Here is a 70,974-nt window from a genome sequence, read left to right on the forward strand (position 1 = left end):
GAAGTTGATTGGTGTAATTCTATAACCACTCTTCAAGAAGAATTTTTTTGTGGAATTCGCATCGACCTCATGTTATTATCATCAGCCAAACTAGGCGACCAAAACATGTAGTGTGACGACTAAATGGAAAAAATACATCAGAATGGCGGCCAACAGAAAGGATTTTTCTATGTGTTTATGCATTTTAGGCATTAACATCCATTTCACATGCTCATGATTTGGCAAAAAAATACCTTCTCATGTCCTTTTCAGAGCCCCTAGGGTTTCACTCTCATTTTTTATTTTCAAAGGCTCGACGAAAAAATCACGTTTTAGGGATGTTTTTTGGTGGCCAGACACTCTAGAGTGTTTTCATAAAAAAGGTTATGTTTTTAGCTTGGTGCAGTGGATAGGTGCTAAACCTGTCTCATTGAGTTTCACACAGTGGAAAGAGGTATTCATGAGTCAAAAAAAAGGGGGTAATTAGTCTGTGGTGATGAAGGGATAAGGGGTAGTTTTGTATTAAAGCGTAAGTCTCTGGGAAGGGTGCATTTTGTAACATCTCAGACTAGCCCTTGGAGATGAATTGAAGAGAGTGAAACCCCTGGGCTCAGAGCGAGTGTTTTTGTCCCCAAAACAAGTTTTTTGTTCTTCTAACACTAAAATCATTGCTAAAAATTTAAATATCATGAATACATTGGTATAAACACTGTAACGTTGAACTACTGTCAGTTAACCTATCGGTTCAGTTAACTGTGTAATTTTGATTTGTGATCAAGCACCAGCCACGGTTTGATTAGGTTGTAAATGTCTATTCAATATACAGAAGCAAACTGACAATGTAAAGCGGGTGAATATTCTTCTACTCAATAAAGCTTTCATGTTGGGAGTCTGGAGTTATGTAATACTATTAGAGTTTGAAACTAGGCTTAGAGGTCTAGACTGGCAGCCAGGGTATCATTGCTTAGTTTTTCTAAGGGTTTACTCTCACTCATGTAGCAATTAAATGTGGCTTATGATAGTTCATTGCTTTAATCGGTCAGCAATCACGGAGGCTCTCTTGGGGGCAGCATCTAAATAGTCAGATGTTTAGTTAGTACACGTATGATGAGCATAGGCTACATAAGCTCACATTTGGCACCAAATTTGCTATCGATTCTTTTGGCAGGTGCTTTTGATGGTAGTTGTGTGAGGTTGATGTTTGTTTAAAGCTCTTTTGCATCACTCACTTCTCATTGGCTAATTTTGTTTGTAATAGTTTTACTTTGTGCACCTTGAAAAGTTATTGAACAAAAAACCCAAAATTGAGATTACTTTTTGTTTTTTATTTAGTATTTTTCTTTTTTTTAATAAAAACTTGCACTGAAAATACATGTTGATCAGTATAAACTTGTGCAGATGTCTTGTAATATGTATTTTATAAAATATGTCATCAACAACCACAAGCATGCCTGGCGGGTGTGATCATTGGTGCGTAGGAAGGACGTAGTTTTTGAAGACCAGAGCCCAAAAATGTTGTCTTGTATAGCCACTCTTTTGAGCTACTGTATGTTGCATCACGGCATTGTGCTGCATGTTGCATGTTTACTGTAGTTTATCACGTGACATGATTAAACAAAAAGGATTAAAAGAATGGAGAACCTTTTGAAGGTGTATCTAGTTACTGCATTTTGAGAAGCCAGCATTTAAATAAGCTTCCTGGCATTTTGAGTAAAATTTTGTTCAGTCTGTAATGCATAAGATATAATAGACTTGAACAAAATATAAAATAATATATAAACATTATCTATGTGACTAATAGGATTGTACAGGATAGTACTAATAGATTTTGCACTTCCGGCCCAGGATTTTGCGCTGGAAGTGCAAAATCTTTGTACTTCCAGCGCAATTCAGATTTAATCGTTCAATTTCTTGCAAGAAAGTCACAAGTATTAAAGTCGACAAAAGAAGCGTCTGTCTGCCAAAAAATGCTTGTAAACGTTGATCTTGATTTCCTGTCCTAAAAGTTTTACAATCTGAACTATTCCCGAAACAAGTATTGTAATTGATGTTAAAATAACTTTTGAGCGATCAATAAAAATTTGATTTTTTTCGGCCATCGTTATACGAAAAAGGAGTATCCGAAAGTCGTTACAGCCACTCATAAATTTACTCAAGAATTTACTCATCACTCATAAATTCAAAACTCATCTGTTAATGAAGTAACACGGAAAGATCTACATCCCAGTCCCAATAAATACTTTTGCCAGCTCAGATGAGCTTTATCAAAAATGTATTTTTGTCTAGTCAGTAAGAAGACAATACAGCAATTTAGAACAGAGATATCTACATGTATATAAATAAGTTCTATTTTGTCAATGTGTGTGTGCGTGCATGTGTCTGTTAGTCTGTGTACAAGCTATGAGTTTCCACAATTTTGAGCTGCTTTTATCAAAGCTTCACACACATATGCAGTGTCGATCGCCTTCCACCAGATCGACAAAAATATTTGGTTTTGAAACTTAGTTCAGTTTCTGATAACCAGCTTTTTTAATTCTTTCGCTACCGCAAGCCGATTTATCAGCTCGGGTTCTCTTTGTGGCTAGGAGCTGATACATTGGCTTTTAGACAGTGAGTTAGTTTGTTTATAAGCCTCCTACAGCTGCTCACTGATTATCAAACAGAAAGTTCATCGCGGAAAAAGCATGGACAAAAAAGAAAACCACGATCGTTTACAGCAGCTGTAGAAGCTTCTAATATTCTTAGCCATTGGGACTCCAGTAACTCTATATTGAGTGATTCTGACTCTTCTAGTGCATGTATTTCATGTGAAAAACTGTAACATTAGCCGCAAATTATGGCCACAGTCAAAATGTGACTATCGAAATTGCTGGCAAATAATTGTTGGTAAAGTTTGTAAAATGTTTGTTGTTTTTTAATTAAGTTAATTTAAGATTTTGATCCATTTCCTAATAAAGTATCTTCTTTTTAACAATCTGTTTTTTAAATTAATTGAATATCTTCATTCTTTCTCAAGTTATCACAAGATTAGTGACGTTATGTTAACATTTGTGTGAAAAGAAAAGAAATTTGGGTAGAGCTAGAAATAAATTCGGTAGTGAAAGAGTTAACACACCTACCTGTTGGCTGTCGATTGCAAATGAAAAACATTCTAGGCCTTGGCAGGCTTACTGCTAGTAAAGCATTAACTTAAAGACATAACTTGCTTATTCCTAGGTTCTCTTCTGTTGTACCTTTTACCTGGATTGGTTATTAACCCAATTATCATCTTGTTGACCCAATTATTCTATTATTGACTGATTATTCTATTACTTGCCTAGTTATCTTATTATTGACCTAATTACCTAACATGCTGAATTTAGTTGATTCACACAGCTGTGGTTGCTTAAGCCTGGTTCCCATATCAAGTACGAAACCCCGGCAGTACCCTCGTGCAGCAAAAAACTTGCAACGCTAAGCTGGACAGCTATTGCTTGCGGCGTATACGGGAACCAGGCTTTAGTATTCCTGGCCTTCAGCCGTTACTTAAAAGAAAATAAATGAACGTACAATAATAACAGTACTCGTGACTTGACTCTCTCTTGAAAATGTTGTCAAAATGCTTGTTGATGCCCTGAGCTGTTCACAAAGCCATGATTGCCGCTCTTACAAATACTCAGCCTCTGGCAGCAAACAGAGCACTCTGGCAGCAAACAGAGCACTCTGGCAGCAAACAGAGCACTCTGGCAGCAAACAGAGCACTCTGGCAGCAAACAGAGCGGGTACTGTACTTGACTATCAAGGGTTGCTCACACACATATTGTTAACAATGTAACAGGATTGTTTACCAGCTACAGTTTATCACTGACAGCATTAAGGGGCCACTTTTGAGTTTGCTGCCTTTTCCATTTTTTATAATCTTACAGCTGTATGAATCAACAACCCCCCTGTGATAATCTTACAGCTGTATGAATCAACAACCCCCCTGTGATAATCTTACAGCTGTATGAATTAACAACCCCCTGTGATAATCTTACAGCTGTATGAATTAACAACCCCCCTGTGATAATCTTACAGCTGTATGAATTAACAACCCCCCTGTGATAATCTTACAGCTGTATGAATTAACAACCCCCCTGTGATAATCTTACAGCTGTATGAATTAACAACCCCCCTGTGATAATCTTACAGCTGTATGAATTAACAACCCCACTGTGATAATTAGTGCAAAGAGATTTATGATGTTACTCTACCTTAGAAACGCATGAAAGAGTAAGTTTCTTGCGAGTGATAGAAAAAACAGCGTACTTGTAACTTACTCCAACTTACACTAGAAATAGATGAAATTAACCTACTATCTAACTTCTCATTGGCTCTGTTTTACTCTTAATTCTTCTCATCATTTTTACTTTTATTTAAATAACAGATAATAATAATAACATTAATCTGTTGCAAGACTCAGGGCTTCATATGTTGAAATACCCTAGGACACTTATATTTCGCCAGTATTTAGTTTCGTGAGTAGCATACAGAGTAACACTTCGCTGCAACTTAATTTCGCCGCTGTGATGAGTGCAAAAATATGGTGATGTGAAAATAAATGCAGTGGAACAAACATTAGATTCCTCAGGTCCAGTTCAATGGTAAGAAAATGTTTTTCAATTTGGGACTAGTTTGTAATTGTGAACCACAGGTATTGTATCTTTAGAATGTAAGGTAATAGGAGCTAGAGAAGCGTTTGCAGTTTGAATGTTTGTTTATTGCTGGCTAACTATATAATGATCTTGTTTACTAGCAAGACATAATTCATCACACTTGACCTTGTTGTCACTGCTGTCAGACTGCGGGTGACACAATGGAGACATCTCAGTTGCTGACAATAATAACTATTGCTAGAATACAACAGCAGTTAGAATTGTGTGGGCGACATCGATGATGCAATTGATCGCTTGCTACCATTTGTTTCTTGGACTACCCTTGGACACTTATGTATTCGCCTCATCTAACTTTCGCGTTTTCGCGGAGTCAACCTCTCGCGAAAATTTTATATGCGAAACTAAACTATCATAACGAACGAGCGAAAACGCGAAATTAAATAGCTTTGTTCATTGATAGTCCAAGAAACAAATGGCAGCAAGCGATCAAATTGCATTATCGACCTCGCCCACACCATTCTACCTGCGGTTCACAATTACAAACTAGTCCCAAATTGAAATGAAAATTTTTTCTTATCGGTGAACCAAGCCCGTATTCCCTGGAGCAGCTGGCCGGCTGAGCCGTCTCAACTTTTTAGGAACTTTCCGCGGCTAAGTACAGTCAAACTCAGATAACTCGCCCTCGGATAAAATGTAACATTTCATCTCAAACACAAGGTTAACTCGAACGGATTTGTTTGGTCCGTTCCCACGCAATGATAAATTGCTTCAGATAACTCGACCTCAACATCATTTATTCGAAAAGTTATTTGCCCAACGGCTATGGTGACGGTTTTTATCGCTGTAGAATATCACTTTATTCGAAGCCATATAGACAAACATCAACTTTTAGTAGTTCTTAGACGTCATTATTATCATAATCAGTGGCAAAATATTATTGTTAACGACCTTTATAAAGGTTTGCAAAATATCAAGTTTTTCCAAACATCCGCTTGACCATGTCCCATCGAAAGCGTGGAAACTTCCGTATGAACTTAAAATAAAATCGGCAAAATTGATCTTTGTTAAAACGCTCAGAAGAAAAAGATGTTTTTTTCTGAGCGTTTTAACTGCAGTCAAGTTTTGCCTATTTTAATTTAAAAATGTCTCGTCAGTCACATCACCTAAAACAAAACAAATCTCAAAAAATAGAAAAATGTTAATACTTTCCGATAAAATGTTTTAAAACTTCACACGAGAGGCCCGGCTGAGGTCCTACATAAGAAAAACCAGTTGGGGGGCTTACACCGCCCCCTCAACACCTCCAGGTGTTCATAACTAGTCGCCCAACATTAGCCGCCCCAACTTGCAACCAGTGAATACAGGCCTGCGGTGAACTGAACCTGAGGAATCTAATTATGTTTGTTCCACTGCATTTATTTTCACATCACTATATTTTCGCACTCATCAGGGCTGCGAATATAAGGTGCAGTGAAATTTTACTCTGTATGCTACTCACAAAACTAAATACTAGCGAAATATAAGTGTCCTAGGGTATCAATGAACAAGCTATTTAATTTCGCGTTTTCGCTCATTCGTTATGATAGTTTAGTTTCGCTCATGAAATTTTCGCGAGAGGATGACTCCGCGAAAATGCGAAAGTTAGATGAAGCGAGTACATAAGTGTCCTAGGGTGTGTTGAGAAATTGTTTACGCTTTTCTTCCGATGTCAAATAAGTCATAAGGAATATCAAAGTTTGACTACGTATATAAACATCTGCACTTATTGAACATGAAAGATTTGCTCAGAAGAGCAGAACCTCTCCAGTTGCCCCAACATCTATCATGTAGTAAACAAACTCTCATTCACCTAGCGCTTACGGAATAGCCATGAGATCATCATCGCATTAACGACAATATAATAGCTTAGTTAGTGATGCTTGTTTATATAACCTATGCTTGTAGATTGCGCTGATGTTGCCTATGAATCAAATTGACCATTTTAATCCTATTTTTGTGCATTTTTAGCTAAGCTTGAGAGATTCATAGTTCTTGCATTGCCATTTTGCAATAAATTGTATTTTTGTTTATGTTATAGCCAAAGTATGTTATTTGTACTAAGCCATTTTTATACCAAGCTACTCTGCTAGTTGGCAGCATGTAGTTTTTTAATATTTACGCTTTATCAACAGTCATAGCTTGACATACAAGTGATCAAGTCTTTTACTGCCTTACCTGGGTAGAAGGCCAAAGAGATATGCAATTTGTATTATTAGCAATCATTCATGTAATTTTAGCATTTGCATGTAGCGTATTATAGAACTTATATATTTTATTGATTTTATATTGCTTGGAAGTGTGCACATTGCCTACTGATATAAGCTTCTATAAGCACATGCCAAAATATTTTATGTCATTATGTTACGCTTTTATTTTAGTTTTCACGGTTTGGGTTCCATATAAACGATATGAACCTGAATCAGTTGGACTCAGTTTTTTAACCCCGTAAGAACAGTACATATCATGAGCATGATATCTTCATTAAAGGGCAAATAAATCTGAGTACAGTCGACTCTCATTTGTTTGGACCAATACGGACTGGACTGTTGAGACATTTCACAAGTCCAGACATTAAAGGTTGAGTACTGTACAGTACTGTGCATTAAACAGCCTGTATTATCTCGCGCACATCCTCCTAGGTTACAGCGTGATAAAAATTCACATACAGTGTACATGAGATAGTAAAATATTAAGAGCAGCAAAAATATGAAACGAAAATTACAGTACACTGAGTACAAAATGACAGTGAAGACTAGACACTAGGCATGCGCTGCTCGCCTCGTTTTTATGACAGCCAATTCTCAGTTAAAGTCGTCATTCTTCAAGCAGACACAGCTGCATCGGACAATCATCTGAACCCTAAACGTTTTCCGGACAATTGAAAGTCGATGAAATTGAAGTGCGAATAACTGAGGTCAACTGAAGTTCAACTTAACAGTTGTTATAGTTTTATAGTTGTTCTTTTTTAAATGTTAAGTTTTTGGGCACATATCTGTAAACATACCTGTAAACATTTTTATTTGGCGCGGATTATCAGAAAGAGGTTCTATTTATTGCTGTATGCAATCTTTTGAAAGTCGAATACGCTTTCTAAAGTCAATAGCTGTGCATTGGTAACAGTGGTGTCTTTCAAACAACGGCTCCGAGTCCAATAGCAAGGGAGTTTTGCTGACTGCAGACCTTTCCAGTTGTTTATAATGAATTTGCCCCTTCCAAATCCATTTTATGTAAAGTTTTATTCTCAAGAGTTGAACTCTGACCTCTTGTTTACTGACCACAGCTACTCTATATAACTATAAAGCAATAATCTCTGAAAATCGAGTATGATGGCTGCAGAGGCTGTGAGTATTTTAAAGAGAATTTGTGGGACAAACATTTGCTCTATGATCAAGGCTGGATGTCTGAATCTAGCAGCAAGAAAACCACAACGACCGGAGACATGTCCAGTTGCAGAGACAATATAAAGTTGAATGTCATTCCTGTCACCACTGGTGGCTTTTTATGGGAATTGAACCCTCAACCTGTTGTTTGCAGATCCACCAGGCAACAGCTGTTCTCTATATAGCTACGGTGGGTCTATATAACTCTATATCTACTGTATTTACTCGCTGTGAACAATTTTAAATATATAAATACGGTCAAACACGTTTTTAGGTAAGTAATTATATAATGCTTATGGAATCATCCTTATATTATTAGTTTAGCTTGTATCAAAATCATTTAGGCATCGCTATCGTTCAATTTCAGTATGACATTACGGGTCTGCATAAATACCTACAAAACTAATACAACCGCAAGAAAAGTTGAAACGTTTGTCAGTTGATGAAAGGACAACTCATCTATCGTTGTAGAGTTAAACGCAAACATAATTATTTTACATGCACATAACTTACACTTGTAACACACACTTGTAACACACACTCGTAACTTACACTTGTAACTTACACTTGTAACACAATTGTAAGTATTTATAGGCCACGTATGGCTTGTGCCATTAAAAGTCTTGTTTTCTGTTTTGTCTGCTTACCATTAGGCAAATCTTAAACATCCACCTTCGGGCTGTTCCACCCACCTGTGGGTCGTTTCACCTACTTGCGGGCTGTTTCACCCACCTGCGGGCTGTTTCACCCACCTTCGGGCTGTTTCACCCACTTGCAGGCTGTTTCACCCACCTGTGGGCTGTTTCACTTACATGTGGGCTGTTTCACCCACCTGTGGGCTGTTTCACCCACCTGTGGGTTGTTTCACCTACCTGCAGGCTGTTTCACCCACCTGCAGGCTGTTTCACCCACCTGCGGGCTGTTTCACCCACCTTCGGGCTGTTTCACCCACCTGCGGGCTGTTTCACCCACCTTCGGGCTGTTTCGCCCACTTGCAAGCTGTTTCACCCACCTGTGGGCTGTTTCACCCACCTGCAGGCTGTTTCACCCACCTGCAGGCTGTTTCACCCACCTGCAGGCTGTTTCACTCACTTGCAGGCTGTTTTACCCACCTGCAGGCTGTTTCACCCACTTGCAGGCTGTTTCACCCACCTGTGGGCTGTTTCACCCACTTACAAGCCGTTTCACCCACCTGCTTGCTGTTTCACTCACCTGCCAGCTGTTTTCCCTACCTGAGAGTTGTTTCACCCACGTGCAGGCTGTTTTACCCACCTGCGGGCTGTTTTACCCATCTTCGGGCTGTTTCACCCACCTGTGGGCTGTTTCACCCATCTTCGGGCTGTTTCACCCACTTGCAGGCTGTTTCACCCACCTGTAGGCTGTTTCATTCACCTGTGGGCTGTTTCACCCACCTGCAGGCTGTTTCACCCACCTGCAGGCTGTTTCACCCATCTGCAGGCTGTTTGGCCCACCTGCGGGTTGTTTCATCCACCTGCAGGCTTTTTCACTCACTTTGGGCAGTTTCACCCACCTGTGGGCTGTTTCACCCACTTGCAGGCTGTTTCACCCACCTGCGGGCTGTTTCACCCATCTTCAGGCTGTTTCACTCACCTGCGGGCTGTTTCACCCACCTTCGGGCTGTTTCACCCACTTGCAGGCTGTTTTACCCACCTGTGGGCTGTTTTACCCACCTGCAGGCTGTTTCACCCATCTACAGGCTGTTTCGCCCACCTGCGGGTTGTTTCACCCACCTGCGTGCTATCTGAGTAATGCCCTAATTGTCTTTTGCTTATGGCTCAGTTCAAAGATGAACTTACCCAAATTTTTGTAGATTTTATCAGAAAGAACTGGTATTTTTCTATCATTTCCGGTTGTTTTGATGTTTGAGGTGATCCGACTGCCAGGATGTTTCAATATTAAAATTGACAAAACTTGATCGCGGTTAAAACGCTCGGAAAAAAAATCTGTGCAAAATGACGTGAATATTTGCTATTCGTGCTATTGATCCAAGTATCAGCATCTATTGATCCATGCGAGTATCAGCATTTATTGATTCAAGTATCAGCATCTATTGATCCAAGTATCAGCATCATGCGTCTCTATTCTGTCGATCTCTCTGCAACTGCAGACCATGATCAAGTGTTGTTGATTTTAATCTTGAAGCATCCTGACAGTCAAATCACTTCAAACATCCAAAACAATTGCAAATATTGAAAAAATATTGATATTTTCCAATAAAATTTACTAATCTACTATCTAATTCAATTGGCATGGTTACTGGAATTCAAGTTTGTAACAATCTTTTTACAGGTTTGATGCAATAAAAAATTGTTACTTTATAAATGACATGAACAACAGAAAACCTTACAAATTACTTCTCTGAATGTATGATTTGATTTTTAAACACTCTCACTCTATTACATAAGTGGATTCTTCGTGGTAAGGAGAAGGCAAATCCACAGGCTTTGATATTATGTCTAATGTAAGCGGTAAACACTAAAGGGTTGAAGTATATTTAAAAGTGTTAAAAATGGATGCTGCTTTATCAGGTATTGTCGACGAATATTTTTTAAATTTAAACCGAAAATACATCAAAAGGAGTTTGATTTATAAGAAATTGGGTTGTTCTAAATTAATAAATGCTAATTAAAATGAAAACTATTTAAAAAGTATTAATTTATAATAATAAGAAATAATAAATATTTCTTAAAGTAAATAGTTTACTGTATAAAAAACACTGTACTTTAAGATGAATAGTATACTTTGTATTACACGTGTATGAATGCAAATAGTCCAATTATTTGCCTGCTATTTTCTACTTGCTGCCTATTTTCTACGTTGCTGCCGGTGTGATTATAATACAAGCCTTAACACTGTCTTTTGTAGCTGGAAAATAAATGGCTTTGACAAAAAGTGTCTCCCAGAAAGAATTTTGTTTCAAAACAAGACACAATGACGCTACCTCTATGTTCGATACCAAATTGTCTCCCATTACCAAGTTGGGGCTAACGATCAGAACTATTAATCTTGAACTATGACCTTTAATCTTTTGTAGAAGGGCAGATAGAAAGCATCTAGGCATAAAAAGAAGGAATCTTGAAGGCCATATCAAGCAGAGAGAGACTTACCTTGGATGCACAGATAGTATTCATTGGTTATGTTTAGTAAATACACGTTCTCCTTCCTTTCGTGGATTTAGCGGAATGACGTTAGAGCATTGAGCCTCAGGTCATCCACTTATAAATGTCGGCTGAGCGGAAAATAATCTATTTCGATATGTCTGCAGAAATGGTTGGAAATTAATTAGCTGGCAAGAGAGAAGCTCATACCCTAAGTCAATAGCTTGTCTTCAGCAGTGTCTATTTAAAATATTTAATTCTCGACTCGCATCCTTGCTCCGTGAGAAATCAGCATGTGTAATTACTATGTGCCCATTGTTTCTTATATGGCAAAGACAGTGGTAGTGTGCTTGGCTTCTAATACGAATATCTGGATTGGATTCCCATGCAGTGCAGTTGTTTTTCCTAGCACTGCTAGCATGGCTTCAGATAAACGGACGGATGAAAACTACTCTTATTATTATAGTACATAACTAAGGTTTCTCTGAAGCCTTCAAGATATGCATAAGTTTTCTGTCAGAGTCGATAAGTTGTTTGACCTGCAGCACATATAGATAAATAGAAAAAACTTCTTATGGGCCTAATTTGTGGTGGTAAATTGTACAAAAGTGCAGACTTATCTTTTCTCCTCATAGTTAACATATTTACCACTGTTGATTTTAATGATTTATATAACAGACAATATTTCTGTTAAACTGTTTTTCTACTAAGTTGTGTAGAGTAGAGATTATTGACAAAAAATGGAATCCATCAGTTTTGTGTGCTTTAAAAGCGAACTAACACCACATTTTAGTCATTTTTAGCAGAAATTAAATAGTTTTCTATCACATGAGAATTTCTTTGTTTCAGGTGATCTGACTTTCAGGATGTTTCAAGATTATAATCGCTGTAAAACTTTAATTGCAATAAAAACTCTTAGGAAAAAAAGATTTCTCCAAAACTGATGTTAATATTCGCACTTTCTGTTTATAAGTGATAAGTATAAGGTCTCATTAGCATTGGGTACTCCTATATTCTTGAAGCAGTTACAGAAAAACGATGGGATAAATTTTAACCAACCAGTCTTTACATCATTTGAAACAGCCTCAGCAATGTATCTGAGGCTATATTTAAAGTTTTATTCTAACAATCATGAACGAATACAAAAAATGCAACAATAGAGACATATAATACTGCAACCTGCAACCATAGCTGACTTTTTCAAAGTCTTCTAAGCATTTTACTTGCAATCAAACTTTATAGCAATTATAATTTCGAAATAGCAAAAATATCTATAACTTCTGATATACAGTACATGTAATTTATTAGAATTTGATATGATCACATCTTTAAAACAAAATTTAAATCCTGAACACAGAGTTCCTATTGCAACCTTTGAACAGCCAAAAAGCTGTAGAGCAGTTGTCATATCCTTGTGTTGGCCTTCTCCGCCATTGGTGTAGCTTAATGAAATATTTAGCCTCCTAAAGAAACAGGCTATCAGAGAAGATAGACACTCATATAACCAGCTTTTTCTAACCGTAGAGATGACTCTAATCAATATTATATTAATAGCATGCTATGCAGTTCATCTTGCTCCAATTGCTGCTGGCCATCAATAACAAAGTACGTTATCATGAGACTAGTTTGTGCAAAGACTGTCAATACCCTTTTGCATCTCCCTAGTCAATTACGCTCTCTCTGCAAGCCGATTGGCTAACTTGTTTCCATGTTGTCATTTTTATTCTCCTATTTTTTGCATGTGACTAAAACATCATATTGGTGATGGTTATTATTAAAAATTTATGTAACTATGAAAACGTATGTATGAAAATGTATGTAAGTGTATGAAAATGGAAATGTATGAAAACTATACTACATACACATACATGTAAACATCCATCTTCTTTCCATCATGGTACAATAGTGAAATTGTAGTGGCACTTGTTTATATTCATACTAGCTGAATGCCCAGCTTTGCACAAGTAATAAAAGGTTTTTGCATGGAAAATTTACTTTTAATCAACATATAGTACGTTTACTATTCTAACCTTTAAATGAAGGTGTTTGTTTATTTCTGTGTAATCTTTTTATTTCTGTGTACTCTTTTTATTCCTGTGTAATTCATACTGTACCAGTTGCAGTGCTTACTACAGCTCTATACTGATTGCAATAGTCTTGCAATATTTGAAGCATTTTCCTTCACATTTGAACACCTGTTTCTTTCTAATATGAATTCATGCATCATGCTAGCTGAAATAGTATGCGCACAGTTTATTCAACAGTACAGCAAGCTAGACAGTGTACTGTATTGAGTAAATGCCTGTCAGCAGAACTGGAGGTTCCGAGTTCAAATCTAGTGTTCAGTGGAATTTTCATTTCCAAAACTTTGTACCTATAACTGGGCAAACGGAGAGACGGACAGACATTTAGATTAATCTATATACTAGCAGAATGCCAGGCGTTGCATTGATATTAAAAATCAGCTTATAAACAGTGACAGGTGATGTAGTTGCCTGCCAATGCCATGGCACATTGCCAATGGTTAATTTGAGTAAGCTAGTTAGTCAACTTACTAATAAGAGCCGTGAGAACAAGATTTAATGACTTGCGTAACGCAGCGGGGTATTCGTATTTTCACCCACATAGCTACATATATCGCCCATTGATTCCATCAATTTTGCATAGCTTAATTGGTGAGATATTTGCATGGCGAGCGGGAGGTTCTGAGATCAAATATTCTCGGTACGCCTTTTTATTGCTAGATGCTAGTCACTATAACTAGACTGAACAGTAGACGATAAACTTTGAGATTTATATATACATGTAGATATATAAATCTCAAAGTTTGTCTGTCTTTTGCTAGTTATTTATCTGTCATTCCTGGATTAAAATACCGCTATTAAAATCTAGTAATGGAAAATCTGCCTGGAACTGCATTTGAACTCGCGACGTTCAAATCACAAGTCTACAAGCAGCAGCATTTACTACTAGGTTAAGCGGTTTCTCTCATTTTCAACTATTTCATCCTTTCGTTTTCTCGATTGCAAGTTACGTGCTAAATACATAACTTTTATTACGAATTAGTATCACCTTTTACATCTGCATTTTTGTAATTTTTGTAAAAGCATTTTCAAAATCCATGACTAATCTTTTTTAATTTGTAATTTTCAAAAGTGTCGTTTCAATTTCAAATATTCTTTTGCAGTGCAACTGGAACGACAAAATTTTAATCTTTAATTTCTCGTTCTTCCCAAGTCGACTTGATAGAAATTGTCAAACTACAAACTGTTCACATGGTTATTCTCGAGTAGAAATTGTCTCTACTTTTCTTCTCCATTCGGTCAAAGTAGCTTCTTGAGCTTCATTGACATATTTAATTTCGATATGTCATTCATTCTGATGGATTACTTCTGCTGCAAGAGTAACCTTTTTATACACATAATTTTATATGCTCATTGTTATTATTAATTCAACATATTCATGATTTTTTTAGTTCATATTAATTGTATAAGTATCAAATCAATTTTCACTGTAATCATTGTAGTAGAACAGACTATCGAGCTATTTCTTGCTAATTATTTTACATCATTTAAACACTTTTTCAGTTGTTTTATTTTTTCTCTAAACTTATTTGTGTGACTAAACAAAACACCTTTTCTCATGATATGAAGTTTAAAAGTTAAAATGGTAAATTTTGTGTATGTTAAATGCAAATAAGTCTTTGGTGCAAAAACTTTTTATTATCCGAGCAACATCGGGGATTTATCTAGTTTTTACTATAATAAGAACGATAATAATAATAAATAATAATAATAATAATAAGATGTGCCGCCCGGCGTTGCCTGGGTAATAAAAAGGTCTTTGGTCAGAAAATTGATTTCTATTTAACATATAACAACATTTACCATTCTTAAAAAGGTGTGTTTTTAGCTCTTTCAGTCAAAAATATTCTTGACTCCTATTTAATCTAAATCTGATTAAGTTACTTTTGATTGCCTAGAGCACACGTCCTTTCACAAGACTCCTGAATAAAGCAAACATACGAACTTGGTTTTATCGGCTACAAGCTGTAAAACCCGGCGTTGCTCGGATAACAAAAGAGTCTTTGGACTGCAAATTAATTTATATTTAACACATTACAACATTTGCGATTCCAACTTTCAAACTACACATCAAGAGAGAATTGTTTTGCATAATTGAAATAAATTACGAGAGGAAATAAAAACAACTGTAAAGGTTTTCAAAATTTGTCAAATAACTTTTAAACTTCATACCATGAGGAAAATGTTTTGTGCAGGTCAAGTAAATTTTAAAAAATAAAACCACTATAAAAGGTTTAGATGTAAAGGTGAAATAATTAGCAAGTAATAGCTAAATTAAGTCTGTTTTGCTCCGATTACAATAAAAGATGATTCGGTAATGATACTGGAAAAACAAAATAAAAATCCTGAATATGTAGAATTAATAATAAAAATTCTTGCATAGAAGTGTGTGTGTGTGCGTACGTGTGTGTGTGCGCGCGCATGTGTGTGTGTGTGTGTGTGTGTGTGTGTGTGTGTGTAAAAAGGCTACTGTTCCACCAGAAGCTATCTATCAAAATTTTGAATACAACGATAAGGAGACAATATATTTGTCAGCGTGAGAAGAATTGGCCTTGACTCCAGATATAGCAATCGAACTTAACGAAAAATATTTCTTAACAAAGGCATCATAATGTGTGGCCGCATCGGTAAAATAACCAGTGTGCGCTATAGCTGAACGCACCTACAGATGACATATCGCAACTCTGAGAAATATATATCCGAAACCACAGCTAGAGATTAAGAAAAAAGGTTGCATCATACAAGATTCGAGCCCGCTAAGTTCAAAGTCTTACCGTCCAGCACACTACCACATACACCGATCGTGCTCTTTACAGGACTTTAGAGTTATTGTGTGCATACTTATCCCCTGTGCTTCATCGTCACACATGATGATCATTCACTGGACTGCCAGGATACTAGCAAATAATAATTAAGAGAAAATGAACAACATTTTTGCTGCTGTTCGTTCTTTTGTTTTCAGTCAATGAAGCTATAATATCTTTAAGCGAGTTAAAAGTTGCTGTTTAGAAAAAGACTAGCGGAATGCCAAGCGTTGCATGGGTATTTAAAAACAGCTTATAAACAGTGGCAGGTGATGTAGTTGCTTGCTATTAACCTGACACATTGCCAGTGGCTATTTTGACCAAGCTAGTATCTGGATTGCTAAACTTACTAAAATAGGCCGTGAGAGCAAGCTTTAGTGACATTGCAATGTAATGCGAAGTCGCTATGCTTATTTTAACTTAAATAACCACTCATATCGTCCAATGAATCATATGCATCTTGCGAGGCTCAGTTGGTTAGCTTATCACCTAAAAGGGAAGTTGGGAGATCAAATCTTCTGTAATATGGATTCCTCATTGCTAGATACTAACAGATATAGCTGGACAGACCGAATCACAGACGACACATAAACTTTGACATTTATGTATATAGATGTATGGTAGATACCAATATCTCACATACCCATACCACTAACGCCAGATTGAAAATGTAATATAACAATATTACGATGTAATATATATTTAACATAATTATTATGTAACATAAAATATAAAGATGTAGTATAACTTTGTTAAATTGTTTATTGCATAGATTAGCTAAGAAGAGACTGCAGTTTATAGCTTCGACCTGCCTGATATTTTTCCTGTTGGAGTTGCCTCTCCAATAAGTACCCTATTATTGTGAAACCACTATGATTCAAAGCACTTGTAATGCAGTTTCTATGTACTTCAAAGCTTATATTAATATAAACAGGCAACAGTGAATATATTATATTGAGTAATTATTTTCCAATATTGTGTTATTTATTCTACGATGCATATACACGTTTCATATTAGAAAAAGGAACTTTGTGGATGCCAAAAACGTTGTAGCCCAGTTTTAGTGCGTAAGACAATATAACAGCTCCTGTATAATCCAAAGCTGCGTACTTTACTTTTAGTTTAATTTTAACTTCGGTCTCGTTTCCGGTTATTTCTGCTATACAACGCCAATTCTTTTTTAATTTGTCTGAGACGTCTTTTAAATGGTAACTATTTTTTGCTTTTTTCTTCTCTTTAATGAATCGCTCGCACTCTTGGTTAAAGAATTCATCCTTTCTTTTCACAGCGATAACTTCGCTACGAGCAACTATCAAGTCTTTGTCATCATCCCATAAACCATAAACCGTGAACAGCGGGTCTCGGCATAGATTAAATGCGGTAGCCAAAACGCTGTTTCTTCGCTCTACTGCTTCAAAAATTAGCAGAGGAAAAGTAGACTGACCCGATGCCCTGTTTACTTCAAAGTAAGAAACTCCGTTCTCAGTACTGTGACCTGTTTTAGACAGAATAATATGGCAGGGTTCTTTAAAGCTAGCATATAGACTCCTATAATGCTCCAATCTTACTTCTTGAGTACTGAAGTATTTCTCTTCAAAGGCATATGGTAAAAAGTCTTTGTATTTATCCGATCGCAGCCTAGCCGGGTTTACGGAATCGAACACATATGTGTCGAAGGCGAATTTAAAAACATGCGCTATGATCAATGCTTTCTTCTCAGGCGTTAGATCGCTATGCATGTCTAAATGAATGCCTTCCACTCCGTTGTACACTGTACACGCAATTCCTCCTGTTGAATCATATACATTATAATTCACCGTCCCAGGTGAGTAATCGTTTCTTGAAACCCACAATATTCGTTCTTTTTTCCGATTCAACACGTTCAAATCTGTATCAAGGTATCCTATAGGTATAAGGTCATTTAGACCTACCATAACTTGGTTTTCACTACTAATGTTTATTGCTACAAACTGACAGAGTCCACGTCTGCTTACGACCCAAAGGTGGTCCTCATCGTCGACCTCTAAAGCGAGCACCATATTTCTTTTACCAACCGGGATGAATGTCTCGATATAGTGGTACCAAGTATTTTCGCTAATAACTCTTCTGCTTTGTAGCACCACATGACCGAGCCCATTCAAAGCTGCCAACGCAGTTGTTTTGTAATGAGGTAATGACAAAAAGGGGTAGTCCACTTGCTCCAGTGACTCAGTCAAAAAATATTTATTAAGGCCGAGCTGAAATGCCCTCATGGCTATGAGAGCTTTGCTAGAGGTTTCAATGTCTTTTATATCTACCTGATGTGTCATGAGCGTGTTCCTGGCCCAGTAAATTTCTATCAACGGTTTTTTACCCGCGCACTTGTTTTCCATCCCACTCCATGATTTTTTAGCTGAAAAAGGTCCGTACACAGAGTATGTGTCTGGCTCGTCAGCATCAAAATAATAACTCAGCTTGCTGCTGTTATCAGATATTTCAGCAGCACCCGTAACACCTAAAGCGTAGTCAGTATCTGAACCCCAGGCTATCTCAGCAAAGTTGCAAGTCTCACTTTCTCCTCTTATAATGACTTCCCCGTATAAGTTTTTAACTAAAATCTGTTGACACTCAGGCTTGACCTTCACAACCAGCATATCGTTAGATTGAGAATGGCTCAATTTAAAAAGGTTTTTACCAATTGCTGAAAAACGAAACTCCATGTCATACTTGCTAAAAAAAGAAGGTTCTGGATGTTTGTCTGAACCCGCAGACGTATTTGACTTACTTGAAGCAAGCATTGTTTTGTTCTTGCTTGAGATATTATTAGACAGTTGAGCAAAACGCCTTGATAATTCCTTGAATTTTGGTGCAGATGTCATGCATTCTTGTTTACTAGTAAAGCTGGCAGCAAAGTAAAAAGTTGAAAACTAAAAAGCTGTCTGAATATCCTGATAGTGTTAAAAATATTGATAACTAGCAGAATGTCCGGCGTTACTCAGGTATTAAAAATCAGCTTACAAGCAGTGTGACAGGTAATGTAGCTGCCTGCTACTTGCCATTAGCCTGGCACATTGCCAATTGCTAATTTGAGTAAGCTGGTAATCCGTTTCTAAACTTACTAATACGACCCATGAGAGCAAGCATAAAATGACATTGGGCCGTAATGGAGAGCGGTATGCGTATTTTCACCCACATAGCAACATATATCCTTCAATAAGTTGTTCATCTCACATAGCTCAATGATTTAGCATATCAACTGAGTATTGGAAGGTTCTGAGATCAAACCCTCTGCGATTCGGATTCTTCATTCCAAAATTTCAATAGCTAAAACCGCATACACAGAGTCAACACAAACTTTGAGATTTGTATATTTATATATATGATATACATACATAAATAAATATCACATATACATATAATATGTATGTATGTATATTTTGTGTATATACAATATTACACAACATATAATGTAATGCGTGTATATATTGAATATATAGTATATACACAGTATGTGTATTCAGAATATATCGTCAAGGCCACAGTGAATTCCCGCTAACTTTTCTTGTTGAATGGTGATTGGCTTGATGAAATGGCAGCGTGTATGAAGCCAGAATTTATTCCAAACAAAATCTGGTAAGGTAGAAGTGGTCTCCAAAGTACCAAATGCAAAGATTATAAACCTTGAAGTATCGCATAGAGATGTTCTTCTGTTAAAGAAACCTAAAATTTCATACTTGAGATTCTTGCTGCTCTTTTTTTATCCTGAGGTACCTAGCAGTGCATACGGCAGCAACAAAAAATTAAAACCTAAACCAACCTTGTTTTAATACAGACCAAAACTTAGTAAAAGTGTCTTGTAGGCTGATGAATAGATACTGACAATCATTTAAAATTTTTTACATGTTTCAAGTGTTTATAAAGATGAGTGAATTCCTAGAATTTTATGTAAGCTGCAACAGCTTCAAACCAGTTCAAACCAGTTAGACCATTTAAAAATGGTTAGTTAAAAGCAAGCAGGACGAACAATGGCGGGGCCACTTGCTAAAAAGTGCTTCCCAGAGTTCTGTTTCTTTGATAAGTGTAAGTTTAGCTTTCATGTTCAACCTGTGTCCAAGTACCTCGGCATTGCCGATCTATACGTTGTCAGAGTCAACTTGACGGATGAATGTTGTCTAGTAGAAGTCGACCATCGTAATCGTACAATGTTGGTAAAAAACGTATATGGAGATGAGTTGTTTAGAGGAATCAGGGAAGAATCTGATCCGCGTTCAATGTACTTCGAGACAAGAAATCAATTGTCTTTTGGTTGGATGTGTGAGGAAAAGATAGTCGATCTTTTCAATGGTACAAAGTATCTGTGCAAGTATGATGGAACCAATAAGCATCTGATTTATGGTTCTTTCTCAGAATCGCAACTTTGGTCGGATATCACCGAAAGCATTGCACAGAGTTCCCCTACATTTGTAATGAGATGGGACGGTGAGAAGGTTTCTACACAGCAAACATCTTCGAGTTCAGAAGGCTGTACGCAACAGCTGAACCTTCATGCAGAACAAAGACTAGACTCCATTAAAGCCCTTATTGCCATGAAAGCATTAGAGGCTGGCATCTCAAATCACTTCTCTAGTGATCATTTCAACCCTCCATCCTTTTCCTACTTAAAAGAGGCCATGTACAAGTCTTCATCTTTAGAAGCCTTAAAGAACCTTGGAAGTTGTACTCTCTTGGCCAGAAGGGTGATAAGAGGAAGGACTTGGCACCATTACGTTGAGATCAGTTCTGATAGCTCATGCCAACTAGCTCTATTCATGGAAGTGGATGAATGCGGGATGGTGTATGTATCCAACCCTGATGGGTATGTGCAGTTCCAGGCTTACAATGTGAATTGTGAAACAGGCATCAGCGTTAGTTTAAACGGCATGATTCACATGGGGTATGTGATAGTGAATGACTTCTACAATAGGCATGATGAAAAAGTAATGACAAGTTTTTGTTCAGAACATTGTCAAGGGGAGATTTGTCTCACTATCGAGGACATCGACGGTAAAGTGATGTGTCAGGCGTCTTCAACCAACTCAGGTGTGCAAATCGATATGAGTTTAAAACAACCTGTGCGATACAAGGCTCTTATATTGGCTCATGTTTTTCAGGCTGCATTCAACTCCTACGCATTTAGTTCCGCTCCTTGGAACAAAATAAGAGAAATACATGACGCCGGCTCCATAGACTACGCTGCAATAGAAAATTACGAGAGAGCTAAACCGCTCAGAATGACTTCGCTAGAGAGTATCACGTCTGGTAATTTGCAATTGACTAAATCAGGTCAGAGCGTTGAAGGTGGTGTGACCTACTTTGAGGTCAAGGAAGTTAACGCCAAAACAAGTCAAAGTCTGGTAGTCTTTGAAGTTGTCGAGCGATATGAAAACGTGCATGCTACAGCATTCGATAATTTCCATCATCCCTTTTTTACTATCTACGGTCTTTGGGGTGATGCTAATGATTTGGTAGTCAATCATACTGAAATTATTGGCATGCAGAGAGGTAAAGGTTTTTACATGAAGAATATGGAACACGTTTGGGACGAGTTTCAGAATGGAGACATCTATCATTTAGTTACTATTCCAATGGCGGGCAGACAAAACCAGGCGGCAAAAATTTCAAAAGACTACGGATGTCTCACGATCAAATGCATGATTAGAGAAGACGAAAAACTTGCGCTTATTCTCTCTTATGCGTTGAAACTAGCCTACTGTGTCTATGGCATGTATAAGGAATCGTTTCCCAACGCTCGCCGAGATTATAATGTCTACTGAATTAACAAAATTTGGCATGGCTATCTTGGAAGTTTCTAGAAGTTCAGCCGCTCATCAGTTGATACACTTTCTAAATTTTTCTATAATAGAACAGAATTAAATATATTAAGATACTAACATCTGCTGTTTGGTTTATATTGAATTATAAATGGTATACATGAATAAATAAATATATGTCATCATATATTATACATATATGGATATATGTGTAATATATGTCATCATATATTACACATATATGAATATATGTGTAATATATGTCATCATATATTACACATATATGGATATATGTGTAATAGATGTCATCATATATTACACATATATGGATGTATGTGTAAATGGATATAGAGAAGTACAACAACTTTATAACCACTTCCTTTATGGTGAGCTGAAGCCAACCTTCACCCTGTATTATATTATGCACCAAATATATGTTATAGTATGCTTTATTATATCATTTGATATTAGGCCTATTATATTATATTGTATCATAATATAATATGTTATAATATACTACCTTAATTATACTGCATCACAATATATTACAAAGCATTAAGTAAAATATGAAAACAAATAAATGCTGTGCATGAAATGTTCTGTCAGGCTAACAAATTTGTTAACCATTGTTGCTAGTTTTAAGTAATGAAAGAAGCTGGTGGAAAGATAGCGGTGTTACAGTGCTCAGTTGAAGAATCTTGAAAATTGAAATTGAACCAATCATCTTTACCAAACATTCTGTTATATTAGCTGTCATATATGTACACTGAGAAATGTGAATACTTCAAGTTGAAGCCAGGGCAGTTGATCTACTGAGTTGGAGATACATGATTAAAAGTAGCTCAGTCATTTGATCTAGTATTGAGTAGTCTATATTGCTGCATATGTAATCATATTACAGGTGATCATATTAAATGACACCATATTACATGTCACCATATTACATGTCATCATATTACATGTCACCATATTACTGGCAACCATGTTACATATTACCATGTTACATGTTACCATGTTACATGATATATATTACATGTCACCATATTACAAGTCACCATATTACATGTCACATATTAAATGTCACCATATTACATGTCACCATACTAAATGGCACCATATTACAATTCACCGTATTACATGTCACCATATTACATGCCATCTATATTATTTGTCACCATACTACATGTCACCATATTACATGTAGTACTACATGCCATCATATTACATGCCATCATATTACATGTCACCATGTTTCTGGTAACCATGTTACACGTCACCATGTTACATGCCACATATTGCATGCCACCATATTACTAGTAACCATATTACATGTCATCATATGACAGGCAGCCATATTACAGGAAGTCATATTATATATTATCGTGTTATAAGTAACTATAGATAACATGTCATCATACTGTTGGTAGTCATATTACAGATAACCATGACACAAGGAGTAGTAGTAGTAGTTACTCTTCCTCCCTCTCCACAAAATACAAGGAGTCACATAACTTTGAGTTTTCTGTCCTCCTTTTTTACAAGCTCTGTGTTGTTTATTTGCTTTGCTTAAAATTTAAGAAAGTCACACATCAAGTACAAATTACAAATTTCCAAGTCAGTGATTTGTCCAGAAATCTGCTACATGTAGATGGCGGGCACTTTCCTTACCATCTCCTTGCGCGGTAACAGTAATAGAATAGATCAGAAAATGTAGTAGTAAGTTATGGATTATTTTGCGATGAAATCACTAAATACTTACAGAGAATACTCAAAACTGCAGGATGTTGAGAATGAATACATAAAATGCTATATGCAGTGGAATCTGTACTTACAATATTAATTTGTTCGGGAAGCCCTTCCGGAACAAATTACCATATAAATGCCCTAATCTATAGCAAGCTAAACAAAAACCCAAAAACAACATTTGCATATTTTATTTAATTATGTAATGTACGCGTAATGGTAAAAGCCTATAACAAATACACGTTAAAATTACATTTTTACATTGTAACTAAAAAAAGAAACAATAGAAAAAAGAAGGGACAAAAATAATGAATAAAAACCATGAGCAGTATGTTTATTTGTTGGTTTATTTTTGGCATCGGCTGCAGAGACGAGGCTAAGTGAAGTCCACAGGAAATTGGAGGACGGCGGTCAGAGGAGGCGGGTATTGTATTGTTAGCTTTATTCTCAGAATAATGATTTTTAAAAACGTAAGTAAAAAGATTTATTCACATCAGCAAGAACCAAAAAAACTCTGTAATCATACAGAAAACACAGAACAGAAATTACTAGCCATACTCTGACATGTGATAACTTCAAGTTATATAATGAACAAAAACAAAACATTTGTCGTTTACTGAATTTTGTTAGGAAATTAAACAGAGTAAGACGAATTGTATGTCATACCCATCAGAAGCATATAGGTTAAGACACAAAAAAAGCAAGCAGGCCAAAATATGAAAGGCCTTTTGGCTTTTTGTATCGTATTTTTTGTTTGTAAGCCAAAGCCAAATTTGTACCAAAATAGGTTTTGAAACTTAAAAACTTTGTATGGAGAATCTTTCATAAGTAGAGGTTTTACTGTACTTCAAAAGAATTCCCCTGCTTCTTGTTCAATTTTCTTTGCACTCAACCATTCACGATATCCCCTTCTTTCACCCTCTTTGTCCCTCTCTCTCCCCTTCTTTTACCCTCTTTGTCCCTCCCTCCCTCTATTTCCTTCTCCCTCTCTTTCCCTTTTTTTCTCTCTCTCCCTCTCTTTCCCTCTCCATATCTCTCCTTCTCTTCATCTCTGCATCAACCTCCCTTTCCCTTTCCTCCCTCCCTTTCTCTCTCTCTCTATCTCTTTCCTTCTCCCTCTGTTTCCCTTTCTCTTTCTCTCTCTCTCTCTCTCTCTCTCTCTCTCTCTCTTCCTCTCTCTCTTCTTCTCTCTCTTCCTCTCTCTCCCTCTTTTTTTCTTTTTCTCTCCCTCTCTTTCCCTCTCTTTCCCTCTATTTCCCTCTCTCTCTTCCTCTCTCTCTCTTCCTCTCTCTCTCTCTCTCTCTCTCTCTCTCTCTCTCTCTCTCTCTCTCTCTCTCTCTTCCTCTCTCTCTTTTTCTCTCCCTCTCTTTCTCTCTCTTTCCCTCTTTCTTTCTCTTTCTCTCTCTCTCTCTCTTTCTCTCTCTCTATTTCTCCTTCTTTCTCCCTCTCTCTCTCCCCCTTTTTTGCCTTCGCACTGTCACTCTGAAATATTCATTACATTAAGCCATTAAAATTATATTATGGCTGTTCTTCATGACCATATTTGGTCACTGTTAAATGGCTGCAAAGCTTGTAATGTGATCATTATGTATGTTATTGACACTCACAAAACACATCTTTAAGTTAAACTATTTGGGTTAAGTACAGTAATAAAAGTAAATAAAGCCATGAGCAATCGAATAAATTTTGAAATTCTTTTAAAAGAAAATATGCTAAAGGTATGCTGACATGCATTGGAGAGCAGCCAGAATAAAGCCACAGCTGTGTTAGTAGAGCTTAGCTAACTAAAACCCTAAAATTAAAAATGGCCGGACCAGACACATCAATGAAGTTTACAGAACCCTGTATATTACACAAATGTCAGTATGACTTTAGCATTACTCCAATAGGAATAGTTGACGATTCTACTATAACGCTGATTATTAGTGATAGCTACACAGATGAGAAAATATTAGCAGAAGCGAACTGCGACAACCAAAGCATTCTGGCCAAGAATCTGTTTGGAGAAGTGCTGTTCAAAGCTGAGAGCCAAGAAGAAAACTGGTCACTAATGCAGCTTAAATTAGTAGATGATAGAGTGTTTGGCACAATTGGTAACACGAAATTGTCTGATAAGTGCAGTAACTATGACTACTTGTTTGCTGAAGATGACGATCCGTGTTCATCAAGTATTTGGGGCCCTTTTCTGAAAGGAACATGGCGAGAGGAGCAGCCATACTTATCTTCTGTAAATCCATTTCTTAAAATTTACTTTGTTGACGGGAAAATACTTACAGAAAGAGTTGATGATACTTCTGCAGTTAATTTAAATTGCAGCAAAGCTCTAATGATGACAAAGGCTTTGCAAGTCGGCTTGATCAAGTATTTTTCTTCAACTGACCTTGGCCCGATAGAGTGTAACTATCATACAGTAGAACCGTATCACACTTCCACAATGGGTGCGATACAAGAGCTCACTCAAGTGACGCTACTGAAAAAGAGAGTCATGAAAAATCATGTAATGCATCACTATATGGAAGGCATCGATGCCACCGGCCATGACTTACTTGAACTAGTCTTTGAATATAGTGACAATGGCCGACTTGATGTGTTTAGTCGCTATGCCGACCACCAGTTTTATGCCCTGGGAATGAACCCTGCGGAAGGAATCCTTGTGAGTCTACATGGTAAAGTTTCTCTTGGGTACATACGAGATGACATAATCAAGGACCAAAACGTACAACGAATTCTCCAAATACAAATTGGCTCAGCCGATACAAAAACGATATCAATCAAGTTCTTCAACAACTCAAATGAGATTGTGTGCACTGTCAAATCAGATGAGATTGGAGTTCACATTGACCTAGAAAAAATGCTGCCTAAAAACCATAAGGCATTGATCTTGGCTCATGTATTTAAAGTTGCGTTTAGCACATACGCTTTTGAGTCAATGAGCCAGAGGCGACTAAATAAAAATGGAGGATTTCAGGAATACGCAACCAATCCGAGTTATGTACGAGGTCAGCATTTTTACATGATGCCGTTAGCCAAATTTTTGTCAGGCCGCATATGCATAAGGCTTATCGGACACAACACTCCAAAAGGAGTCGTCTACTTTGAAGTGCGAGAAACAAACATTCTATCTGACCCCGCTGGACAGATCATAGCAGTGGTTGAAGCCATTGAGAAGTTGGAAAATGTTGAAGCTACAATTTTTGACAACTTTGGAAAAGCTGGTTTCTCTGTTGTTGGTCTCTGGGGAATGCAGAAAGACTTGATTGTAAATGCAAAAGAAGTTCTTGCTGTGGCTCGTTTGGGAACCATTTTTAATAACAAGAGTAAAAAAATTGCATTGGCAACAAAACAATGTGGAAAATATGTTATTACAGATGTGTCGAGCAATGATGAAAGTCAACACTTTGTTTCAGCAAAGATATCTGGCAACAGCGATCAAGTTTCTATAACTTTTCCATGCATGGAAAACATGAATGGACTCAAAGTAGCCATCATAATTTCGTATGCTCTAAAACTAGGGTACAATATCTACCGCATTCATGAAAACTTGGAGCGAGAGATGAAATACCCTTACGCTTCTCCTGCAAATCCTTTTCTCGATTTGTTTTCAATTTGAGCCATTTTTGAATATTGACAATAATTTAAGGAAGAAAAATGTAAGAGTTTGTATTGTAATAGATAATGAGCAATAAAAACAGTTTATTTTTGCAAACCTTCTAACATCTGAATAGAAAAACTTCCTAGCTGAAGCTGTTTGCTGATGAAAAAGAGTATTTTTGCCAAAGTATTCTATTTTACTGAAAACCAAATAAAAAAACACTGTCTTAATTAAAAAATGACAATTGCAAGATGAACTTACACAAAACTTTAGTAAATGTGATTAGAAGGTATCGGTATTTTTCTATCATTTGCGATTGTTTTTAATGTTTGAGGTGATGTGACTACCAGGATATTTCAAGACTAAAATCGCCAAACTCTAAAACTGATTAACAAGCCTTGAGCAAGGTTTGTTAATTCTAAGCTTGAAACACCCTGACAGTCAGATCAGCTCAAACAACAATATGATGTTTGAAGTGTTTGAATCGCAAATGATTGAATAATACCGATACTTTCTGATAAACTCTACTAAAATTGTGCGCAAATTTATCTTTGAGAAGAAAATCTCAAACTACTCGATACCTTACTAGCTGTATTTGTATTGCGTTGGTGTACAAGCATATTTAGTACCTGTTAACTTTGTGCACAGCTTAGAATAGTTGACAATTATAGATCATGAGTTCAAATCCCATACAATGTAATATTTTTCTCAACCTCCAAATTTTTGGAGGGTTTTTCCAGGCTTTTATTATAATAAAGTATCTATTACAAATTTTCATTTTTTTATGGTAATTTTTATGTTTTTGGTGTTTGAGGTAATATTTAGTATACATATCTACAGCCATCTTGCTCTAATTCATGTATAAGGTCAATAACTTTTGCTTCTATGATGAAAAAAACATTCCTTTTTATCGTATTTCAACAAATAAAGTCACTAAATTTAGGTTTTCTTCCTTTTTAACAAACCATTTTACTTTTATAATTGGGTATTGGGTTCATTCATTACTACTAATAATTACAGTAGAACCTTTACATACAAAATTAATTTTTTTCGACAATCACTTTGAATGTAGAACATTTTGTAGGTAGAAACATATTTTACTATATAAATGCCTTAATCCGTTTCAAGTCTCCACAAACAATGACATAATATTTGTATAGATTGTAAATACACACACGCAGTAAGATCGAAATCTCCTTCTTTTTGGTTATCTGACCTTTTTTTCTTTTCACATAGACGAGCCAAAATACAATAGACTCTTTGGTTTGTTGAAACATTTGTCAAGTCAAAGCAATATTTCTATTAAAAGAAGTTTCATAGCTTAAAAATTTTGCACTTTGAGTCTTTCATAATTAAAGGTTCTCTCCAATCTCTCCATCTCCATAAGGTACAAACGTCAAACATCTACTGATTTGAATATGCAATATTTTAACATATATAATTAGCCTTTAAACTTTGACTCTCTATCAGACATCATGCTTTTTAACTAAACATTATATTTTATTCCATACTCAAGAGATGTCACTTTATTGTGTTTTAAAAGTATGTATCAAGTCGCATACACGAGGCAATTGTATTGTGAGCGTAATGAGGAGCACGGAGATATCACTACATTTTTTCGTGTTCAGCCAAACACTCCTGGGCGATTCACCAGCTAGCGGTAATGCAGGCATGTTCACAAACAGCCAACAACATTCTGTGTAACCAGTTTCTGCGATAAAGCTCTGATTGAACAAGTCCAGCATTGCGGCTCAATATTAAATCGCCCCGAGCAGATTGGCACCACGAGGCACTACATATTGCTTAGCGTGTTTGTGCTTTCAGACATGCTTACTGAATGAAATTGATCCAAATAAAGTTTATTTTCATATATGTTATACGGAAGTAGCATGTGAGACACGGTAGTTAACTAGCTCACAACTTACTATTTTAAAATAAAACATCTATAATTTCTACCAAATATTTTAGGCTTGTTTTTTGTTATTTTAGTTGAGACAAAGTAGAGAACTGCTTGAGAAAAACTAAATTAAATGTAAGAAACTAAACTAAGAGAGTGAGAAGTAATGAAGGTAAGTTATCACTGCACATTACAATATAGACAAGGGATTGAAAATGTAACCTGGTATTAAAAGAGACGGATAGAGGGTAGAGATGGTGATACAGATACGGAGTTAGTCTAACTTAGACTATGCTAACTTTATGTTAACACTATTTATTTATATTCTTTTATTTTTACATTTTACACATTTAATCCATTTGATTTTTGTCTAGCAGTAAGCCCGGGCAAACCCAGGATTCCTTCCATTATCAATCAGATAACCTGCAGGTGGGTGTTTAAGAGGCTGGTTCTCAGGAACCATTAAGGAGTTATGTTATCGTGGAGTTTTGTCAAACTCCACGATTAAGGAGTTATGTTATCCTGTAGTTTTGTCCAAGCTACTTCCTGAGAACCAGATGGAGTTTGAAACCAAATATTTCTAGCAGTCTGACAAAGGCATATAGCGTGTGCGTGTAATGTTGGGATGACATCAGCCAACAGATGTGGAAACACGTAACATTTACATAAAATAAAAGACGATCAAGATGACAGGATTTATGAATATAATACTGTAGATGTAAGCTCGACGCCAGGGACTCGTCGACTTGTTTCAATTTTAGACATTTTTCGCCAAGAACTTCAGAGATTTGTTTCATTTTTAGGCGTTTTCGCCAAGGACTTCAGAGATTTGTGTCATTTTTAGACAACCTGTGGCAAGCCTGTAGGGTTTCAGTACAAATTGACAAAATCCATGAAAGTATTCATAGAGTGTTCTTAATGCATGCAATGAGTTTCTAATCAGGCGGGTGTTTAAATTTTCTTAAAAACCACGCGCAGTTTTGAAACCAAATATTTTTTGTGAACTTGTTGGAAGGCACGGAGCGTATTCTTGTAAAGTTTGGATGAAATCAACCGACATTTGGAAAAGCCACACACCCCACTCACATAGACCTAGTATGATTTATTAATTTACATGCGGATTAAAATATAAACTGCACTTAATTTATACAAACTAGCTAGCATGAAACTCATCATCATAAAAAATACAATTAATTGCATTGTTTTAAAAGAAAAAAGCTGGTTAACATTTTATCAGAAAACTAATTGAGTATTTGTGTTTTCGTTTAGTTTTGGTTTGCTGGAGTCAGCCAAATGAGAGTGATAGAGTGGTTCAATAGTGTTCAATATGGTTCAATAGTGTTCAATATGGTTCAATAGTGTTCAATATGGTTCAATAGTGTTCAATATGGTTCAATAGTGTTCAATATGGTTCAATAGTGTTCAATATGGTTCAATAGTGTTCAATATGGTTCAATAGTGTTCAATATGGTTCAATAGTGTTCAATATGGTTCAATAGTGTTTCTGTATTTTATAACACAAAATAATTCTGTTGTCGTTAACAATTAAAAATCATTAAAAAAATTATTTCATGTACTCGTGACATCATTAGTGATTCTAAAGAAACAAATGGTTTTTCAAGTTTTTTAAAAAGTTTTTACGATGCTTGACTCATACCTGGTGTAGAGCGTCACAGATTTTTGTCTAAAATTTTTTTATTCCATTTATATATATACATGCTAGACCATATATATGAATAATAAATATATAATAATATATTTTATATAATTTATATTATTATATATTATATATATGCTAAATTCAAACAAGATCATCTGAGTAATATTTGTCACCACTGTCACATGGTTACGATTGTTTATAGCTTAGAACGTACTTTCATCAGGAAGTCATAAATATCAGGTAACATTGAGCTCCTCGCTACCAAGAACCTTCACCAAAGATTTATAGAAAAACTGCATATATATAATATTTATGCATAGAAATGAGCTTGAGGAATCATAAAAGTCCTGTCGGAGAGACAAAGGGGTATTAAGAATTGATTGATGGTTCTGAAAACTGAGCAAATATGCATTTATTTAACAGCTAGACATCAGTTACAGGTCATGTTTTAGTGAACCAGCCATTGAGGTCTAAGGATGGAATTTCTGTGCACGGAACTCGAAGGTTGAGCAAGCTATTCCTCTGCTTCAGCTCAAATACTTTTGGTGGTACTGTGACCATGTCAAGGTTGTCACAAAGAACTCTAGCTAAAGTTATTTTCCATATCTCTGCTAGTTGACCTAAAATATACAACAGTTTAATATTAGAATAAAATATAATTAATTAACCAGTATTAGACTGCATACTAGATGTTTTTGTTTTGGTTGTGTCTCCATATGCAGGTGTATCTGATTTGAATTAAATGTTAGAGTTGTCTGCACTCAACACCGCGTCCTGGGAGTTAGATATGCTAAGCATTGAAGTTGTTTGTAGGCGCTAGATACATAGCACTCCGGATTAACTTAACATTGTAGTTGTCTGGTCTTAATGCATCTGTTACATCAGTAAATAAATGTGCTAAAAACTACATATTTTTGGAAAAGCTTGAACAATATAGTTTTTTACCTAAAGTAATACAAATATATTAATTCACACAGGTAAGGTATGACAATTACTGAAAATCTAACTCTGATAGAATTGTGAGCTTGTGATTGTGAAATTATGAAAATTAAAAAAAAAGAATTGAAACGGTGTCAGGTTTTTGGAATTCTATTGTTCAAGATAATCAGATGCGAGTATATAATTGGTACCTCTTCTAGCTGCCTGCCAGCTTAGTTAATACCTATACCATTGACAATAGGTGTACTGTAAGTTGTTACGTTGTGAGGGCTATAATGCGTGTAATCTTACCACTGGTAAATCCAACATTCGGCTGCTGAAACTCGTACCAGAACCTGTCACCAAGTCGTAGAGATCTAAATTGTCTTCCCAAAATGCAAAGGTTGAGTTCACCAACCATGGCTCCAGGTGCCTTGTGCTCACTGGTAGCTCCGGTCCATGCATCTATGTCTTTCACCGATCTACAGGTTAGTCAAGTTCAGTGAGTATTTATAGTAATGTGAAAGCCAAAGGCAGTTACTACAGAGATCATCACTAATCTGGTAGCTGGAATATTATTGTATGAAGTTTTTAAAACAAAAAAAACAAAGTTTTTTTAAAGTTCTGTGATAAGTACTTAGGTAGTTCAGTGTGCCGTGAGAAATCATCAAATGTGCCAATAAAACACAGAGAATAAGTGTGTGCACAATTATTCAGAAATACCTAAATGTGGTTGATTGGTGTAGGTGTTAGAGTGTCAGTCTACCAAGCTGAATGTCATGAGTTGGAGTCTCATTGAAAGCAATATTTTATTCGAACCTCTAACTCTCGTTTTGGCCAGATGAATATATGGTTCCTTTGTTTCATTTTAAAGATACAGAATTATTTTGTAGCATAGACCTTACTGTGTAAAAAAAAGTGTAAAACTGATTTTAATTGAGATTGAAGTTGTGCGCTCTTTTTAAGTTAACATAGCGTTACTGTAATCATTAACCTTAAACTACGTGAAAGCGATAAGAAAAAGGGAAAAGTTGTCAAAACAAACTAAGAATACTACAGTTACTGTATGGTTATTAAACTAAAAGGTGTAGTTTTTTCTCCATTTGAAGGAAAAAAAGGGTGAGTTTTAAAAATCTTAAAACGGGTTAGGCAATTTACAAGTATTTTACGTTTTGTATAATGTAAAAACCGTATAACAAACATTTTCGTAACAAACTATATTGTAGGAATATCTACTGTGTGTGTACCACCTGTCTACAATGTGTAGGAGTATCTATTGTATATGTACCACCTGTCTACAATATGTAGGAGTGTCTACTGTATTTTTTGAAAAAGGGAAATGTAAAATACAATTCCAGATAGTAGTTTTTAAAAAGTTTGTAAGGTTATTAGGCCTACTGACCTACTTTTTAGTTGCTGTTATTGCCATTGTACCAAATCTGATTATTCTTAAATTTCTTACCGTTTTACTTTCCTGTTTAGTTCTGAGCCTACACCTTCTTCGTAACTAACAGGAAGTACTTGTTGGTACTTCCTGTTAGTTACACCTGAAGTACTAGCAATATGTTGTTTAAACAGTCTTTAAATAGCTGATAACAAATTTTAAAGCTACAAAAAATAACGACTTTGCGTTGCAGCCAATTTGATAAGATTTTCATAATCGCAAAATACGTGTTTTGTATCTTGGTTTTTTTCACATCATCTGTATTATCAATAGTACCATTTATTATAAGAAATGATAAATTTTAGCCTAACACAAGCTTTAAATTTTCAAGGATAGACAACTACTAAAGCGGACACCTTAAAATTTATTTTTCTTTTTCCAAGTAAAGAAATTGTTAGCCAACTTAAAAAAGCCAATGAATTCAAGTTTTAGTCTTTGAGTAGCTGAACGTCAGCGCTGCCAGGTAATAAAATCTGCTGCCTTCAGACCAGGAGGTGCCGAGTTCAAATCCAGTACAAAGTGTATTTTCCTTTCCTAAAACTTTATCACTATAACTAGACAGACAAAGTTGGTTTTATTTATTGGTTATTTGTGTTTTAGAATATTTAGCTTTTGACAGTAATTTATGTGTTGTTTTGTATTAAAAAGTTTAAATGCATCATAAACTTCGATTGTGTGACAGCAGTATTATACTGCTGTCACATAACAAAGGTGACTTAGCCTCAAATAACAAGACTCTCATTTTGCTACAAGCAAATAGGTATAAATCAGCAATGTTAAACTTTTACATAAACTTGAAAATTTATCTAAAAAATAGTTAAAATAGACTTGAAACATGTCTGTTTAACTCACTCAATAATACTTGATTTGTCTTTTCATGTTTTTTCTTTTGCCATGTAACAAAAAAAATAATTTTATTGATGATTTGCTATACCAATAAAAGATTATACATCCATTATTATACCTGTAGACACTTGCCAGCTTCTCCTTGACCTCCTGAGGCATATCAAGTTCTTCAAAAGTGTTTGGCTCACTCAATCTGCATATCTTTCTCATCTCTGTGTAACCTGGAGATAAACAACTCTCATTTTAAAGAATTGTTCCAGTAGAACTCCAAAGTAATGAAAGTTCGATTGCACTTGAAACTGCTAAAAGTTTTACAAATATATTGGTAACTAATAGTTTTTTTCTGCGTCTAACTCTATGCTTAGCTCTATGCTTAATTGTAAGCATATTGTTAGCTAAATAGCAATGTTTTTCTTTATATTTAGCACTATATTTGTCTCTATGCTAAGCTCCATGCTCATTTGTAGGTATATCTTTAAGTAGATCTTTTTGTTTATTTTTATGTTTATGTAAATGTTTATCTCTATGATAGCTCTATGTCCATTTGTAGACAAATCTTTCAACAAATTTCTACGTTTATCTGTATGTTTATCTGTATGTTCATCTGCATGTTTATCTGTATGTTTATCTGTATGTTTATCTCTATGTTTATATTTATGTTTATCTCGATGTTTATCTCTATATTTATCTCTATGTTTATCTCTATGTTTATCTCTATGTTTATCTCTATGTTTATCTCTATGTTTATCTCTATGTTTGTCTCTATGTTTATTTCTATGTTTATCTCTATGTTTATCTCTATATTTATCTCTATGTTTATCTCTATGTTTATCTCTATGTTTATCTCCATGTTTATCTCTATGTTTATCTCTATGTTTATCTCTATGTTTGTCTCTATGTTTATCTCTATGTTTATCTCTATGTTTATCTCTAGCCATACTCTATTAATATGATTTCTACATACTACTAACCCTTTTACGAGCCTAAACATACTAACATCAAACCTTACACCTACAAGACGAGTTAACTATATTCTTTAATTGAACAGTTGTAGAAACTGATTAACATGATGGTCAACTCTTAAAACGTTCTCTTACTTAACGTAAACTAAAGCGTTAAATCCTTCTCTTACTTGGTATGCCATGATCTCTTCCTCTCTGAATGTTGAAAGCTATTAAATCCATACCACCAAGTGTACGATTAGAAAACCTAAAAGCTTTCTCTAAGTGATGACTGATATCTGTGCCTGGTTCCTTGGCAGCATCGGTGATGACCCCTCTCAGCACATCCCCAACGCCAAATGTATGCAGAAGGTGAGGATTCATCAGAAGATATTCAAACCTGCCAGAATTCGAAACCAGAAAGATTGATTTGCAAGGGAGCAACATTAAGAGAAGAAAGCTCTGTTCGTGTCTAGTGTATTCCTCATGTTGCAAAAACAACAATTGCTGAGGCTTTTAGCAGCTGTCGAAAGTCACTTTGTCGAAAGTCAAAAGGCCAGTTTGGTGTGAATGAGTAATTAAAAGACAGCTATTTTTACTGCAAGGTTACAAAAAGCAAGTACAATTATCTGTTACCATAGAGTTACCATAAAGTTACCATAAAGTTACCATAGCATTACCACAGAGTTAACATAGAGTTACAATAGAGTTACCATAGAGTTACCATAGAGTTACCATAAAGTGATCATAAAGTTACCATAAAGTTACAATAGAGTTACCATAGAGTTATCATAGAGTTACCATAAAGTTACCATAGAGCTAACTTTCTACTAGTTAGCAAAACAGCCTTCAGAGTTAAATGTTTTTTTATCATCATTTGCAGGTTTACTGTCAATACTTTACACTTTACAGTTTAATTAATTTATCAGTTGACTTGTTTATTTGTTTATTATCTTAATAATTTTTCACTCCATTAGTTTATTATTATATTAGCTCATTTTTTTCATTAGTTTTTCATTTAATTGTTTTATCAATTTGTTGATTGACTTGACGCTGCTAACTCCGTACCTCATCATAACAAAAACATCTGCTAACATAGTTTGGATATTTTAATGAACCCACCGCTCTGTTTAGTATCTTGTTTATTTTTTAAATATATAATCATTCTTGGTTATTTTCAAAATTATTTATTTTTATTTTTTGATTGTTTTGAAAAGTTGGCAAACGCACCTTAGTTTTTACATAATATCTGCTTGTTACTCTTTTGAAACCCAACTTAGCTCATTTACCAAACTCTCACTCATAATTTGGAGCATGAAATATCTTAACCGTGAGCACTAAGGCTTCATTCATAGATGCGTACTGCTGAGACACTCACTGATTCATGCTGCCATGGCTGGTGTAAGAGGCATTTAATGGGGTAATTCCCTCGGGCACCAGACTGTGCCCTACTCTGAATGAAAAGGCAGCAAACTCGTTTCTGATGCCTGGCTGGAGTCGATCATTGTATCCAGATGAACTCTCCTGCCAGGCTCCTCGTGACTTCATTCTGTACCTAAACATGTTCTACAAAATGCAATACATTTTCTATTTATGCTTCTTATTATTCATTTCTTCCACAAGATGCACCCTTCTAAAGTTTGAAATTCATTGATACACACACATTCACACTTACCGTCTTATGTTAGAAGTATAATCCTAAACTAGTATTTGATTGATAATACTTTCACTGGTGTTATAACTATTACATACTTTACTTCATTACTATTATTATTACTACTATTATTATTATTATTATTACAATTAACCTCAACGCTTAGGCTTGTAGCAAACCTACTACCTCTACTACCTCTAGTACTACTATTAATACTACTATTACTACTCCTACTCTTGCTACTATTACTACGACTATTACTACGACTATTACTACTACTACTACTACTACTACTACTACTACTACTACTACTACTACTACTACTACTACTACTACTACTACTACTACTACTACTACTACTACTACTACTACTACTACTACTACTACTACTACTACTACTACTACTACTACTACTACTACTACTACTACTACTACTACTACTACTACTACTACTACTACTACGACTATTACTACGACTATTACTACTACTACTACTACTACTACTACTACTACTACGACTACTACTATGACTATTACTACTACTACTACGACTATTACTATTACTGCTACTACTACTACTACTACTGCTATGATGTTTAACTTTTGGTAAAATACTCACCCGCTTCCCTAACAGTATTGGTAGAAACTCTGAGTATGTTATGTGCTGTAAAATAGCTCCCACAATTCTTCTGGATTCCTGGTAGACAAATTCATCTATATCCTACAAAACAAGGCAGAGCCAAATGGTCTTTTACTCAAAAGATAATTTCCCCGGTATAGTTCATGCAATGCTCGGATGATGCTAAAGATAGACCATTTATATATACGAATTTACATAATCATCTCATGACAAAGTTGAAACTCTTTCTGTTTATCCAAATTACAATTTTACTATCACGGAAAGGTTTTTCATACAGTTACCAGTAAAATCTGCTTGTACATAATTAAGGATACTAGAGTATGAATTCTATGCCTTTAAAGGACAGAATATATCTGTTATTTATCATGCATCTAAAATGCTGCTCTAGTAAGTCACAGCTACTAAAATTAGAAATGCATTGAAACGAAAAGTGTGACTGATCCTTCAGCAATGAAAGGATTCAGGATATTTCAAAAGCAAGAGCAGGCAGTTTAGACATTTTATATAAAGATTAGCCTTTCATGCGTTAGTTTCATCATCAGCAGCAATCAAGTTTCTCAGAGTACATACAATAAAACTGGCAGCTTCAGCATATTTCTCTTTATTATTAAACATCAGACAGAAAGTGTAAAATAGAAACAATTAGGCTGAGGGAGTCTATTTGATATGAAGACTACTCACTGTGAGTGAGAGGGTGGCGATGTGAGGGGGAAGCTGGCGTCGTAGTTCATGGGCTATCCTATTATGTTCATTCATGAACAGAGTGTGAATAGAGGCAAGACCGGGTTGTATGTTTACACGCGAGTCTCCTGCAATCAACGAATATATTACCAGCTATACAGATACTAATTACAATTGGACTACGTTATGCAGAAGAAAGCTACTATTGGACTATGTTATACAGAAGAAAGCTACCGTTTGACTATGGTATGCAAAGGCAAGCTGATATTGGATGATGATATGCAGAAGCAAATCGTTGTTTATCTGAGGAAGTGTGCATTTATTATGAGTAATAATAAATTTTAGCCTAACACAAATAAATCCCTGCTTATAATTTTTAAGGAAAAATGAGTACCAGAATGACACCCTAGAATCTATTTCTCTTTTTCCAAGTAAGGAAATTGTTAGCCAACTTAAAAAGGCCAATGAATTCAAGTTTTATTCTTTGAGCAGCTGAATGCCAGCGCTGCATGGAATAAAATTGGGTAATAAAATCTGCTGCCTTCAGAACAGGAGGTGCCGAGTTCAAATCCAGTACAAAGTGTATTTTTATTGCTAAAACCTTCTCACTGTAACTGAACAGACGAACGACATACACTTAAATTTACATATATAGATAAATATGAATCCAATTCCATCTTTACGGGTGACTAAAACTTTGCATCTGGTAATCAGTACGATGACTTCAGTCATGATATAAGAACAAAAGTACATGATCAGGTAATAAACAATAAGTTGCACACTGGTGTTGTGATTGGCTATTGTGAGCGAATTAAAAGTCAGCAAAGACTGTTACCTATAGTGCAATTGGTCAATTGAACTCACGACTTTCAGCACACTACTATCTGCACCAATCAATCACCCACCAGCAATGCAAAATAACTGTATGCATAGTTATTACACCTAACAATCTCTTACGACACATCAAACTGCCAGGGTACTAATTTTGAATAAAAATGTTTCAAATCAAATTTGGTTGAGAACTGTCTGAAAGTGTTAGAAGTAATTTAATGTTATTAGATTAAGGATTGTAGCAAACTACATTGTAAGCCAAAAAGCCAAGTTGTTTTCAGTGCAACTTTGAGAGATGCAAAGTGTAAAATTTATTTGCAGCAATTCTTCAGTTGTGTGGTTAATCGGGTCCGTTTGTCGTCTCGTGCAAAAAGTAAAGATCTGAGCTAACATACTCATATCTAATAAAGTCACTTTTTTATTATTAGTCAGAACTTTTCTATTTTTCTCAAGTTCATTAAACAAATTTTAGGACTGAAGGTGTTTAAGAGACATGATGAAGGGTGGCACAAGCACTTACAACTTTTAGACTTGACAAAGCGTCATGGGAACACAGCAAACCACTTTGACTGCTATCACAATAACACTTGCGGAGGGACCTCACCAGGCAAGAGTATGAGAGAGATTATGTATTTTACGCATTTCAGTTTTGCATATTTTTTAATTTTAAATAAACATTTTCACTCGCATATCTTTTTAAAATGTTTTTAATGCTTCTGAAATATTTATGCAATAAATATTTTTAAGCCGCAAAAGCTAAACAGCGGAGTAGTGATATATTACTGTATGCTGCCTGCATGCTGCCAGTGATAAATACCTGCTTTGAAGCAGTACTCGGACGGGCTGTCAATGACACATTCAGCGTACTTCTCAGTAAAGAGAGTGTCTTCATGAGGCAGCATATTATGTCCACTTGTGTTCAGCAGCCCGTCAACATGCTGCCTAAGTTCCCAGGCTAGCTCATCTGATGAGCCATATATTTGACTTCCATCTATGTAGGCTGTAGCCTGATTGATTTGTTCTCTTCTACCTGCATACATGCATAGTACATGTATATATAATGTGAGATGAGTTGTATCACCTGCTGTCTGCTTTATGTTTGCCATGATAAAGCCACCAACCTGCCAGCTATGAATGCAACAAGAAACATCAAGTTAAAATAAATTTACACAAAGTTTTATTAGATTTTATCAAAAGGTGTTGGTATTTTTCTATTATTTGCAATTTTTTATGTTAGAAGTGATCTGGTTGTCAAGATGTTTCAAAATTAAAATTGGCAGAACATGATTGCCGTTAAAACAGTTTTGTGTAAGTTCATTTTTAAAACAGATATTTTTGCAGAATACCTAATTTTGAAAAAACTGCCTAACTGTTGAACAAGTATAAAAGCTAGAGGATCATTTGATTTTCTATAATATTTACAGCGATTTGTGCTTTTGTACACAATTGTATTCTTTATTCTTACACCTCTTAGGGGTGTGCATCAGCATATGCAATCGTTTAAACTAATGCCTGTCATTAAATTTGGAGTTATCCTCTATTTGCAGCTTTCAAGGATAGGCAATCAGTACTGCTAATTGTTTCATCAATACAGTATGTCCTACAGACAAATCCAATGAAACCTTGCTAGTAGTCACCAGGCATGCTTGTCAGATGACAAATATTAACTAAATGCACCAACTATTAGATATTTATAAGGAATTCGGCCATATTTCAGTGATGCATAGAGAGGCACAAGCCCGGCCACCGAGTACAAAGGTATCCGAATCAAAAGAACATAAGGGGCCGCATAAACTACTGTAACTCTTCACTTACAGAAGAATATTCTGGCAATTTTGAGTTATTCATACAGCTTGTGTGACAAAGACTATCATGCATGCAGGTAAGTATGACGCGTCAGTTACTAATATGTGTGGAGAGTCATTAAGAATATGTATGGCCAGTTATTCACTAATATACTGTATGTGACGAGTTATTCACTAATATATGTGGCAAGTTATTCACTAATATATGTGATGAGTTATTCACTAATATATGTGGCAAGTTATTCGCTAATAAATGTGGCAAGTCATTTACTAATATGTGTGGCAAGTCATTTACTAATATGTGTGGCGAGTTATTCACTAATATGTGTGGCGATTCATTTACTTACATGTGTGGCGAGTCATTTACTAATATGTGTGGCGAGTCATTTACTAATATGTGGGGTGAGTTATTTACTAATATGTGGGGCGAGTCATTTACTAATATGTGGAGTGAGTCATGTACTTATATGTGTGGTAAGCCTATTACTAATATATGGTGAGTTATTTATTAATTTCACAAGGTTATAATTTGACTGCCCAGTTTCAGCATCAGGTTGTGTAGTGGAATATGTAGCATAGGAAATAAAGTTATATTTAATGAAAGGGAGTTTTTAAATGCTACTTTATGTTTTGCTATCAACTAGCATTAGCCTGGCTCATTAGAGAATTTGTCCTCCACATGCCCGATACTCAGGAAAATATTCCTATAAAAAATCAATTCATAAACATTTCTGTCATTCTATTTTTAATGAAACAATTCTGAAAAATGGCCGGCATAAAATTGATGCAAATTTGCTGTCTCACATTCTATTTGAAAACATTGTCTTTGCATAAAATACCAATAATGGACATTTGAATAGATTGTCCTGTCCTCCACGTCTCCTAGTATTCATGCTTCAACCGGCTATATCTATTATCTATTATTAAATAGAAGATAAATGCCATTTTCTAACATTGACATAGTGATTAAGCTGAACTATGTAGAAATAATCTAAAAGCACTTTTTTGCACTGAGTTTTGCAAGGGTGTGCAGGTACTCACAGGTGCTCACAAGTGTTTCTCCAATGTTAATACATGTATGTGTTTAGCTAAGGCTGAAATGGTTGTTGTATGAGACACCTACTGAAAGAGATTTAGCTAAGGCTGAAATGGTTGTTCCTTATGAGACACCTACTGAAAGAGATTTAGCTAAGGCTGAAATGGTTGTTGTTCCTTATGAGACACCTACTGAAAGAGATTTGCGTATGTCGTGAACTCCCTTAAAACTATATGCATATTAGAGAAACCTTTTCATCATGTTAGTAGTTTTATTTTTATTATACTTGTTAGTGCTTGTCAGTTTCGTGCACTGTGAGAGATCGTCATGAGTACTCAGTCTATGGAGAATAATCTCATGAAGGAGCAAGAGGCCGGAGTGGTGTAATGGTAATGAGCTTTTTGTGAATATCATGCCTGGGTTCGATTCCCATGCGAGGCAATTTTTTTCATAATACTTCTGGAGTAGCTTTGGACAGACGGATGGACGGGCGAACAAATGGACAAATGGACACTGTATTATAGTAAAGATTTACTTCCTGTTACTACAACCTTCAAATCCCTATTTCGACTCCTCCCCAACACTATTAGATTACCGGTTTTCACAACGCTTTTCTTTAATTCTCTTAATAACTCCTGATTTCTGTTTTCTCATTTTTGCTTTTTTTGAAAAGCATGATTCTGGTTGATGATTTACTAATTCCCATAAAATATTAATCATACCCAATAAGTTTATACAGGTACTAAAGAAGTTCCCAACTAACCATGTTGTATGTACATGTATAAGCTGTTCACTCTGTTTTATAAGTTTTTTTGGAGTTATGTGTTTTGAATATTACCCAAGTATTGTATCTGTTAATTTTAAAACTTCTGTTTATTTTCTGGTTATTGGATATCTGTTATATCCGGCACTCAGGGCAGGTTTTTAAACTGGGTGTCAGTCAGTGAATGACGGTTAGTGCTCATAAAGTGTCCATTTCCTTTGCATATGTTTTATATTAGCTTATACTGCATTACTAGTGTAACAAAATCTATTTAAATTATTAAACTTAATAATACAGATGTTTATGATACCTATAATTTTATATTAGAAAATATGGGTCTGCTTTTGGTAAAACTTCAGAAACAATAGCGTTTTTCTTTTTTTTTTACTAAATTAAGTAAATATTAAACATGGCTTTTGTTTTTTAAATGCATTTATTCTTTTACTAAGTCAAAAAAGTTTTAAACTAAAGTTCTATGACAAAAGCTCCAGCTTTTACATCAAAATCCACAAATGCGCGTCAAAAAAGATTTTTTAGCAATAATTATTTTCGTCAAAATGAGCGCAAAATATCGTAGCGCAAAAGTTCACTGATTCTATGTAACTAATTTGTAGTGACATTAGGCTGAGAGTACTCACCCAACCTGCACTGGTTAGAGGGGACACCCAGAGATCTTTGAAAATCGATGCAGGTTATCCCGACTCCAAATGTGTCATCAGTGACTTCAAGTGCCATACAGAAGTCATCTGATCTGTAGGATTAAAATTTAAGAGCATACTTAAGATTTCTTGCTTAATCCGCTGTATATTTCCACCTGCTTTAGCTTGTCAAATGAGCTGAGCAGTTAATGATGACAGGTCTTGACAAGTGGCTTTCTTTAGTGAGAGGTTCTTGAGAATGTGTCAAGTTAGAAAGCAACAGGATGCGATATGGTAGAATGACTGATAAATGTGTCATTTCAAAGCGTTTCTGGGTCTCTGAAAGTGGCAACAAAATGAATAGATCTTGTTTTATTCATGGGTTAATTTGGAAACCGATGTAAGACTTGCATTTCTTTATCTAATTTCAAATCAATCGTGCAATAAAATCCTCTCAAAACACTTCTTTTTGTTACTCAAGCAATAAAAAAGCTGGTTTAATCGTATTAAAATAATGGTTATGGTGAAAAGAGCAGGTAAAAGCAATTGTTTATGTTATGTAGTGTAAGATTCCTCACTAGTAATATGTTCTTTTTTAAAACTTACTCAATTGTTCTATACCATGTTTATGTTTTTTTGTTTATCAAATTTAAATAAATTTTATAAAAGACGTCTTAATAAAAACATCAATAATAAGTAAAAATAAAAATAGTAAAAATAGGAAATTGGTGCTTGCAGGTGCTTGCAGGTGCTTGCAGGTGCTTGCAGGAAATCATTAATTTATGAAGTTTAAATTTTTATAAAATTTTTTATAAATTTTTTATATTTTTTCCAAAATCTATCAAATTAAAAAAAACCATTTATAAATGTTTTTAATTTAGTAGGGAAAAAAACTCATATTAAAGTGATATAGGACTTAGCTGATTTACAAGCTATTGCAATATAGTATTGCAATAGCTTGTAAATACTATAATAAGTGCAGACAATTGTTTTAAATTACTCTACAATGTACCCATAATATTAGATGTGCTAACAATGCACTCATAATTTTTCCAGTAACATTCTCATTCACCACAAATAGGAGGCTATCTTAAACCAAAAGAAGGGTGCGACCTGCACATGTCTAGTGAATATCCACCTTTTCTTTCACAAAATGATGAGTTTCTGTTCATATTTGCTGTACAAAAGTTTTGCTATAATGTCTCATTTCCTTCTCTAAATAATCAAGACAACAGAGGTACAGTCACTCACCTGTTTGAGCCTGCTCCTGTTCTTTGAGAAAATCTGTCTCTACTTGATCTTGGAATACAGGCTCTATAAAACAGATGTGGAAAAAAACAATCTTTTCACTCAGTTATATATTTACTTATATACATATATACATCTACATATATATATTTTTATTATATTATGTTTATTATCACTATTACTGTGCCAGTCCTGTGTGCCATGAATATAGATAACTGTGTAATAACTTAACATATATGTACAATTATTCTGGAATACTAGTGAGTGCTTGATTGACCCAATTATTAGTGTAACATTGCCAAGCGAACGTCGCAGGTTCAAATCCTATTAGAAGCAATCTATTTTCCCAACATTCAACCGTGGCTCTGGACAGACACAGCTCTTATGATAGTAAAGATGATTATTTTCATTATTACTCTTGTTAGAAATATTTTTTTTGCACTCAAACAAGCTCTCCTGATATGGTAATACTATTTGACTTACCCTGTATTTCTACCATCTCTCCAAACTCTTTCGTATGTACAGCAAGAATTTGAAGATTCTCTCTGGGGTGTCAGCGTAATATCATGATCAAGGAATTGTCCCCACAACATAAGCATTTGACTGTGTTTTTGTGACATCTTCATGTGACCAGTAGAGGACATATGTACAGTTGTAGATACTTCTCTGGCCGTAGGTAGACAACTCCCTAAAAGATGATACATTAATGTCTTAAAAATATAGCACAGCTAGAATAAATTTTGAATGATGAAATCAAAGGCTGCCCAATTGTATTTGCTTTGTTGGAGAGTAGTTTCGTGGGCAGAAATTAGCTCTATGAATAGAAAGATAATCTCCATTAAATTAGTTCTATGATTACAGAGCAATGTCCATTATATTAACTCTATGGTTAGATAGAAACATATTATGTTAGCTCTATGGTTAGAGAGACAATAGCTATTAAATTAATTCTATAGTCAGAGAGACAATATCTATTATATTAAATCTATGGTGAGAAACATTATCTAATAATCTAGCTCTGTGGTTAGAAAAATAAAATATCTATTTACTTAACTCTATGATTACATAAGCGATATATCTTAAATTAGCTTTATGGTTAGATAGAAACAATATCTATTGTATCAGCTCTATAGTCACAAATACAATATCCATTAAATATTTATTAGACAATTAAAGAGCTGTCACAAGATTTTCTGTTTATGTTCTGTTACAATAAAAATAAAATAAATGTTGTCAAAATGGAACATTTACATGAAATTAAAGCCTTAGCTCTGCATGATTGTAATTAAAGACTATAAAGATTTGAAGACTATTTTTATAAACTATGGAGCCTATAGGTATCAACCATTAAAACTTAAGGCTATCTGTACAGACTATTGTGGTGACCTCCCTACATTATGTACACTATTCTGATTCTAAGCTGTCTTAAGAACAATTTATCCCAATTCCATCGGAGTCATCTTCTCCTGATAATCTGAAACATCCAACCAGTCACTTGAACTTTCTATTGCTGTTGAACTATAACAGATGAGTGCAAGCCACTTAAAAAATATTGTTCTGGAAAGCTGCCATCTGTCTAACAAGTTGCTCCAGGTAAAAAGAAGAATGGTGCTTACAGGAGCTCATTAATTGATAAGGCATTTGTTCCGGCGCGGTTTGCCATTTTGGCTCATAATCATGACAGATAGACTATATTTCTGGCAGCTGAAAAAAATATTAAAAATAGCGATTCTACGCCATTATAACAAAAAACTTTTTAAGTTCTGTCAATAGCAAGTCCTAACTTTATATTAATAATATAAACTTACAATTGGGTTGCCAATTGTACGTTTATATTAATGATATAAACGTACAATTGGGTTGCCAATTGTACGTTTATATTAATAATATAAACGTACAATTGGGTTGCCAATTAGCAGCAAAAAGGGATACAACTTATTACTTTATAAAATTAATAAAAATTAAATAATTTGAGTTAAAATAAGTCTGAATATTCAATGAACACCAGCAACTAAGGATGACTCTACTCACGGTACATTGTGCATCACAGCAACTGCTGATTATATTAACAGATGAAATGAGTGTTTATAAACATATTTCAACAATTAATATTTATCAGCCAAAACACTTACTTGAGATGAAATATAATAAATGCTGTGTGGAGTTGTTGATTTTATTTATTTGTGCACTTTTACCTGCGGGCACATGTTAGTTTCTAGAATTATTGCTTTGGCAATCACTATGTAATTTATTTTTTATAATTAGTTGTGTTTATTGGCAGGTGTCAAGGGAAGAAGCTCCTTTATATATATTCATAGTGCACGCTGCCCACATGATGCTAGTGATTACATACGATGTGGTATATGTATCATAGACTCGTCAGATAGCATCATAAAATGCTTCGAAACAATTTCATTTATACAGTGTTCTGTTTACAGCCGCACTGGCAAAATGCTGTGGTAATAATCTCTAGTTGAAGAAGCAGGAAGTGGTACGTACCATCTATGCCATGCATCCTAGGAGCTCCTACTGAGTCACTGTAAGCTGGTCTAGCATATCTTAGCTGAGGTGTCAGGGCTGCACCCCAAGTCGGGTGCTCCAGGTTTGTACATCTGCCGTCCTGCAGTGAAACTGGAATATCAACTATCAACCAATAGCGAGTCAGTTGTCTCTGTCTATTTGTTTAATAGAAGGCTATAGAGGTACTACTCTATCACTAGCCAATAAGAAATCAGCTTTCTTAGAAAAATGGCTGTTAGGCCAACTGTTCTTAACCTTGTTGGATGTACTGAATTCCAACAGGTTCATATGCGCTTTCACTGAACCGCTCTTTATTGAAAATTAAAATAGGATTTTTTCACATTCAAGACCATATGATTTACTAGTACCCACAATGAACTCTGTATTAATATCAGTGTATTCAAAGAAAAAACCAATACAATGCGAGAACTCACAACAAGTTACATGTCTTTCATGATAGCATGACATTGTAAATCAGTGTGACCTCTGCAGTCACCTCCGAGAGATCTCTACCGGAAACCTGAGATTTATTCAGCAAACCCCTAGGGCTTGATAGAACCCAGGTTAAAAACCACTGCTTTAGATACATTGTCTGAGAGTAAATATGGCTACTGCATGAAGCCAAATAATGTAGTTTATCTTTTCTAAAAAATTGCAACACAGTCAACCAATACAAGCACAGGTAACAACACAATCAACCAATACAAGCACAGGTAACAACACAGTCAACCAATACAAGCACAGGTAACAACACAGTCAACCAATACAAGCACAGGTAACAACACAGTCAACCAATGCGAGCACAGGTAACAACACAGTCAACCAATACAAGCACAGGCAGTGACACAACTAACCAGTACAAGTGTAAATAGCAACACGATTAACTAATACAAGCACAGGCAGTGACACAATTAACCAATAGAAGTGTAGATATCAACACAATTAACCAATACAAGTGAAGGTAACCAATCAGAAGTCAAAGTTCAACAAGGTTTTTAGTGACTCATAAACACTCTAACAATTTCTCTTAGTACATCAGTCACTTCTAGTTGAAACCATTTAGCTGTTAGTAAACATTTCACAGCTGCAGCATTTCCCCCTAAAATATGGTATTTTCTGGTAGTATTAAATAATCGTTAATTCGTTCTATATTTTAGTTTCTGGTGATTATTTATATGTTTAGAGCATGGATAAGTAGTTGGCCATGGCTGGCAAGTTAACTCCAAGCAACTAGTAGATAAGCCTAGTTAAAATAAGTCATTGTTAACGTATACCAACATGGGATGCAGACGAAAATGTTTGCTTGCTCGTACATACATCTTTATTTGTTTCCTGGTGAAAATCAACCAATTTGAACCAAGCTTTAAGAGTGCCCAGTAAAGTCTGTCCTTGTCTGAAAATCAACCAATTTGAACCAAGCTTTAAGAGTGCCCAGTAAAGTCTGTCCTTGTCTGAAAATCAACCAATTTGAACCAAGCTTTAAGAGTGCCCAGTAAAGTCTGTCCTTGTCTGAAAATCACCCAATTTGAACCAAGCTTTAAGAGTGACTAGTGAAGTTTGTCCTTCTGATTTATATCATTATTCATCCATGAGACTGCCTCTTTTTATTTCTGTTGATCAGAAATCTATTTAAAGCGGTCTTTGTTTTGCAACCTCAATTAATATAAACTTATAAAAAATCTTTATCATCTTTACCTCGTGTTTTACGCAAATAGATAATTGCCTGCATAAGCATTGCTCTCTCTGTCAAAGTAATGTAAACAGACTCTATTTTAGTTTTACAGCCTCAATCTGGCACCAGTGTGAATGCCCTACCAACACAAAGGAAAGGGTTATATCAGCACAGTTCATCGTCACAGCTGGTTGCAAATTTATACTAAATAATGACATAAATAATAAATTACGTAAATAATAACATTTAAATGTTGTTTATTGGTTAAACTAAGCAAAAAAGTTATATAAATGAGTAATGAAAACAACTTAAAACGCATAGCTTAAGCTGAAATTTAGTTTAATTTCTTACTATAGTTCTGTACTTGTACTGCGGGTCGCATGGTGTCCACCCATCTGCGCAAGCCAATTGCCTAAAGTCCACAGAGCGTCTTATTTTCTTCATTGCACTTGAATATCTGCAAATATTACAAAGTCAACCATGTTGAATATATGTAACGTGACCCTTTTGAAGGTCAGCCTAGAGAAAATAGGTTAGATCTATTGAAGCTTTAGTCCATTCTTATAATAGTTTATGTTCATTTAGTTCAGTATTCTTTTGGTTCTTAGTCTATTCTTAGCTTTAGTTCAACACTAGTTTATGTTTCTGGCTTGTTTATCCATCAATTTATAAATGCATCGCTTTTTTCTACAGACGAGACAACACTTTGGAGTGGCCTATTTAAAAATCACTTGAAATAAAATTGACTTTGGAAAAAAACTAACTCACATTTTAAAGGAAATAAAGGCAACACAATTTTGCCATGTTTTTTTATTTATTTAAAAATTTCTAAACCTTACTTTAATGAAAGAGGCAGTGCAAAAATACTTAACATATTTGGAGGATAACTCCACACTGGTACAGTAAAGTAATTGTCTACTAATGCTCTTGCAACTGGTAAAACTGTCAACAAGGTTCTATTTAGACTTGGTATGCTTTACAATCCAAACAGTTTACGATATAACCCTCTTCCTAGCCTCAGTCTCCTTACTAGCTTACAGCTTTACCCAGTAAAAATCGTGAGCATCTGAAAATTATTAAGATACAAGCTATTCATAAACTAGTACACTTTTATCACCATAGCCTTTGGCTCTGAGAATGTAAGCAGTGTACACACCCATCACGTTGGCTGAGGTCTGATATCACTAATAGAACTTGCTCAGCTGACAGGTGGTTGTCCAACGATCTCTTCTTGATTGAATGTGAAGAGCTCAATCCCAATGGACAGCCTCCAGACCTTAGGCCTACAAATGCATGTTAGTATGCTGAAACACTTTAGCATGAGTTCCACTTTGAGATGTTGGGCATAGACACGCGTCCCTTAACCAGAAGACTAACAGGGATTGTCAAATAAACCAATACAGCACAGAGAATAAGTATTAGTAGAATTATTTTGTAATCCTAGAATGCCAATGATTGGTGAAGATTGCAAATGTGTGCAACTGTCTAGCGAAGTGTCATGAGTTCGAATCCTGAATAACACAATCTTTTTTCACAACCTGAGAACGTAGCTTGAAACAGTTGGATAGACAGACACGACTCTTATTATAGTAAAGATAATATTTCCATGAAACTTGCAGATTAATCGATGGGGGCTAAAGACTGGTCAGACAATCTTTTGCCTAGTATCCGTTCTCATAACGGAAAAAGGTATTTTGATGGAATTCAGGCAAACGGAATGCCGATTCAGCTCGAGTCGGCCCGCCTTGAGAATCCCTTCAAAACCAACTCAGAAGGAAGCAAGGGTCCCACAAGAACTTTATAAATACCAAGCAAAGGCCAAGATAGTAAAAGTGTGTTTGCTCTTTTTGTCAATACATGTTCTACACTGTGTTCAAGTAAAGCCAATGTATATTCTGAACTAGAAACATACCGCGTTGTTTCTTTGATTTTAGGCGTGAAGGCAGTCAAGGAGGTGCGGGGGAAATCCTCCACCCTATGTCAAACTATTTATTTTATTCGATTGACTAACTGTCGCCCTCCTTTAAGATTCTTGTTATAATAAAATGTAATTATTACCAATAAAGTAGTATGAATACTATATATTTATTAGTCATATTGTGTCTGGGAATCTGAGGTTATTTGTTTAGGTTCTCCGTCTAATGATTATGGATTGTAATCTGATATGGTTGACAGTTTAAATCCTGCTTGGCTCGCTTCAGCCCAATTATATTGCAATCAGGTTCATATTTGCTGTCAAAATGTTATGCAGGAATTACAGGATGACTGTCTACAGCTGCCACTTGCAATTAATCATTTCTTGACTCTGGCTTGGTGAAGAACGTCTTACTCTTCCCTCAAAACACTCAAAATAGTAATTCTGCAGCACTATATTATTCCATGAAAAGCAGAAAGCCAGTCAACAACCGTTACTTTAGTGTCTTTGACCTTCACTTGTGAAAGACTTTACAAAATTTTCAAAGCAATGACTGCAATGATCAAAGCAATGATGTGCATCTTTTCAATGTACAGGGGGTAGCTTTAGTTACATTATGATCATTCATATCAGGCTGACAGCTTCATTATTTCAACTAGTACTCTGACAGTGTTGTGCCATGTGAGAGACCGTAGTGTGTAATAAGTATGTACATAGTTACTCTCAAGTGTGAAAGAACGGTCGAGTGGAGCAGAGGTGATGTACTAGGTTGATAATTTGAATATTAGGTTTCAATTCCCTGTGTGGTGCAATCTTTTTTCCTAACACTCTTAGAGTGGCTCTGTACATACGGATAGATGAATACGGCTGTTACTATAGTAAAAATTTCAGAAATCAGTTTGCCAGAAGAGGCACTTGGAAATTTATTTGCCGGAAACTGAAACACATTTCTACATACTACTGTTAGCACCATACGGATGCTTTGTTACCATGTAGTAGTTGTCTAATGTAGCATGCTATATTACCAATGCAGTCAGAACCCATCTAAACAGTTACTACTGATAGGTAACAATTAATTACAATAATCTCTTTGAAAAAGTAATAACACATGTGAACTTCTGACACCAGTGTATGTGGCGGGTGCATCTAGCATTGGCAGATGGTACATTGGTACAGGATGTTGACTTTTATGTTGCATTTTTTTTGCATCCCTTGCATCGCATTGGCTAATCAGCCTAATAGCAAGCCCACTTTTAACACGTTCAAATATTGTTACAAATTATTTGCTCGAAAAATCAAGAATCACGTTTTATGATAAATAAAATAATAGTTAAGTAATTGATTATTATTTATTGAATTACTAATTTGAAGTTTTTAAAATCCAAAATGATTTTAAAACAACTGCAAAGTGTAACTCCAGTGGCTAGGTGCAGGCACCTAACCACTTAGGTACCTTGTACTTTTGCAGTCCCTGAAACACTGGTGCAATGTTCTTGTAAACAGCTGTCTCCAAATATCAATGGGAAGGGTACACAGGCTAGACACTAACTAGAAAGTGATTATCTACTGTCCAATAGGAAAGCCAATAGGAAGCAATGAACCAAGTTACGATTCAACGGCTGTTACCTGAACTGTTGCCGGAATAATCCGTAAGAATTAATTAGAACTTTAAATAGCCCTACTCAGAACTGAATTCTAGCAGACCTTTCCTTTTGTTAACTAGTCACAAAGTTATGCTATAGTCCTAAAACCTCATACACGTGCTCAAACAGGGGCCCTCATTAAACCTTTTTAAACTCCACTCTCACAGACTATTCTGTCCCCAGCTATATTGGCTGAAGTCTATGTGTTATCATATAGACAGCGTTATGTAGGCAGAGTTGTGAATTAAAGAGGAAAAATAAAAAAGTTGATCAATATTTAGCTTTGGTATAAATCTAAAAATAAAAAAATTGATACTTGTTATGACTGGTACCAAATCTCGTGTCACCACTTTCAAACTAGCTGCAAACTAGTTAGCATCATTATAATTTGCTATGCGCCCATTCTTATGCAGGAATTCGTGACACCGCACAAAAACAATAGCCTAATAAATTGTTGTCAGACAAACTCTATTAAAAAACTTATTATTTTCAAATGAAAATAATTCAACATTAAGTTACACTTGGTGGCTATGTTAGCACTATTCTCGCTGTATTCTCCCCAGCTAATCTCAGCAGCGGTTATTATAATTTTCGCTAAACATCAGATGATATTTAATTATTATTAATCATTATTATCATTTTTATTTATTAATTGTCAATTATTATTAAACTGTTAATACGTAAAGCTCTGGTTCTGTATCTTTTGGTTTATCACCTGCAAACAGCTTTAAAAATGAAGCTTTTTTAGAATATTCCTTAAATGTTTTTTTTTGTGTTTCAAAAACATTAAATAGCTTCCTAACAAATTGGCAAAAAGATGCAGATTTTCTAATTACATAGTTCTGTACGTTAGATGACATGCAGTGGTGGAAGATATTTCTCAGTATTACTCCTTGTGAATTTATTAGCTGGCAGTAATAATTAAATAGACAAAGTATACTCTCTATTATCATGCGTATCTCTCTGATGACTCATCTATTCTCTCAAAGGGAGGGGCTGAGTCCTATATTTATGCTGAACCACAAAGTCCTACCACCTGCCATTATAAAGGGTGGTGTGGGCAGAAACCCACAAGTTTTATATCACAGGCTATCATCAGCCTATAACCATCTGTTCTATAAAGTAAAATGGCAAGGTGTTGGAGATTGGTATAAGCTGTAGCGAATATCCTTGATAAGTAGAAATATAATTGATGGTTAGGCGGATTAGGAATACGAAATGAGTATTTTAAACAGCGAATGTCTGATGATACATTTAGCTCATCAGCATTAAGGGTCTTTATAGGCTGGTCGTAACTATCCATATCAGGTAACACAATATTAAAGTATAATTATTTTAAGGCGTTCTAATTTTTCTTTATCAGTCTTTCAAACAAAGGGATACCAGCTTGGAGCAGCACTTAACAGAATGGACAATATATTATTCTAGTAAAAGAGTGATAAGCCTTTGAGTTTTACATCCTCTTTCTGAGTCGTACAAGAGCGTAAAGTGATAGTCTAGTCTTTTAAATACAAGTTAAGAGGGTGTAGAAGTGTTTCAGCCAAGAGCCGAGACAGCTATTCCAACCGAGGCAATGTATCTTCTGTTAGAAAAGGATCTCTACCATTTATGTCTCAAATACGAATGTATGCAAATGAGTAAAGACTGTCCAATTAAATTGCCTGTTTCGAAAATTTTAATCAAGCCAGATATTTCACAATTTTTCCATGTAAAATTTGATTGGATGTTATAGTGAAAGCTTCTGAGTTTCAAAACTGAAATCTGGTGATGCTGAGGTCACGCAGAAGGAAGTGAGCGACTGCATATATAATAAGGAGGAATAGAAGGCTTCTACGGGAGCAGCCAGCAAAGTATGACGACATGTAGTATCAATCTGAACACGTGGCAAAGTATTTAGTTAAGCTCCTTGCCAAATACCTCGTTACAGGTTCCTATTAGTCCGTCAGCAGAAACAATGACACCAGTTGGTCGAGTGACAAAGGAGACCTCAAAATATAACTACTTGCATGTAGCATGTCAACAGCTTGGGTAATATTAGCAACCAACTAATCAAAGAATTTGTTATCATTTAATTATATTTCTCAGAAATAATGGCCATACTGTAATCATACTGTAATCATACTGTAATCATACTGTAATCATGCAAAAGCCTACAAAGTGAGCATATCTGAGTGGAAGCAAATTACGTTTGGAAGAAATACAATATGCTCACGTATGACTGGTGAATTCAGACAATTAGCAACACTTTTCATTCTATTGTCATAACTCCATTTGGTATATTTTTGATCATGGCCTAGTGGTCTCGAATTCCTGACCTGTAGACTTGAGGTTAGGGTTTAACTCCCCAAAAAAGGTAACAGGATTGGAACCCAGGCTTCTCCTATTCTCTGCCACTGGGCATGTCTCTAGTCATCGAGGTTTCCAGGTCACTGGACTCAGACATGGCCAGTCAAGACCCCGGAGACATGGCTTGTGCTAAAACACTTTTAAAAACAAACAGCCTCTTCTTGTAGTAATGCAAGCAGACATCACACTCCTTTGAGAGATTACACGCAATCGTGACCGACTTGACTTCTTGTGGAAACAAGCCGAAAACTTGAGTTGCCAATAATAGCTGTCCAATCAAAAGCTAGCATCGGTTGTGCCTGACTAAACCAGCTTGAAGCCATTTGCTCTTGCAAGCATTGACATTTCAGCTAAGTTAATTCTCCCAGCCAAATCTTCTGAAATTTTGTTACGTGCCCATCCTTGATAGTAGTTATTGTACTCGTCATAATAACAGCAGTGCATATAAACTCATGCTATAAATATCTATAGCTATTTTCTACCATTAGAATTCTTTATTATAATATGAGTCCTTCTATCCAAAGCAACTATTGGATATTAGAAAAAAAATGTAACAAATAGGATTTGAACCCACAGCTTCCAACATTATAGTCTAACACTCTAACACTTTCTCCACTTAACCTTCCATTGTCATAGCAAAATAATCGTATGTATAATGATTAAACTTGAACTAAAGCGGCATATTTGACTGTCTGAGTAGTAGTACTGACTGATGATTCTTAGTCGTCACATGACATTGCAACTTCCTCCCTTTACTATTGCGATAAAATAATTATTACCCATATATATTTACTTCAACACTAAACGAAACTATCACATAATAACCCGATTGTGGATAGCAAACAATAAAACTTTCAAATTTTTATGTCAAGTTCTTTTTTTGTCAGCTAAGGTCTTGACATAGACATGCAGGTTATTGGTCAGAGTTGAGACAATTCTACCGCAATATGTTTATTTGCGGTAAATAAGTATATGCCAGCTACTGTCACTAGTGAAAGTGCCTTTTACATGCATACAGTAACCTGTCTGAGAGTGTTAAACTGAACTGTTGCCATAGATGCTATACCTAGTCGTTTAGTTGGTGTCTAAAACACTATCATTGCGCAAGTCATATATGTTACAATACTGCTATGACAGGAGTTGTACATGCGCTACAGCTAAACAGGAAGTTGAAATGCTAGAAATATTCAATGCAGGCAATAAAATTTAAAGAATTAATTTGTTTTACTTATTAAGCCCTACTTATATGCAAAGAGAAAAGTTTCAGTATTAAAATGTCTAGTCATAAAGTTTCTCCTTGTTTCAAGGTTGATCGCGTCTCCTAGAGTTAGTTTTATGTTTTCTATATTTTCTGTAAATGTTTGCCTAAGTTGGCGATTTATTTTTTCAAGTATATTATTACTTCTACGGGCATTTTACATAATGTTTTAACATATTTATTTATAAATACTGAGACACTTTTACCAAGTTATATAATCTTTCGTCCTTCTATTAAAATTTTTAATAGAGGTTACATCTGGTGTAATAGTTGTTTAGAATAACATGTACTTTTATGTTTACCAGATGGTTTTACAAGGGTAGGCAAATCTCTGTTTGATAAACAATGAATCGAAACTGTAAGACTAGCTACCACTAATCCACATGCTAGGCTATGATTATGTATAAAAGTTTAATACTATTGTTACGTGGTCCACTTGGCGGTGAGACTAATTTTCTCAAACTACTGAATGTGCCCCATGATAAAAGTTTTTTAGAAGTGTCCCTAGAGGAAGCTCTGATCGGGCCTATCTCTGAGTAAGTGAACTACTTGTGTGTTGCTTTAGGTGAAAAAGTGGTGGAGATCGTAAATTTTACTATAATAAGAGCCGTATCCATCCGTTTGTCCAATGACAAGCTAGAAGCATTCAAAAAAAGAGTTCCCTGCACGAGATTTAAACCCTGATAGTGAAACTTGCAAAAGAACATTGCCAGGCAATGACTCAGCCACTCGACTGCCTTTGTGTGTTTAAGAGTTATTACCCATGACGATCTCTCACAGCACACTAGACTATCAGGGTACTAGTATTAATAATAACAACCATCTTGTTACATAGTGGAATAATTGTGCACATAGTTGTTACCCATGATGGTCTCTCACAGCACACAGAATTGCTAGAGTACTAGTCATGATAGAAAGACCAAATTATCAGTAGCAAATAGGATGGTTACTGAGTTAGGATATCAGTGCTTATGTACTGATATCTACTGATCAGTAATGAGTTAATGTGTGCTAATGAACGTTGATTCATAGCTCTGTTGGCTAACAAAATTAAACTTCAAAGGTCTCCCAGGATATAACCTAGTAACAACCACCTCAGAAGACTATCTCAATTATTGGTCTAGCGCAGGATCTACCAGACTAAAATGGATGAAACAATGTCTCAGGTCCAGAAGGTACATCCGAATCATTCAAGCATGAAACACGGATAAAGGCGTAAAGGTGGTTAGATCCTATCTAAAATTTTGCATAAATTTTTACCCGAAGGTGACCTATTGTACATGTAGGCGTCAGAAAGGCTATATATAGCTTCAGTGCTGTAAGATGTCCACCTAAAGTCACTAGGATATTTCTAGCAATTGCTTAATATAGAGTAATTAATTATGTTTCTAGATGTGAGGAACGTATTTTCAAGCATTAATTACAAGTTGACTAACTGATAAAGCAGGTGGCTAGCTGTTGAGGACATGACGTTGCCAGACCGTAACTTTTCATCATGCCTCATGCTCATTCCTCCGTAAAGCCGTTACACTTACAAAGATTTTCATGTATATTACTACTACATTCCACAGCAGGCGAGGCCTAGTAGACTAAAACCTCCGAGCTGCAAACAACAGGTTGGGGGTTCAACTCCCAAAAAGGCCACTGGTGGTGACAGGAATGTCATCCAACTTTATATTATCTCTGCAACTGGACATGTCTCCAGTCTCCAGTGAATTTATGCAGGCCCGTAATGTCATACTGAAATTGAACGATAGCGATGCCTAAATGATTTATATAAGGATGATTCCATAAGCATTATATAATTATTTACCTAAAAACATGTTTGACCGTATTTATATATTTAAAATTGTTCACAGCGAGTAAATACAGTAGCTATAGAGTTATATAGAACCACAGTAACTATATAGAGAACAGCTGTTGTCTGGTGGATCTGCAAACAACAGGTTGGGGGTTCAACTCCCAAAAAGGCCACTGGTGGTGACAGGAATGATATTCAACTTTATATTGTCTCTGCAACTGGACATGTCTCCGGTCGTTGTGGTTTTCTTGTCGCTAGACTCAGACATGTTCAGCCAAGATCACATAGACATTGTTTGTGCAGCAATGGTTCTTAAAAACATGCACTGCTTCTGTTTGTTGTAAGCAAAGAAGACATACTAGGTCTTGGAGGGCATGCACACACATACAGATGAAAACAGTACCTATGTATATAGTAGATGTAGCTGTTGAGGATGGCTACACCCTCGGACGGCTACATCCTCGGACGGCTACATCCTCGGACGGCTACATCCTCGGACGGCTACATCCTCGGATGGTATTAACTTGTTATAAATACTCTAAATTATCCTTAGAGATACAAGACGTACTCTGGACTAGGTGCAAGTCTCACATATTCATGCTTCGAGGTATTTTATGTTTTTAGAGCTTCTTGACCAAATTAATCAATATAACCTAAAGTTAACAAATTGTCTATAGATTGTTTATAGACTGTTTATATATTGTTTATAGACTTTTTATAGCTTTTCTATAGATTTTTTTTATAGATTTTTTTACATTGTTTATAGACTTTTTTTTATAGATTTTTATAGATTTCTATAGATTTTTATAGATTTCTATAGATCTTTATAGATTTTTGGTATACGTTTTATAGAACTTTTTCAGATTCTTTATATATTGTTTATAGATTTTTTTTGAATTCTTTATATATTGTTTGAAGATTGTGTGTGGAATGTTTACAGATTTGATAAATTTTCTGTCTACTATTCACGCTACAGCTAAATAGCTAGACACAGAGAGTGTAATCTGCACCTGTGATAGTCGGAGTCTGATGGATAGATCTCTTCACTCTCTCACTCACCAATCCTCCATTGTGTAAATCTTCCAGTATTTTAGAATAGTCAATGCATGAGACACCTGCAAGGCATATCAGATTTTATAACATTTGCTTAGCAGAAATATATCACAGAGTATGGGTGGCCATGCCTGCCATGACATTCCAGCTTGCATCATAAGATGACACTTATCTCCTGTTCAGAGAAGACATTTTAATGCTGTAGGCTTTATTTCAGAGGTGCCATAGACTTCTACGTTGCACTCAGATGCTATGTGAAAAAAAATACAAAAATGCAAAAATCTATGCAAACATTGGGTAAAACAAAAAAGTTGAAACAGTCTTTCTGTTACTCTTGACACTAAAATACTCTTCTCATGTAGCAATGAAGAAAAGAGCTGTTTCTGAAAACTTGTTTTCCAGTCCTATAATCTGCATTAAAGAAATTATTCTGTATTTTTCCAGGTACAGAAAAGTGAGACAATAGTTCTGTAGTCTGAAACATATGTGAAAGCTTTTTACCAGAATCCTATATATTGCTGGTCTGACATACATTTACTGGGCCAACGTCTGAAAAAGGGTATCTAAGAATATTATCTTTTAATATACATGTATTTGTTGGAGAACATTTCCATTATTTGCAGTTTTGTCCCTTTTCAGACACATTTCAGTCTATGTACTCTTGAATTAACTCACTAAAGTTTAACACAACAAAAGGAATCTGTTCATCTGTAAATAAGCGCATGATATAATAATTACTGACATATAGTAGATACATTTTACTAGATTACATCTAGTGAACAATGTTTAGGCTAAGGTTGGATGAGTTTTTGTGAAAGTCTACCAACAGATGTTCCAGTTAGTTGTTAGTTGTTAGAAATCTTTTTGTTAACTTAAAACTTTTTTGGGCATCCACGCTGAACAAGAAATGCCTGTTGAAATTGACATAACGCTATAATCACCTGCATTCCATATTAGGCATCATTGTTATTCTCATGACATCATCTATGCAAAAGTTTGCTGATAATAGTTTTTAAAAGGGCTAATTGATTACAGACTTCTAAAGTTAATGTGATTTTCTTAATTTTAGACCATGAAAACTGTTTGAAAGATTGAGGCTTTTTGCAAGTGTCTAACATGATTTGTACTGGACAATATAGCTTTGCCAACAAAAATACATTATAACAAAATATGTCCTATTGTTGATGACCGAAGTAGACAAAAATCTTGTTTGAATGATAACAAGTAGAGACGGCTTTTAGCCTTTGGTTTAATAAGCCGGCAAAATACAGAAAGTACCACTATTTAGTTAGCTACAGCCAATCTCTGAATTAGCTACGGTTGATCTTGCTATTAGTAGAATACTGGCAGGTGAAATGAAAAGTAGGTGACATTTGCAAGCAGGTGCTATGTGAGATTTAGAGCAACTGGTAACATGGCTGCAACGGATAAAGACGTTAAACAACATACCTAGAATCGAAGCAGACAAAATCACACAAGTGTAGAGCATGATGAGCTCGTCTCCTTTTCGTATCCTAATCTCTCAGTTTCTGTGACCTCCTGCGCGTGACCGTACAGTAAAACTGGTCTAACTAACGCACGTGCAGAAGATTGAATATCTTATTAAAAATGCATAAACTGAGCCGCATGACACAATTTCTCATGATTAGCCAATTGAAGTGTGTCCGGAGCTGATACTTGGCTCCTTGCACTAAGGTACAGTTGTAGCCTGGAATTACAGTCAAGTCTGTGGTCGGCACCTAGGAGTCAACACGAAACTTTTTCATAGCTCATTTTCTTTTACAGTTTTCTACCACAAATTGGTTTCAAGTTGAGAAACCTCAAAGAGCCTCAACAAATATCAATTTTTCATAAATGCTAAAAAGCTGCCATTTTATAGATTATTCAACCGAACAGAACAGACCTACTTGTTTTTTCATAAACTCATATAAATTGCTCTAGGTACCAAATATCAGAGACCACGTCAGTATTAAACGTCAGAGACCATATCAGTACTAAACATCAGAGATCACATCAGTACCAAACATCAGAGATCACATCAGTACCAAACATCAGAGACCACATCAGCACCAAATATCAGAGACCACATCAGTACTAAACATCAGAGACTACATCAGTACCAAACATCAAAGATCACATCAGTACTAAACATCAGAGACTACATCAGTACTAAACATCAGGGACCACATCAGTACTAAACATCAGAGACCACATCAGTACTAAACATCAGAGACTACATCAGTACTAAACATCAGAGACCAGATCAGTACTAAACATCAGAGATCACATCAGTACTAAACATCAGAGACTACATCAGTACTAAACATCAGAGACCACATCAGTACTAAACATCAGAGACCACATCAGTACTAAACATCAGAGACCACATCAGTACTAAACATCAGGGACTACATCAGTACTAAACATCAAAGACTACATCAGTACCAAACATCAAAGATCACATTAGTACTAAACATCAGAGACTACATCAGTACTAAACATCAGAGACTACATCAGTACAAAACATCAGGGACTACATCAGTACTAAACATCAGAGACCACATCAGTACTAAACATCAGAGACCACATCAGTACTAAACATCAGAGACCACATCAGTACTAAACATCAGAGACCACATCAGTACTAAACATCAGGGACTACATCAGTACTAAACATCAAAGACTACATCAGTACCAAACATCAAAGATCACATTAGTACTAAACATCAGAGACTACATCAGTACTAAACATCAGAGACTACATCAGTACAAAACATCAGGGACTACATCAGTACTAAACATCAGAGACCACATCAGTACTAAACATCAGAGACCACATCAGTACTAAACATCAGAGACCACATCAGTACTAAACATCAGAGACCACATCAGTACTAAACATCAGAGACTACATCAGTACTAAACATCAGAGACCACATCAGTACTAAACATCAACTTGTGTAGCCCCAGCTTTAGGCGGCTAAGGAGTTTGAATGTCATCTGTCATGATGTTACGAGACACTGCGTAGCAGGTCAAATCCATAACACATAACCTTTACTATTGTGATTACAAAAAGGAGTTGATTTTCTTAGTTTTCCATCCAGTTTTGTTGTTTTTCAATGGGAACGCCTAACCTAAGAGGCTCAACACCTGTCTTAGTATAGTATCCAACTCTATCAGGACAGCAAACTGCACTTTGTCTACCTCCATGATGTGCAACATGTCCAAATATTCTTCGGGTCTAGTTACAGCTCTCAGTCCTTCACCACCAAAGTTATTACAGTTGCGGATGCTTTTTAAAGCTTTATAGCTTTCCTTGTAAGTTCTTGATCTGTTTCTGATCTTGATCTTTTGTTACTGCTTTTTTTCTTTTCTACGGTCACTAGCTACTGCAATGCCTATAGTCTATGTGTCAGCTTTCTTTGTATTTCATCACAGTGTCTAGTTTGTGGTCTTGAATTAAACAGTCTGTTTGTAACAGAAAACTTCAAAGGATCTTTGCTTTTTCATTCTCTGTAACCTCTGCTGTAGAACATGCCACATGCTGGCATGTTCTAATCCATAAGTCTTGCACCGGTTTCAGGTTCTCGTGGACTAGTTGTTTCAATTTGGCATGCCACTTCCTACATTCTGTTTGTTACAGTTTCTGACCTCACTGAGTACTGCAAGGATCTGTCTTGTATCTGTCAGTGCACATCCTGCACAGCGTTAATTCTCCGCGCTTTTCTATGTGAGTCTTCTTCCATCATGTAGGTAATATCTGTTTTGTGCAGCTTTGATGAGTCTTACTGTTTCCTTTTTCAAATATCCAATCTTCAACTGCGCATAAAATTATGCTTTTTCTTTGAACTACTTTCATCTATGATATTTGAGTAATGTGTATTATCGCTGTTAATATTTTCATTATTATTATTATTATCATCATTTTTTACTATTATTATTACTATTATTAGTACTATTATCATTAGAGGTACACGATAGCGCTTTGACTATGTGGTTTCTTTCAACAACCTACAGTGATCTGTGAATATAGAATCAATAGATATCTGTACATTCAGCAACAGATGAGCTGAGCAACACAAACAGTAGCATAGTCTGCTAAAACCCTCCTTTCTTTCCTGCTAAAGGCTAACATAGACTAGATGGCTGTTGCATCTGCTTTTTCTGATATTGGACTTAGTGGCATAGACGTTCCGGCGCAGGACTTTTTTGTGGAGGCTCCAAGATAAGAATTTATCCATCTTTTATTGTGACTTACGGCTCCACAAATTTTAATTATGAGTGGAAGAAAAAATTTTGCTCATAATAGCTACATGTATGTATTTGGCAAAAATAGTTTATAAGAACTATCAATCAAATTTTGGCGATTTGAATAAGAAACAAGAGTTTTGGCGTATGAGCAGTATTGAACAAGTTTCTTATGTATTTTGAAGAGAAAGTGCTATGTGTTATTTCATAAATAAATCAATATTTTTTTTGCATTTTCTTGTTATTAACATTGTTATATGTTTACTGTTTATAAACATGCATCATTTCCTTAGTGTAACAGTAGCAGTGCTAACAAATCTGAACCAAAATGTCCTTCGCCAGAATGTTCTAGAAAGTGTTTTCCAACTGCTTATTTCGCTTTCTTCTAATTCATTAATGAATAATATTTTAATAAAAAGCCATCACAACTTTTTGATGACTGTTAAAACAGCTAACAGCCTTACAGGGAGTCCTCAAGTTACAATGACCTTGACCTGCGCTGTTTTGAGGTTATGAACTCCATGAAAATATTTATAGTAACAATTTACTACTAGGCAACTCCAACGGTTGTAAACCTACAATGGAACCTCGGTTTTCGAACAATCCATTCCAGCAAGTCGTTCGAAAACAAGGTCGAGAAAACAACTTCGGTAACGTATTTTTTTAATATTTTACGCCATAAACTGTACTGTATACTACATCCAATAAATAAAAATGAGTAGGTATAGATCGTGTTTATTTTTAATAAAATATTTTGTATCTACGATGATGAAAAACAGAAAGTAAACATTACGTATGTTTTGCTCTTAAAATATCGAAAACATCAAATATTAAGATACAATACTAAAAATTGCAGAAATCCATAATGAAACATCAAAAAATGCAACAGATCAGTTACATCAAAAATCGTGTAAAAAGAGAAAATATAAACAGCAATGGCGTGTTTACTTCACATCTTTGAAAAAGAATCCTCAAAAAAATTTAAGGTAACTCGACTGGAGGAGTTTTCTCCCTAGCAAATATGTTTGGTAGAAGGGCGTCGTCTCAGACGGTTCCTTGCTTTTTGTAAAGAATGTATGAAGCGTAACATGTTTCTCCCTTTGTTAACGATTGTTTCCATGCTGTTTCCGGAGCTGTTCCGAACGTTTAATTCTAGCGTGCATCAGGGATTACGTGTTTGTCACAATTTCCATTTCCATAACATTTCCATAATTCATTTTCATATTATTTCCATTTCCATAACATTTCCATAATCTATTTCCATATTATTTCCATTTCCATAACATTTCCATAATTCATTTCCATATGATTTCCATTTCCATAACATTTCCATAATTTATTTCCATATTATTTCCATTTCCATAACATTTCCATAATTTATTTCCATATTATTTCCATTTCCATAACATTTCCATAATTCATTTCCATATTATTTCCATTTCCATAACATTTCCATAATTCATTTCCATATTATTTCCATTTCCATAACATTTCCATAATTCATTTCCATATTATTTCTATTTCCATAATATTTCCATAATTCCTTTCCATATTATTTCTATTTCCATAACATTTCCATAAATCATTTCCATATTTTTTCCATTTCCATAACATTTCCATAATTCATTTTCATATTTTTTCCATTTCCATAACATCTCCATATTTCTAAAATAAAATTTCCATATCGATTTCCATAAAAATTATGGAAATATTTATGTTTATGGAAATGGAAAAGTAAACATTTCCATAATATGTTTAGCGATCCCTGGTGTGTACGTATGTGTGCGCGCTTGCGTGTCAAATGAGCGTGTGTGTGTGTGTGCAATCGTCAACTCTTCCCGAATATGTGATTAATTTATACATAATATGAATATGATATTTGCTTGCTAATATACTTTATTTAGGGTCCAGGCAACATCAAAACTGTATGCTACCATTGCCTATAACTAAGCCAGAGACGATTTGAGATGTTTTGAGAGTTTCTTTCAGACTCCCTTAATAGTTTCTGTAATACCACTGATGTTAGCTAGGTTTGTGTGTTACCATTGTCCGTACATGTAGCCAAGTCCAGAGACAATTTGAGTTAATTTCTTCCAGACCACTTTAATAGTTTCTGTAATACCACGGATGTTAGCTGGGTTTGTGTGTTACCATTGTCTATACATGTAGCCGAGCAAGAGACAATTTGAGTTAGTTTCTTCCAGACCCCTTTAATAGTTTCTGTAATACCACTGATGTTAGCTGTTTGTGTATTACCATTGTCTATTCATGTAGCCTAGTCTATACAATATAACTCCCCTCTGTTTATATCTTGGATTACGTGTTTGTTACAATTTCCATAATTCAATTCTATGTTATTTCCATTTCCATAAAATTTCCATAATTCATTTCCATAATTTCCATATTATTTCCATTTCCATACCCTTTCCATAATTTATTTCCATATTATTTCCATTTCCATAATATTTCCATAATCCATTTCCATATTATTTCCATTTCCATAATTCATTTCCATATTTTTTTCCATTTCCATAACATTTCCATAATTTATTTCCATATTATTTCCATTTCCATAACATTTCCATAATTCATTTCCATATTTTTTCCATTTCCATAACATTTCCATAATTCATTTCCATATTATTTCCATTTCCATAACATTTCCATATTTCTAAAATAAAATTTCCATATCCATTTCCATAAAATTATGGAAATATTTATGTTTATGGAAATGGATATGGAAAAGTAAACATTTCCATAATATGTTTAGCGATCCCTGGCGTGCATGCTCCGGTTTGGTCGAGAAACGAATTTATGTTTGAGATCCGAGACGAACAATTCTCAAATTTTTTGGTCGAAAAGCAAATTGTACAAAAACCGAAGCGCTCGAGAACTGAGGTTCTACTGTATATCCAGTGCGTAAAGGATAAATATAATTTGTTTCTTTTGTGGCAGAGGAAGAAAGCATCAGTGGGTCTTTCTATTTCAGCTAAACACCATTTTGATTATGCTTGCCGATGGTCGTCTATTTTTAATTTTTTCACTTTCATGACTACAAAGCGCAAGGCATATTTTTCTAATTTTTGTATTTCAAAAGAACAAGAGTCCAGACCAACCAGCTCAACTCAACACCTTCTAAACAAACATCAAGTACTTGACGTTGTGCTTAACGTGATGCATAGCATCAAGTCTGACACTGTGTAATGAAATAAATGTAACATATACAATTGTGAAAAGCCTTCATATGTATAATATAAAATATTCCACACAATGTTAATGCGTCAAAGACCGATCATCATAGAAGTAAAACTACATATTAACAAGAATATAAAGTAATTTAAACAGGATGTTATGACTTACTCGAACATTTGACTTACACGCATCTTAAAAATGGATCAACATCATATGTTGAGGACCCTTTGTGTTTAGACCTTGGTCGAGTCAACATTCAAGCATTTCTCTTAATTTATAAATCAGCTCAGGTAATAGAGGGGTTACATGAATTCTCTTGAACATGGTTTTCTGTTGTTTTACATGTTTTATACAACAGGATCTTACGTAAGTACAACATGTCAAATCAACTTAGCAGTTCATTTTTGTCAACTTTTGTTATCTACCCATTTTGCACTGAAGTAAGCAAACAGGCTGCGTGTAAGGAACAAAGATATTGCTCATTTTTACTCTAAAGCAGTTTTGTTGACAGCTGGATACAACTTTTCTCTAAAACTTACTTCTAAAAAAGGTCAGCAGCCGTTATAAGAATGGACAACAAATTGTAAAATTTTGGTTTAGCAAACAATCTAAAACATACCCGGCAGCAGCTTCAACATAGCTGTGGGAAGAGATCTACATAACTTGTTCACCTTATCTCTGTGGTCTTTAGAACCTGATGGGTACACAGAGTAATGGAACAGTCTCATGGAACAACAGGAAATACATCACACTTGCTGTAGAAAAGCACACTTCCTGTCGAAAGCCACACTTCCTGTAAAAAGGCACACTTCCTGTAGAAGCCACACTTCCTGTAAAAAGGCACACTTCCTGTAGAAGCCACACTTCCTGTAAAAAGGCACACTTCCTGTAGAAGCCACACTTGCTGCTATGCTACTGTGCAAGAGGGTCTTCACAGCACTTACTTTCTTTTATTTCACATTGTTCTGTACTTTTTTATTATTTTTTATTGAAATAAAACATACAAACTAAGGTATCACTTTGCTTTACATTCACTATTTTTATCATGCAAAATTTGGCACAACTGAAAGGAAGTAATTCAAAAAAAATTTCCAGTTAATGCAATACATCGGCAACGAAAACAACCTATTCTGTTGACATGTTATATTGTCTCTACTCATGAGATAGCACAAAAATGATTTATTTGGTCTACGCGTAATGAAGTTGAACGGTTTGTTTTAACAATTTTCGAATAGTTTATAAGGACCATTAACATAGGCGTGCATTTAACATTCTTGCCATGAGCGGCCAAGCGGCTAGTCATAAATCCTTACCTCAGCTGATCAGTATATGCTGCTCAGCAGCCACCCACTTCCTGTTTTGAGCTAACTAATCTGATAAGTAAGAGTTTGATGTTTAGCAGAAGTTGTGTTGCTTGCTATACGGAGGCGAAGCTAGCAACTTACCGTGTACCTCTAACCATCTGTACACCTGACTGCTATAGAGAAGCGGCATTGCATAGCCAACTGCAGATGTTTTAGAAACAACTGTAAATAGATGAAACCAAAAGAAAACTCAACGTTAAACTCAAAGCAAGGTCCTGGTATTGTCAAATTATGCTGTTATGTTAGTAAAAGAATGTTAGTTGTGCCATTTGTAATAGTTTTCGCGAAATGTGTAGACTTTTGATAGCTATATATAATCAGCAATTGTGAGATATGATTGGTCAAAGCACAAATGCAATGTTTATACAACTCTGCGCTCCTCATACCAAATATACAGGAAGTTTTGTTTGTCATTTTAATATGCTTGCAGCTTCTAAAATTCAATTATTTATGTTTTTGTCAACAACAAATACATATTTTTTGCTAGCATAAATGAATTTTTGCATTTGCCGCTTGTTACTTATTAATAGCAATAATTAATTTTAAGGCTGTTAAAAAACCTCTAGGTGTCTTATGAAGATTTGAAAGACAGAATAAGTTAACCAGTGAACAGAAAACTGTAGCGCAATCAAATTTTCATCATTTTCAATCATCACTAAAAGCGCGCCGTGTCCATCTATTCAAAGTCACAAGGTTGGGAAAAAAGGTGGCTTTTGACAGGATTGGAACCCGCCACTTTCGGTTTGGTATACCGGCACTCTACCACCACTAAACACCCTGCTGTATTGAGGAATAATTGTAGATGTAGTTATGTCACCATACCACCTCTCGTGGTGCAGAAGCCTACCAGCGTACTAGTTGTATATAATAAGAAAAACTCCTAATTGCCACTACCGTTACAGTAGTCACATCTTCCTCATATCCTCTGTAGATTATGATAAACTACTATAGTAGTAGTTTCTCATAATCTACAGAGGATATGACAAGCAGACAGTTAGGGGCACATTGATTAATCTTTTATGAAATGAGCTATTTAGTTGTGACCATGTCTTAAACTTGAAGCGTAAACTTAAAGTATACTTCAAGTTCCTCAAGTATACTTAGTAGGTTATACTTTATACATGTTTATACTTGACTCAAGGTCAAGTATAAACTTACAACCTTGACTCAAGGACTTGATCTTGACTCAAGGACTTGACTCTGACTCAAGGTCAAGTATAAAGTTGCAACCTTGACTCAAAGACTCAACCTTGACTCAAAGTCAAGTATAAACTTGCAATTGATATTAGAGGGCTTTGATCAACTCTACTACATTAGCCCTATCAATCTTTGGTATCACAGACTAGAATAGACATCTATTCTCTCATGGTGTAGAGTAGACACGGGTTTTTTTCATGGTTGCAAGAGGGTCTACTTTCTCATAGTAGGGAAGGGGCATTTATTCTACCTGTCTGGAAAGAAATCATTCTTCATATAATGGTGTAAAGTAGACATTCATCCTACCTTGTGGTACGGTAGACAGAGTGTATCCAGGTGCTGAAAAAATGAGCACCATTTAACATACACTTTAAATTTTACCTACTAGTTCTCCTGCAGTCTCTACAGACTCACCTAGAAGCATCATGGTCATGTTATTATGAGCAACTAGTCTATGGTGTCAAGCATGTAATTATATACCCATAATTCTCTAAGATATCCTGCTAGATCACTTCCCAAGATGAGATTATATGATTAGGTTCACAATCATGACTATGTTTTCGTAAATGCGGAAACCATCATGGTTGAGGAAATCAAATTACAATAAAACCTTATTATAGCCATAAATAATCTATTAGTTATATAAACATGCTACGACCTATATCAGAGAAAAGAAGCAACGGGATGTTTTATGAAATTGCCTCTGGCATATCTCTCAATGATAACATGAAAATGTAAAAGGGTTCTGCAGAAATAGCCTGTGATTTTAAACAGTTGCTCATATTGAGATCTAAAACTGGTTATGACTTTTGATGGAATCTGTGTGGTTTTTATTTTTTGTTCCCTGTAATCTTCTTACCGTTAAAAACTTTTTTTAGACTGTTGTACCAGTTAGTACCTTTATGTAAATGTGACCCGCTGAAAGTAATATGCTATCAGCTTATCAATAGGCAGGAGATCAAATATTTGATGGTGTTCTTGAGACTTGTACTTAATCATTATCATTAGTCCCTTTGCCAACATCAAGCAAGAGCCACTGGCTTCTGGCTTACATCACAACTAATGAACTGGCACAGTCTTCTCAGCTGAATCCTAATGAACTTCTCTAATGTTCTAAACAGGGAATTAAGTGAGCCACTGTGAAATCAAAACTACTTGCATTTACAATTGCGTGTGCATGTGTGTGCATATGTGCGTGTGTGCCTCTGTGTGTGTGTGTGCATGTGTGTGTGCATGTGTGTGTGTGCATGCATGTGTGCGCGTGTGTGCAATCCTTCAAAGATGAAGTCTGCTTAGCTTTCTGCAATCAGAGGCTGCATGTGTTTTTAATAGCATTGTTGCAGAAACAACGGCTCTGCGATCTTTGTTGGACATGTTGGAGTCCAGGGACAAGAGAACCTCAACAACTGGAGATATTTCCAGTTACAGAGAGCAATTTAAGGTTGGTCGCCATTTCTGTGACCACCACTGTCCTTTGTCGATAATTGAATCCCAACACATTGTTTGCGGGTCAGGGATATCAGACCACTAGGCCATGGCCAAGAGAGTCAGCTGAGGTCTAGAGCTGTGCCTGACTAAAGACAGCCATGGACGACTCTAGTAATCTGTGACTGACTCTAGCTAGAGACATTCAAAATATTTGTGCTGCAACATAACATTTTAAACTCTATAATTATACTGTATATGGAATGGACAGCAGTTTTTATGTATAGTAGTCATCAAAACTTTCCATCACGTTGTTTCGATTATTCTACATATATGTTTGTTAGAAACAGCAAAACCAAGCAGTCAATCCTCAATCTTATTGTTGTCAATAGAAAGATAGATGATGCTGTCAATGCAGAGGTGGTGCTGCTGCCAATAGAAAAATAGGTGGTGCTGCCAATAGAAATGTAAGTGATCCTGTCAATAGAGAGTTAGGTGGTGCTGTCAGAAGAGAGGTAAATGGTGTAGTCAATGGAGAGGTAGGTGTGGCTGTCAATGGAGAGCTAGGTGGTGCTGTCAACAGAGAGGTACATGTAGGTGTGGCTGTTAGCAGAGAGGCGAGTGGTGTAGTCAATAGACAGGTACATGTAGGTGTAGCTGTCAATAGAGAGGTAAGTGGTGATGTCAATAGACATGTAGATGGTGCTGTTAATATAGTTGTAGACATCACTGTCAAATTTTTTTGTTACTTGTGATTCTACTCGTAATCATCATGTACTTGCCAAGGCTTTTCCATATCTACACAAGCTTCCTATCACTAGTCAATGATAACACTCATACTCTCTCAGCAAACTGTCACCTCCTAACAATGCGGCAAAATGCCATGTTAAATGATTTCCAAGTATAGCAGGTTTAAACAACCGAGTGGAAGGCGGATTAGGCACCATTATGATAAGTGGCTATAAAATAATTATTTTATTGTTTTTAGGATGAATTTAACAGTCAAGTTTTATCTTGTCCCCATATCAGCTCAAACACTTTCAGAGTTTTGGAATAACAGCAAGGTTTGATTGTTTGACAGTCTCAAGAATAAAATTCCCCAAGACAAGCTAAATGCCAGCATTTTTTGGAATCAACTCAAGTCTATTAAAGGCATAGAGAAGATGGCCAGTTT

At 35.5% G+C, this 70,974-nt stretch overlaps 1 protein-coding gene across 1 annotated transcript; it reads right to left on the reverse strand.

Moving 5' to 3' along the window:
* Positions 1–30,729: 30,729 nt before the first annotated feature.
* Positions 30,730–59,939, reverse strand: LOC137401604 (probable oxidoreductase PXDNL). Its single transcript, XM_068088036.1, has 16 exons — positions 59,823–59,939; positions 58,331–58,435; positions 49,514–49,640; positions 48,709–48,814; positions 46,665–46,785; positions 44,649–44,853; positions 44,169–44,231; positions 42,918–43,030; positions 39,493–39,705; positions 37,845–37,972; positions 37,143–37,244; positions 36,248–36,435; positions 35,061–35,269; positions 34,047–34,149; positions 31,951–32,120; positions 30,730–31,340 (listed from the first exon to the last, which is right to left on the reverse strand). The coding sequence occupies exons 1-16, from the start codon at positions 59,860–59,862 to the stop codon at positions 31,162–31,164; spliced, it is 2,172 nt and encodes a 723-aa protein (XP_067944137.1). The 5' UTR covers positions 59,863–59,939; the 3' UTR covers positions 30,730–31,161.
* Between the last annotated feature and the right edge of the window lie 11,035 nt (positions 59,940–70,974).

The sequence above is a fragment of the Watersipora subatra genome, chromosome 8, assembly GCF_963576615.1.
Source record: "Watersipora subatra chromosome 8, tzWatSuba1.1, whole genome shotgun sequence".
In the NCBI taxonomy this organism is placed as follows: Eukaryota; Metazoa; Bryozoa; class Gymnolaemata; order Cheilostomatida; family Watersiporidae; genus Watersipora; species Watersipora subatra.

Bases quoted from the DNA above. Each gene is read 5' to 3' on its own strand.
- LOC137401604 (XM_068088036.1), bottom strand. From the start codon at position 59,862: ATGCTCTACACTTGTGTGATTTTGTCTGCTTCGATTCTAG. The intron at 35,270-36,247 runs GTGAGTGTCTCA...GAATTCTGGCAG, and splicing joins AGCCATGGCAGCATGAATCA to GTTTGAATATCTTCTGATGA. The intron at 31,341-31,950 runs GTAAGATTACAC...TGTATATTTTAG, and splicing joins GAATGTTGGATTTACCAGTG to GTCAACTAGCAGAGATATGG.